At 41.9% G+C, this 61,820-nt stretch overlaps 3 protein-coding genes across 5 annotated transcripts; all 3 read left to right on the top strand.

Moving 5' to 3' along the window:
• The first annotated feature begins 7,242 nt into the window (after positions 1 to 7,242).
• Positions 7,243 to 21,853, top strand: LOC131218240 (protein neprosin-like). Of its 3 annotated transcripts, none has more exons than XM_058212921.1 (7): positions 7,243 to 7,822; positions 8,987 to 9,073; positions 10,290 to 10,496; positions 11,099 to 11,257; positions 15,212 to 15,265; positions 16,244 to 16,390; positions 21,738 to 21,853. In XM_058212921.1, the coding sequence occupies exons 1-7, from the start codon at positions 7,661 to 7,663 to the stop codon at positions 21,756 to 21,758; spliced, it is 837 nt and encodes a 278-aa protein (XP_058068904.1). In that variant the 5' UTR covers positions 7,243 to 7,660; the 3' UTR covers positions 21,759 to 21,853. The 3 variants fall into 3 exon arrangements, with proteins under 3 accessions (XP_058068904.1, XP_058068900.1, XP_058068901.1); XM_058212917.1 differs by lacking the exon at positions 21,738 to 21,853 and adding an exon at positions 17,834 to 18,213; XM_058212918.1 differs by lacking the exons at positions 15,212 to 15,265; positions 21,738 to 21,853 and adding an exon at positions 17,834 to 18,213.
• A 20,652-nt stretch (positions 21,854 to 42,505) lies between these two features.
• LOC131219072 (protein neprosin-like) lies at positions 42,506 to 60,845 on the top strand. The gene is made up of 11 exons (XM_058214056.1): positions 42,506 to 42,800; positions 43,123 to 43,209; positions 45,131 to 45,343; positions 45,897 to 46,055; positions 48,020 to 48,073; positions 48,596 to 48,742; positions 49,147 to 49,510; positions 52,617 to 52,732; positions 54,048 to 54,131; positions 59,764 to 59,907; positions 60,352 to 60,845. The coding sequence occupies exons 1-11, from the start codon at positions 42,642 to 42,644 to the stop codon at positions 60,709 to 60,711; spliced, it is 1,887 nt and encodes a 628-aa protein (XP_058070039.1). The 5' UTR covers positions 42,506 to 42,641; the 3' UTR covers positions 60,712 to 60,845.
• Positions 52,511 to 56,095, top strand: LOC131218576 (protein neprosin-like). Its single transcript, XM_058213187.1, has 3 exons — positions 52,511 to 52,732; positions 54,048 to 54,131; positions 55,375 to 56,095. Exons 1-3 carry the CDS (start codon positions 52,559 to 52,561, stop codon positions 55,675 to 55,677), a joined length of 561 nt encoding a protein of 186 aa, XP_058069170.1. The 5' UTR covers positions 52,511 to 52,558; the 3' UTR covers positions 55,678 to 56,095.
• Positions 60,846 to 61,820: the final 975 nt, after the last annotated feature.

The following is a 61,820-nucleotide window of genomic DNA, read 5'->3' as shown; positions in this document are numbered from 1 at the left end:
GTTATTGCCCCACGTCTCACTTGTTGATGCCATAGGTCTACCTTTTCTCCAATTCTTTCTTTCAAGTATGTGCGAAATATGTGGTGTCCACTTATTTTTGAGGATGTAGAAGGTCAAGAGTCTCTCTTATTTATAAGCTTTAGTTTTCCTTTCTCATTATAATAACTAAGTCCTATTAAGGCCTTCATGTAATTTTCTTATGTAATGCTTGATACCCAAGAGCCCAATTTTTTTTTTCTTTTATTAAAACATTTAAATGCACCTGAATACATGCAGGTAGACTACTTACACACATAGGTGATGCTAACATATAATGGACAAGTAAACCCCCAAATAGTCTATATAAATGAGGGGGAGTTGGTTTATGGGCCATCTATAGTGATGGCCATTATATCCACAGGTTAGATCATTACAAAAATGAGCAGAACTTGTCCAAAATGAAACACTGATGCACTGTGCAAACTCTCATAGAGAGCATTGCATAATCACGGATATAAATGCCTCGAGAGATCTACAGAACACGGGTGACCGGGCGAGTATAAATGAGCGGGACCCACAACTTTTTGACGATTTAGCTGGGCTGTGGATTGCAAATGGCTCAGAAGCTCAACTCAACACCATATGGGCTGGATTAGAGTTGGGCACAGGATGACTCGACTCGTCTGAGTCGACTCATTCAACTTGTTCAGACTCGACTCGACTTGAACTGAATGGGTGAGTTGGTCCGAACTGAGTAGGCTTCGCCCAATCTGAACCCAAATCGAGTCGAGTCCGAGTTACCCAGTAACTTGACCCAACTCAACCCAAGACCTGATTCGGTCATACTCGATTCGATCCAAATCCGATTCGACTTGGATTCGGGTGTGGGTGTGTGTGCGTGCGCGCGCGCGTGTGTAATTTTTAAGTATCTCTAAACCTACCCGCCGCACCCAACCCGACTCGATCCCAAAATCTCTCCTTTCCTCCTTCATCCTCCTTCCCTTCCAAGCTCGGCACCCACCCACCACCACCTCCCTCCTCCTCCTCCTCCTCCTCCTCTCTCTCTCTCTCTCTCTCTCTCTCTCTCTCTCTCTCTCTCTCTCTCTCTCTCCCTCCTCGGACTCGGTCCGGATCAGTCCAGGCTAGACTCAGACTTGGATCGGATTAGGCATGCTGGACTCGACGCCGAGTCAGGTCGAGTTCAGGTCAGGCCTATTTCAAAATTGGATCGAGTCGAGTCAGCCCTAACTCAATCCAACTGGGCTTGATGCTCAACTCTAGGTTGGATGGAGCATAAATGATCCTTTCCTCCTAATACAAAGTATAAAGGTTCATCAGGACACATGCTCTGAAGTGTTGTTTGAGGTCTATATGGCGTTTTGGTCCAAATCATTTTTTACATTATGTGTTTGGATGCATTTTGCATACTTCTATCTCATCTTCCACACATTTAAATGTTTACTTGGCAAAAGCCAATCCTCAAGTTTACTGAAAAAGCAAAGCTTGAAATCCTGTTTTTCTTGAAACCTCCTTTTGAGAAAGAGTGTCTAAATGAGTTATAAGGGCCGTTTGGTATCTAGGATTTAGATTTTGACTTAAGAATTAAAGTATAGAATTTTCAATCGTGAAAATTTTCATCTTGATTAACTATTTTTGGTAACCTAGACATTTAACTCTATAAAATTTAAAATTGCATTTGGCAACCTGTATTTACAAAAAATTCACTTGACGCAGGGAAAGAAAAAGTAGCTATGACAGTTGGAAAGTGCTATAAATCAAATTTGAAAATAAATTAGATTTTGCATCCCACTTTAAGAGAAAATAAAAAATAGCTTTAAAAAAAAATATCCAATCCTATCAAATTTGCACTACTCCATCTAAAATTTATGAAGCCGAAGAAAGGCTTTTTGCCCAAAATCTAAGCTGACAACTGACCCTTTAAAAAAAATGGATTGGTTATAATGATTTATGAAAGCTCATGTGGCTCATGCGCACCAAGGACACAATGATGCTTCACATGACACATGATGGTCAAATCATTCATGAGGTATTGGTTCACAACTCTTTGATTGTGACATTCATCTGCTGTCACCATAGATGGGTCGCCCTCAAAATTACATAGCCAGGTGCCACTGATTGTTGGAGATTTGGTTCTTAGAAAATGAAAATTTTTAAAAAATACAAACAATGGTTCACATTCAATTGGCAAAAATATTCCTATAAGACAGGTAAACCCATATTGCTGTTGTGATTTCTTGGGTATGGCCCATCTCAAAGTCCTGGCAGATGACCGGTCCAAATCTCATAGAAGTGTGTAGCATGTACAAGGAGATGCAATTTCTTGTACCCATGCACACATGCTAAAATCATCTCCCGAGTTGATCGATGAGGATTTCCTATGCATTTTCCCTCCAGCTTATAGAAATTTGGTGCGAAAATTTGATAGTTTTTTAATGTAAAAATGTAATGATTATAATTTATATTTAAAAAAATGATAAAATTATAATTTACTTCATATATTCCTTTACAATTGTATTTGATCCTTGATTTGCTCACATTTGGATATACATACACTGATTGTTTGTTTATTGGATGGTAAGCTTCACAAATTCTTCTTACAAGCCGCAAGTTTAAAACTTGTTTGGATGCTTGAAAAACCCACTTGAGAAATAGATTTTCATTTCTAAATTTTTAATCATGGAGATGGATTTTCATGTATTCTATTTGGGTGTGTGGACAAGGTTGTCCATGGATATTATTGTCTTGCATGAATCATGATGCCATCTCTTAAACAACCTTTTTCTTACAAGTTTTGAAATATATAAGTAAAAATTATTTCAGTTTTTCTTATTATTATTTTTATATATAGAGAAATACATATATATACATTGACAGAATAAGTTGTGTATAAGAGTCCTTTAAGATGTTGGTTCTAAGATATGAACATGGTTGAGTAGAATATAATTCATATAGTATTGGGTGGAATTAAGATTAGGGATGTTGCTCTAACAATATATTATTTGATTATTTGGAAAAAGGTTGTCCAAACTGACAAGCTTGTCCAAGACTAGTAAGATTGGTAAAGGCATTTTAGGTCATTTGGCATGGCGAATCTTCATCTTTATAAGATTTAGATAGCCGAAGGAATTTTAGAATCCTCATCTTTATAAGATTTCGAAGTGTACAATGACCCAATTTTTTTTTTCTTTATAGCCTCTATGATATAAAATGATAATTGGAAATTAGAAAAACCAATCCTATTTAAATCCCATGGACCCATTATTACTTATGGATAAAGAAACATGTAGTTACAACAATTTTCAGTTATAACTAAGATGTGAGGTTTTAAATAAATTTGTATTTTTGTAGCTATCTCTCTAACTGTTACAAAGGTAGTTAGGGAGGAGTTGAAGGAATATTAACAGGGAACCATTGTTAATGTGGGTGTGTATTTTTAGCTGTACCGTTCAATAGGTGGGCCATCTTTTGAATGGGTCACAAGTCATGGGGCTCAAATGGCAATCACACGGACCAATATACGTTTTGTAACTGAGTTGGTTGACACAAACCATGGACCAGGATACAAGTCGCTTGGAAAAATGGGGGATCGGATTGCCTGTGCTCCGGCCACAGGAAGTTCCTGTGTGGTTGGAGGCTATTTGTGGCCCACGGAGATGCCTGTGGGAAATCCACTCTGTCCATTAGTTTCTCAACATTATAATTGGATAGGAATCCAAAAATCAAGAAGATCCAAAACTCATGTGGGCCACACATAACAGGAAACAATGAGAATGGAAATGCCAACCGTTGAAAACTTTTTAAAGCCCACCATGATGCTTATATGCTATCCAAACCGTTCATAATGTTATTGACACTGCGATAAATAATATCACAGATATCATCTGATTCAAAACTTCTGTGGCCCTAATGCTAGGTGTTTAATCCACGCTGTTTCCTGTCGTGTGGATCAAATGAGGTTCGGATCTGCTTGATTTTTAGAGTACTTTCCTATTGTGTGGTTGAGAAACTAATAGACAGAGTGGATTTCTCACGGACACCTCTCTGGGCCCACATAGCTTCCGACCACGGGAACTTCCTGTGTCCAGGGGCAGAGGCAATCCGCGTCCACAAAATGGACATGACGCATAGCTCTCAGTAGTCTACTGATTGGTTTGTCAGGATTGATCCACGTGTTCACTGTTATCTTACAAATCGCTGAGGGGGCGCGGATTGGGTACCACCCTCACCAGGACGGACGCCCTACCTAAGGGTGTACATGGAGTGAACAAGTGGAGCTGGACTCAGCTCGACCACTGGCCGATCTCAGCTTGAACTCAGCTCGGCTCAGTCCTCGAGCCTGACTGGCCAGGTCGGCTCGGTTGGGTCAACAGCTTGGGCCAGCTCGGGTCAAGTTCGAGCCAAGATCGAGCCAAGTTTGCCATTGAGGTATTTTTACAAACACCTGAATTGCAACTTTAAAATTCCACTGTTTTACAAACAGAAGCAATGGTTCTACAAGTATTTTATCAAACACCTTTTAAGCAACATAAAAATCAAGAATAACAAAGAGAAAAATAGTATTTGTTTCATGTACATACCTTCCTTGCAACCAATTACATTTCATTGAGTCATTTTATCAAACAGTTGGTGAGCAACATCAATGGCAAAGTAACCAAGTCACCGTACTGGTTCGATCCGAGTTCAATTCGAGCTGGATTCGATCAGAGTCGAGTCGAGCTAGGGCTAGCTTGAAGTCGGCTCGAACTCATTTTTGAGCTAAAAAAATCAGCTCGACTTGGCTCGAACTCAGCTTTAAACCGAGTCGAATCGAGCTTTTTTCGAGTCGAGTCGAGTGAGCTAACCAAGCTAGCTGGTTCCTGTACACCCCTAGTCCTACTCCCGCCTAGACAGTAATTCGTCCGGACAAGGCTCTTAGGGCCCACCGTGATGTAAGTGTTTTATCCATGCTGTTTATCGTTTTTATCTAATTATACTAAGGTATGAGCCAAAACATGAGGCATGTACAAGGCTTAAGTGGACCACAAAGTTGGGATTGAATGTCCACCATTAAAAACTTTTGGAAAGCAGGAGAAGTTTCAGATCAAGCTGATATTTGTTTTTTCACTTCATTCACCTCTACATGACCTTATGAATATGTTCTATGGTAAAAAATAATCATGGTGGCGCTTAGAAAGTTTTCAACTGTAGCTGTCATTATCATTGCAGCTTCCTTTGGTGTGGACCCGATTCATTTTTAGGCTCATACGTTAGAATGATCTATAAGACACAATGAACAGAGTCGATAACACACTTACATCACGGTGGGCCCCACAGAGCGCTGCCCGGACGGTTATGTCCGGGCAGGGGTAGGACGCAGTCCGCGACCCCCCCAGCACCTGGCTAGAGACGGACATCTGTGGAACCCACTGTAAGGTATATGTCTTATCCACGCGGTCCATCCATTTTGATAGATCATTTCAGGGCAATACCCCAAAATGAGGCAGATTGAATTCTCAAGTGGACCACACCACATAAAGAATTGAGGATTGAGATTCTACCGTTGAAAACTTCCGAGGGCCCACCGAGATGTTTATTTTCCATCCAACCTGTTCATCAGGTCACGTAGACCTTTGTGAACGGAAAACGTAAATATCAGCTTGATCTAAAACTCTGTGAACGGAAAACGTAAATATCAGCTTGATATAAAACTTCTGTGATCCCCGATAAGTTTTCACCGGTAAGCTTTTAATCCCATTGCTTCCTGTGGTGTAGTTCACTTGACCTTCGATCACCATCCTATTCTAGGTCCTCCACTAAAATAATTTTTCAAAATAGATGGACGGTGTGGATAGAAGTGAACATAAACATTAGGGTGGGCCCTACATAGCCCCCGACAGGACCGTCTGTCTCTAGCGAGGTTCTGGTGGGTAGTACCCAATCCGCGCCCTGTACTCGACGTGTACTACAACTGATCTCGAATTTCTATGAACGCTGAAGCTGCTGGCACGGATGGTCGTACTCTTCCTACACGTGCCATTACAGCATATGTCAGTGTGTAAGATCCAGGTCATTCATCAAGCGGGCCCACCATGAACATCCCTTGTCCTGAAAATCAATCCGGTCCACTCAATAATAAGTGGGTCATGCTTATATGAGAAAATAGACGGTTAGAAGAAAATAACCAAACCACCTAATTCAACGTTGTGGCCCAGATGATGGGTAGAGAGGCCTGGTTTTCGGGACAGGTCATGTTAACGACGAACCAAACACGATGAACGGTATGGATCTCTTACATGTCTGACACATTAGCGCTTTTGATTTGGCGCATTCGCACAACCACCGTACACGCGGCGGCAGATCCCAATGGCCTGACGAATATTAGCCGTTTGATCAATGGCCTTTAGAATGAACGGTCAGGAAAAATTACAAAATATGTATCTGCTCAACAATTTAATCCATCTATTTGTTAGGGGCCACCATGGCTTGCTTGCGATTCTAAAGAATCATATTCATTACGAAATCCCAACCATCCAATCCATGAATTAGAAAAAGGATGGCTATCAAGAAAAGCCCAAATCAGGGATGGATTGGACCATCTGATCTGTGCAATTTTTGCATGATATTCAAATTGATCTACAATCACTGTAGCTTAGTGCTACGGAAGCACTGGAGCATTTACCTTTAAAAAGAAATCCACTCTAAATCTACCATCTTAAAGGGAGTGGATTAGCTTACCCTAACCGTGTGGGACCCACCGTGATGTATTTTTTGTATATCCACACTGTCCATCTATTGTTTCATATCATTTTAGAATGTTATCTCAAACCTTAAGAAGATTCAACTGTCAGGTAGACAATAAAACTAGAAACAGTGAAAAACGACCATTAAAAACCTTCTTGTGGGCCACCAAAGTTATAGATCAATATGATATTTGTATTTCCACTTCATCCAGGTCATATTGGCATTATAAACAGCTTGGATGGAAAATAAACATTACAAAAACTCTACGATGCGCCCTTTGAAATTTTTAATGGTGAGGCATTCAAACAACACTGTTTCCTGTGGTGTGGTCCACTTGAGATTTTAATCTGCTTATTTTTTAAGATTATATCCTAAAATGGGCTGTAGAGACGGATGGACGGAGTGGATATACAGCACATCATCAAGATGGGCCCCATGGTAAGGGTAACACCTAATCCACTCCCACTCTTAAAAACTCCATGACATCCGATGCCAAACAAGGAAAATAAGAAACCATACGAAGTACCAAATCAATCTTAGATCCTTAGAAATAACCATCAACATCTTTCTCATAATGACACGTGTGTATGCTGATCTGAATAGTTCATCCACTAAAAGATCCATAAGTGGACCGCAGGCCCAAAATCATGCTTATCAGAAAATGCCAACCATGTAAAATAAGCATGTCCTGGATTCTTGGTCCACTGCAATTTTTCATCCCATGATCAATTCATCTTCATCCCAAAAAAAGAATGAACGGTTCTAATCAGCTGGAACCAGATGAAGTTGATGTCTCCTCATTCATAATAATACAAATAAAGCTCGCATCTTTATAAATACATCTACCTCCAACCATTAGAAAGAAAAGAGAAGAAGGGTCCCACCTATTGTTTTGTAGTGTTCTCCTACTTCTCTTTGAGTGTCCATCTAGATACCTTCCATGGCCATTGAAATTACTTGTGGTTGGATGAATATTCTGATATTAGTTTTGGTAGCAATCTCTATTCTACATAGCAATGCAAGAATCCAATCTAAAGATGAATGCTTGGGATTGAGAAGACAATTCAAGCTCCTCAACAAACCTGCTGTAAAGAGCATTCAGGTCAGTCTCTTAACATCTACTAACATGTGATCAAGGGCACCAGTGTAGTGGGGTCCAATTTTCAATGATCCAGATCATTCATCTAGTGTTGTGTTTTTCTTGAAGAATATTGATTAGCAATTTAATTAAAGGGAAATGATCATGTAATTGTAGATGCATGGTAATCACCTTGTGTTTGAGTAGGTGGGGCCTACCACAGGGACCCATTTTCAATCATGCATAAAACCTATGTAATTAAGTGGCATGGTCCACATGAGTTTTAAAAGATGTCCTTTATCACACGATATGGTGGACCCTACATTCCATCTAAAAGTTCCTATGGTGGGGGCCACCCATCCCAACGTTCCCATTGTTTTCCTATAGTGGGGTAGGTACGCTATGACTGTTGTAGGTTGGATGGGGGAGTTTTCCTCTCTTTACACACCCTTAAAGAAGCTCTGATGGGATTGTCGTGGGTGCTATATGTTAGATCCGGAGAGTCTTCCTCTCCTTACACACCCTTAGAGAAGCCCTGATGGGATTGCTGCTTCTGAGACGGTGTTGGACCGGGGACCAGCCCTGGTTTATAATGAAGAGGTACAGTAATGTGAAACCCATCATATCTCCTCTTTCTACTGGCTCCACACAAATTGTAATCCCAGCTCTAGTTTAATAACATGTTATAGTTCTAGCATTCCACCCCTACATGAATTATTGGATGTATCACAACTTAGTGGAGCTCCCTGGTACACCCAATCACATTATTCAACTCCTCGGACAATTCAAACCATTGATCAATAAGGCCCACCTTATAGAGTTCGTACTGGGTCCACTTGACTTCTTGTGGGGATGGGTTGGATAGCAGCCCCACATTACTATGGGTCCTCGAGATATGGTGATTGCCATACATTGGGACATAACATGATTATCACCCCTTATTCAACTTTTTTAGTGGGAATTTTCAATTAGAGATATCTTTGCAGAATCATACATCTAGTTGGGCCCAACACATGAATGGTACTCTGAATCATTGGAAAGTTGGTGGGCCATGTGTAAGCTTTGACATTTTAAAACCATTATCATCACCATCACTATCACCATCATCATCATCATAATAATCATAATGCTGCATCATTGATATTATTAGAATGTTCTAGAATAATGATGGTTTAAAGCTTTTTACAGACTGAATATGGAGATATCTTTGATTGTGTGGACATGTATAAACAACCAGCTTTTGATCATCCATTACTCAAGAATCACAAAATCCAGGTCAGTGTTTCTTTCTTTTACTTTATCATGAATGGGCTATGCAGCAAAAATTAGTGATTGGACAATCCTAGCCATTTAAAAATTGGTACACAACATCTGTTTGTCAGCTTATGAGAGTTGGGTCATTGTGATTTTTGGTCCATGGCCCATTCATGGAATTTTAAGATAAATGAACGGTTCAGATCACCATAGAAGGATGGGAATTTCATCCCTCCCATGTGGACTAGATCTCATTGTATAATATTAATGCACAAAAGTTCAGCCCCTCGGTTTAGCTGGTCAGAGGTCATCATCACCATTGATATAATAAGAGGCCTAAGGGACCCATGCTTTGGTGATCCAGGCCATTGAGCTTGTGGCTTCCATCATGATCGACCGTGCTCTAAGAATGTCGTGAATTGGACATTCCGAATGTTTCTATAGTTGGCATGCAAATCGATCAAATTTGGACACCTGGACCATTTGAAGCATTGATCTGGACCGTCCATCTGGTCCAACCTTCTCCCAAACGGCCACAGTGCATAAATTGCATATATCAGAGTGATGCTAACAATCTGCTCTTTTTAACAATACCTTATTGAGGCCACTGATCTGGCTTGGATTTCCATATAAAGGTACTTCCAACAAGACATGGACAATCCAAGTTGAGGTCCACTGGATGGACGCTCCAGATTATACATTTTGCAGGTTTTTGATCAAATGATCGCCAGATCTTTGGTTGCCATCCTAAGTCTGTAGTATATGCACACCCTCTGCCGGTCTGCATCCAAAATCCTGCATGATACATCTCACAGGTGGGCCACACCAATTGGAACAATTGGGGGTAATTGTGGAGGCTGATGCCCACCATAGAAACTTCCAGATGGAATCACCGTATTGTGTATATGTCATCCAACCCGTTCAGGAAGAAAGGATAAAGGAAACAAAAGCCATTCCAAAGCTCAGGTGGGCCACAACAAGTGAATATATAGGTTTTAGGTGTGATTGCAAATTTCCTGTGTTGTGTCCCATCTGAGTTTTAGATCATGATGATTATTGGTATGAACAGTGAACATAAGGATTCCCACCAGATGTACGGTTTTGATTCAATAAACACATCGTGGGTGTTAACTACGGTGTTAATGAAATCATGCCATTTATAGTAAATATATATGTCATGATATTTCCATAATCATTTTGTAACATTTGAAAACTGTAACATACTAATACTATGCAGATGAATCCCACTTCCTATCCAAAAGGGATGGAAAATCAAGAACATTCAAATGCGAATATCGAGATTGGGCTCAAGGATGGCGGGTGCCCACTTGGGACAGTACCTATTCGACGGACGAAAATGCAAGATCTATTGAGAGCTAAATCTCTATCTGATTTTGGTAGAAAAAATGTGTCCCATCTCCACACCCAGGTGGTTGGTCATCATGTAAGTATCTTTTAGTTACTCTATTTTGGTCTGTTATTGTATTTTCCTCTTAAAGGCATTTATGCAGACAAGTGGTGGGTCGCTTGCTTGATCTGAGCCATTGATCAGGATCCAAGAGGTGGCATTTTCAATTAATGCTCTTCGTTTGATTGGGACACTTGGATGGTTCATCTGATCGATCTGTGCCGTTCATTAGGTTTATAATATATATATTTCATGGACCACCATTTAGAGCTACATTAGAAGGACAATTCTAACCACCCAAATAATAGCCCAATAAAAAGGATGGTTAACACCATTCATGGAAAAATAGGCCAAACCTACAATGCCTTGGAAAATGGATGGCCATAAAAAAGAGAAGTCTATCTCATTGATAGATCAGGTCATCTGATGACTGTGATTTTTATGTTGATGCCCACAAAATGTATGCTAAACCTAATAGACGGCATGGATCGATCTGATGGAATGTCCTAATGGCACCAAGCTGCTAGGAGCGCTATACATTACAGTGCCGTGAGAGCACTGGCTCATTTCTCTTTAGAAGAAAATTAAATAAAATAAGGTGTATGTATATTATACTAATATTGTCTTATTTTTGTAAGTATGCTCTTGCAACATCTGAAGGTCAAGTGTATGGGACTGGAGTGAGTATGAATTTGTGGGGCCCAATGATTCCAGATCAAAGGCAATTCAGCTTGGCCCAGTTATGGGTTCTCAATGGCCCACAGGATCAGCTCAATACAATAGAGGCTGGATGGAGTGTAAGTCACCATATCTACGCTATATGAGAAAGATGAAATTGTAATTTATCCAATTAGATTTTATTTATTTTTTTTTTTTTTGAAAAGCTATATCGTATGTAGTACCATTCTCCTACTCTCACACATACACATACATCCAACGGAGTCGAGTCGAGGTGGGCCAAGTTCGACTCGGCTTGTCCCTGCTGTACTCGAGTTCGAGCTTGAGCTCGAGATCAGCCTCGAGCTCAACATTGAAGCTTGACTTGTTTGCCAAAACTGTCGAGTCGAGTTCGAGTCAAGCTAGTGGTTCGAGTTGAGTCAAGTTTACCTCGAGTCGAGCTCAAGCTTGTTGGGTGAGAGAGTAATTGATTCTGTTCTTGATCCTCCTCCATTGATGAAAAATTCAAAAATCTTAAGAGAATCAAAACAAAACCTGATGAAAAAATTAAACAAAACTTCGAATCGGATGAAGAAACCTGTAAGAACCGATCTGTTCTTGATCTTCTTCTACTAGTAGAAATCCAAGTACTAAAAAAGAAACAGAGCAGAATACAAATAAGAAATCCAAGTAAAGAGCTCTAGCCAATCTGATCATTGGATTTCCTTGAAGCTCTAACAAATTTGAGAAGAACTCATATCGGATTTCTTTGGTTTCCCACCCAATAAGTAGATCTCAAGAGATTGAAATCATACTATTGTAGAGCTGAAATGAAAACTGGTGTTGGTGGTCCGGGCAGGCGTGCGGTTGACTGTGGGTAGAGAAAGAGAAGAAAGGGAAAGAGAATGGGAAAGGGGGTGTGTGCGGTCGGGTAGAGATTTTGGGGTTTATTTTCTTCCTTCTTTTTTTTTTTTTTTAAAAAAAAAAGTTAAATCTTATATATATATATATATAAAATATAATATAATATAATATAATATATAATATATTTATTAATCGAGCTGAGTCGAGTCGAATTGAAATGCCCCATGATCGAACTCGGCTCGAACTCAACTCGAGCTTCAACTAATTAGCTTGACTCGGCTTGAATTGGCCATTCAAGCTGAGTCACTCCGAGCTGACTCGAGCTGAGTTGAGTGAGTTTTTCGAGCTAGCTTGACTCATGAGCAGCCCCACACACACACACACAGAGTTCTATACGGTCGAGCTCATGGGAACTTTCCATAAGGTCAAGCTATCCGTGATGCGTGTATCATTCAAATGCAGTAATCCATGGTGGGCCTCAGGCTTAAAAATCAAGTCAATCCATTACTTTTGTGGGCCACTCCATACAAAAGTTGAGAGGGGTTATTCTCCCATTAAAACATTCATACTCATTTTTTGGGCCCATTGAGATTTCGTTCACAAATCCAGCCCTTCCATTATGTGTATCCCACTTGGATGAGGGGTCAAACCAAGTTTCAGATGCATCCAAATTTGAGGTGGGCCCCACTAAGTGCTTTTATATGTTTTAGGTATGTCTTCACATGATTTTAGATAGTATGGCTCACCTGAGTTCAGTGTACGACTGATTATTAGGATATCCCATAATTTAAAGGGGACCCATCAAATGCAAGGTGTTGATGTTCACACACATCACGGTGGGGCCCACACAGCTCGACCTCATGGGAAGTTCCCATGTGTGTCGAACATCAATGCCGATGCATTTGATGGGTCCGCTTTAAATTATGGGATATCCCAATAATCAACTATCTACGGAACTCATGTGGGCCATAAAATTTAAAATCACGCGAAGGCATGCCTAAAATATATAAAAACACTTGGTGGGGGCCCACTTGAAATTTGGATGCATCTGAAACTTGGTCTGACCCCTCATCTAAGTGGGATACACATAATGGATGGGCTGGATTTGTAAACCACATCTTAATGAGCCCAACAAATGATTATGGATGTTTTAATGGGATGGTAACCTCTCTCAACTTTTACATGTGGTGCGGCCCACTAAAGTCATGGATTGACTTGATTTTTAAGCCCAAAGCCCAACATGGATTGGTGCATCGGACTGATGGGGTAGATGTTTGACACGCATCATGCATCATGGTGGGGCCCACACAGCTCGACCTCATGGGAAGTTCCCATGAGCTCGACGGCATAGGACCATTTCCACACACACACACACACACACACACACACACACACACACACACACATATATATATATATATATATATATATATATATATATAGATATATATATATATATATGTATATATATATGTGGCCTGTTTGGTTGCACTAGATATCATGAACTTTCAGGATATTTTGCACCAAGTTAGACCCATTATTTATGAAATATCATGTTATTTTTTCCAACCAAATGTACCCTAATTTATTTACAAACCTTCCAAATACATGATTCTGGTACGGGTCTGAATCATATATCATGCATGATGGGCACACCTAATGTACAACCCAGATTGTGGTAGGTAGTGGGCCTTAGGCTCAGGACATTTGTAATTATAATGAATTGGGTTTAGGTCTGAATTGTGTCCCATTAATGAAAATGGGTTCAAGACAGGTCAATGGGCTCTAAGACAGCCCAAGTCCAACCCATTGATAACCCTGACATTACCCATTGAAAAATTTGAGTTTTCTATGTTCTGATCCGGCCCATTGAGACTACCTTGTTGATGTGTCAGGGTTCTGGGGAGGCTTTTCTTATAAATTGGATTATTATTATTATTATTATTTTGTCTTGGATGATCAAAATAGTGATTAATAGCTTTTATCTTTTTCAAAAGTATTTCGAATGGATTGGAATTTATTTTCTGATTTACTGACTAAAATAATGGTGCGGTCCTTACTGTGGGCGCACTTTGATGTATGTATTGTATATCCACGCCGTACATTTGTTTTTCCAGATCACTTTAGTTCAGGAGGCAAAAATGAAGTGGATCCAAATAAAAAGTGAACCATAATATAAGAAACTGTGGTGGTTGAACGTTCCACCATTAAAAAATTTCTAGAGCGTAGCAAAATGTTTATTTGCCATCCAACCTGTGGATAAGGTCATAAATACATCGATGAAGGGACAACAGAAAATATTAGCTCGATCCACAACCTTTGTGGCTCACAATAAAGTTTTAATGGTCAATCACCACTGTTTCTTATTATGTGGTCCACCTGAGATTTGAATCACCTTCATTTTTCTATTCATGCACTAAAATTATTTGGTAAAACTGGTGGACAGCTTGGATATTACATCAAGTTGGGGCCCAAGGTAAGGGCTGTACCTAATCCACTCCCACATATGTATGGTACCGAGACGAATCTTCTGCTGGAACCCCACCATCTATGGGCTGCACCTTTAAACTTAGCTGTTCCGATGACCTTAGCCACTGATTTCATGATTTTTGTTGATTAGAAATGGACAAAAAAGTCCAACCAATGGTTTGTATTCAATCGGCAAAAGTTATCCATTAAAGGGCTACGATCATCCCAACTGTTGCGATTTCGTGGTACGGTACCACGACTGAAGTCCCAATGGATGAGTTGTACTGATATCATACACGTGTGCCATGTGTGGCAAAGGAGAGAGAGAGAATGCTCTTGCTAACTGATTTAGATGATGATTGCGCATTTTATTACGAGACGCATCTCACCAGTACCTTCCGCATGCATCCCAACGTGCCGTGGAGATTACACTTAAGCTGTCCAAAAGGTGGACCCCACCATATACATCATTGGGCACAAAAATCAATACAATCTATAAGATGGGCTAAATGATACAAACGATGGAAGACTGACGGTCCGATTCAAACCTTAAATGTGTGTTTAACCTGATGAGTGGATCAGTTTGTTTTTAGTACTACGGAATCTTCATGGTGGGGTTCACCTTTTTGATGGCTCAGATTCCATATTTTTAAATCATATTTGAACGTTGCAGAAGGTGGACGATAATTAACCGTCCAACGATTTGTCCGTGATCATTGCTTTTCTAGTTCGTTATCTCCGAGCCTCTCTAATTTCCTCAGGAAGATCCAAGTCTCTTCGGCGACGCGTTTCCTCGGTTGTTTATTTACTGGACAGTAAGCTTCACACTCCTCTTATCTGCAAACCGTTGATCAGATGATCGGTACCGTCCAATTAATGGGTCGCCTCTTGAAGTGGCCATAGAAAAAAAATTCGTGCCTACGCGTCTCGATTAAACGGTGGAGTTACTTTTTAATTTGATACGCATGCAGAGTATGGCTATCCATATGCATGCATGCAACCACTTCATTCGTGGCATACACGTACCCAATGCAAGCCGTTTGGTTGGTGACCCCAACATCAACTAGCTAGCTTTGGCAAAGATCTATGGCCCCTCTATGATGTATGTGTTTTATCTACGCCGTCCATCCATTTTGCCAGCTCATTTTAGGGTATTATCCCAAAATTGAATTAGATCTAAAGCTCAAGTGGACCACACTACACAACACAGTAGGGATAATGACCTTCACTGTTGAAATCATCCTAAGGTCCTTCAACTTGTTCATATCACACGGACCTGGATGAAAATATCAGCTTGATCCAAAGCTCCTGTGGTCTCAGGGAAATTTTCAACGGTAAGCATTCAATCTCCACTGTTTTCTGTGGTGTGGTCCAGTTGAGCTTTGGGTATGCTTCGATTTTGGTATCATGCCATAAAAATGAGCTGGAAAATGGATGGACGGCGTGGATAAAACAGATACATCATAGTGGAGCCCACAGGGCTTGACACTAACTAGTTGGCTGAAGTTGGGGTCATCAGGCAAACCGTGTCCATGCAAAACCGTCCAAATCATGGGGCCTATATGAACCAAGAAAGAACAGGTACAAAAGATGATCTCAACCATCAGATTGGTGTCTGTCAAGTCTAGCGTTGAAATGGAAGACTTGATCGATTTATGTTGGAGCTGTCCTGTCAATTTTATTTTAGCCTCTGACCCATCTATACCGTGTCCCTCGATTTGGACGGTTCAGATCTTCATTCTCTTCTATTAATAAAACACTTCGCTGACATGGATGTACACTTCTAATAACAGGCAGATGGATACCAGAAAACAGGCTGCTACAATATACTGTGCCCTGGTTTCGTACTAGTTAGCAGAGACGTAGCCGTTGGTGCTATCATACAACCAACTTCTACCTACAACGGAGCTCAGATGGAAGTGCCACTTCTAGTATTCAAGGTACCTCTCATCTTTCTTTCCTATCAGTCAATGGGCTGGGCTGGCCCACTTCAGGTGTACTTGGACTGAAATATTAGGCCCATTACCTAGGCCCAGACTAAAATTCGAGCTCGTCTATTAATCGGGTGGGTTATGTCTAAGAGCCTGTTGTTCTAGCTCAATCCGGCCCGTTTAGGGCACCAAGGGCGTTTTTGTTGACCTGATGAACGGCCCAGATCGTGAAAAAAAGTGGGTTGATGATCAGGCTCAAGCCATGTGTATTAATTATGGGCTATGCTCAAGCTGGGATTATTTTATTTTATTTTTTCCTTTACCGTTTGGGATTGGACAGTCCTTAGCCAGGCCCGACTCCGGCCCATTTATCTGCCCTAATATAATTAAGGGCTGTGGCTGAGCTGGGAAAGCAACTCATTTTCTGGCTCACATCATTTTGGGTCATGTTTGGGCTGGACCTAGAATTTTCAGGCCCTATTAATAATCAAATGGAGGCCCAGTATGGTTACTACCATATACTTGAGCTGTGTGGGGACACGCAAGATGCTTATGTGGAATCTAAACCGTGAATCTGGTGTGCTTCCTTATATTCACCGTATATATTATGAATTATGCCAATCCAAAACTCAGGTGGGACACACCATAGGGAGGAATGTACAACCACACACGAAATCTATACATTTACTTGTTGTGGCTGACCTAATTCTGGAACGGCCGTAGTTTCGATCTGTTTCTTCATCCCAGGGGTTCACACCTGATGAATGGGTTAGATGACATATAAAGAACATAGTGGACCATGCACTCTTCATTTGGATGTTTCTATACATACAGGGTGGAATTGACTCATTGTTTATGAATTAATAATGGAGATTCTATACTCAAAATTTCAAAGCATATTCAATTGAAAAAACATTTCTGATCCACGATTTGTGGAGAAAGGATTTTAGTCTACCACTGTTTATACGTTTAAGAGAACCTTCAATGAAACTTAGGGTTTTCTCTCTTACCTGGCGAGGGAATCAAGATATGTATATATAGGAGATAGGGTCAGAGAAGTTTACTCATCACACTTCTCTCCTACAAGATCTTCACACCGAAGTTTTAATATCCAGCTTAATAAGTATGAATAGGGACCACAATTTAAGTGTCTTACCTTGGTACTTTTTGTAATTATCACAATTGTAGTGGGGCTCATTAAATCACTTAATCTGAATAATCCAATGGCCAAATTTAAACCGGTGATTGCATTTGGCCCACCTAGAGTCTTAAAGGCACCACCCTCACCAATGTCTTGTTACCTTTGGTGCTGCCCGTCTGTAACTTTTGCATCGTGGTCTGACCTGACTTTTGTGTGAGGGGATGCAGATAGTGGGCCTCACCTGATGAATGGGCACCTGTTGCCCGTCCTTATAGGGGGGCCCAGCTGAAATCTAGCTACTTCTACTACAGGACGCAAGTACAGGTAATTGGTGGCTGGCATACGGAAACAACAACGTTCAAGTAGGCTACTGGCCAAAGTCCATCTTCACAAGCTTAGCTGACAGTGCAGCTGCACTTGCATGGGGTGGTGAGGTGTATACACCTCCAGGTAGCAGGAGTCCTGAAATGGGCAGTGGCCATTTTCCTGATGAAGGGCTGAGAAAGGCTTGTTATATGAGGTTATTGAGGTTTGTGGACAATGAAAACACCCTTAGAGACATTCCCAACAAAGTCACCCTATTTGAAGATATACCTCAATGCTACAAGGTGATTGATGGTGGTAATTACTTAGGTGGGGTTTGGGGTAGGAATATCTATTTTGGTGGGCCAGGTGGATGCTAGAGTTGTGATGTGTGGTGGATTTTTATCTGGTTTTTTTTTTTTTTTTTTTTAATAAAGGAATTAATAAAATTATAGGAATTTATTAAATGTTTTATTACTTCATAAAGTAACATGGTCGTCCAATCAATATTTCATTTTTCTATTACATGGTAAGGTGGAATGAATCTACATGCTTTTGCAAGCACCTTAACTTATTTTTTAGACAGAAAAACCAGATTTTCTTAAATTAGAACAGCCATGCAAAGAACCCATCTGACACAGATAAGCCAAAATGGCACACTAGTGAGAAACACAAGCGGTCCATGAAATGGATTTGGGTTGCAATGGGCTGGTTTGGGTTAGGCCAAGATAAGCTAGGCATGACCTGACACTCAAACCCCAATGCCTGAGCCCAGAAACAAATGGTTGGGGTCAAGCCCAACCCAGCCTGACTTGAAAATTGATAAAATATAGTCCATCCGTTGATCAAGTGGGCCACACTTGCACAAAAAAAAAAAGAAGCCCCTTGGAGGTTTAAAAGGTATATATGCATTCAAGACACGAGCTGCCTAATTTAAGATTGGAACAATAAATCCATGGGATATAACTAGAGCTGTCAACGGTCTGGATCTGTCTAGGCTTCATGTTGCCCAATCTTAGCCCAAGATCCTATAAGCTAGCCCAAGCTATTAATGGGCTGGGTCTGCATGGGCCTATGCCTCTATTTCACATGTTCATTTCAATTGAAAGTAGGCAGAGTTCATATTTGAATTCCCTCTTTAATGTACATACAATGGAGTTTTTGTACCTAAAGCCTAACTGTTCCATGGGCCTAAAAGACCTGCCCAAACCGGCCCACATACAATCCAGCCCAAAAGCTCACAGGCCAGCCCACTGCCGTCCCTGAACATATATACATATGAAGTTGGGTTGCTCTTCGACGGGCCCAGTAAAACACAGGCCCACCGGAAATTGATGGGGCCCAAGGAACACAACATGACCTGTTTGATGAGTTGACTGCCTGATTTCTGGGCAGGGGCATCTACACAGTGGGACCCACCCGTTTGACAGCTTGGATCTGGAACACGTGTTCCACATCAGCTCATGGGGTGGCTTGTGGATGGTTTACATGCATGTGGGGACATTCATAAGTTATAGTGCTCCCAGTTGCATGTGGACACTTAGACAAATCCAATCCATTCAACCAGACTGCTCATTAGGTCCAAAGCACGTTTCATATGCTGGTATGCAATATTACAATGATACAACGAATATTAACCGTTTGATCAATGGCCTTTAAATCGATGGACGGTCCAAGTAAACCGGTGCAACTAGAAGCACTGTAACTATTTGCTCTAAGAGGACTGGAGCATTTCTCTTAAAAGCGGATTGCCTGTGACCCCGGACACATAGATATACCTGTGCCCGGGGCTGTGTGGGGTCCACAGAGATGTCCGTGACAAATTCATTCCGTCCATCTGTTTTCAAAAGACCATAGTAGGATATAAGTATAAAAATTAGATATATCCAAAACTCAGGTGGGCCACACACACAAAAAAAAACAGTGGGAAAAGAAACGCCCATCGTTCCTTCCTGGAGCTGAACATGATATTTATATGCCATCCAAACCGTTCATAGGGTTATTACCACTCAGATAAACTGTTGGCACAAATATCATCCTAATACACTTCTGTCACCCCAGGCGTTCAATCCTGTGGTATTTCCCACATGAGTTTTGGATCTACCTGATTTTAGAATCCTGTCCTATTGTAGTCTTGAAAAACAGATGAATGGAGTGGATTTGTCACAAACATCTCTGTGGGCCCCACACAGTCACAGGCAATCCGCTTCCATTTCTCTTTAGGAATAAAATCCACTCAAAATCTGCACTCTAAAAAAATCCCGGTTCACTTTTAAAAAAACCCATACAAAAGACCAAATCAACATTAGATACTTAAAATCCACGCCCTAAAAAACTCCAGGTGTTGCTGTAACTTACCTAGCCGCATGCACAATTGAGCTTGGAATAAGATTCAACTATGATATTGACAAGACCCAGGGAATAGCAGTAGTCTATCCCATTTCACATAGCTTAAGCGTCCCCTATCGTGTTCGAAGTAATCCCGTAGTATTTGTGAAATGCAAAGATAACCTTTCCTGAGTGGTCTCTACAAACTCTTCCTCTGCCTTGGCCTAAATTTCCTTTCGACCAGCCATCAATATTCAATTTCTCTCTATCATTTTATCCATCTGACTATGAGAGATTTGCCGGTGGAAGGCGTAAAATTTCTTTCCATCTTCAAAGCTTGGATAATAACGCTATCTGACAGAGAGTTCCTGTCCGTCTCTGGCATAGTGGATCCTACATCTCTCTGCCAAGGAGAAACCTTGGCTATGACAGAAGCACTATTAACTTATAGGACATTTACCTACCAACACAGCCAAACATCACGTAGCTATTGGACGGTATTATGTGGCCCCACAATGATGTATGCTGTTTTTCGACCTGTCCATCCATTTTGGATCATTATTTAGGGCATGACAGATCCAAATCTCAGGTGGACCACACCATAGTAAACAATGGTGATTTAACGCCTACCCTTAAATAATTCTTGGGAGGCTACAAAAGTTTTGGGTCAAGCTAATATTTTGTGTTATCCATTTATCCGGGTCTTTGTGACCTAATCAACAGGTGATGGCAAATAAATATTACAGTGGCCTAGAAGTTTTTAACGGTGGGTGTTCAATCACTATTTTCCTGTGGTGTAGTCCACCTTAGATTTCAATCTGTCTCATTTTTAGTCTCATGCCTTGAAATAAGCAGCTGGAAAAATGGATTAAATCTACACTCTTAAAAAATTCAGCTTCACTTTAAAAAATCCATACAAAATACCAAATCAACGTTATATCCTTAAAATCTACGCTCTTAAAAACTCCGGGTGTTACTATAACTTAATTCTCTGAAAGCAGTAATGCATTTCTATTTAAAAATGAATCCACTCAAAATCAACACTCTAAAACTTGGGGAAAATAAAACCATACAAAGTAAAAAATCAATGTAACAACCTTAGAAATAATAATCAACATCTTTCTCATAATGGCATCTGTGTACGATGATCTCAACTCTTCATCCACCACAAGGCTCTTAAGTGGACCACAGTCAAAAATCACAGTGATCAGAAAATCCCAACCATCTAAAAGAAGTATGGGTTGGATTGTTGGGTCACTTCGATTTTTTGCCCCTGATGAATGAATGGTTCTAATCTGTGGGACCCAGGTAAAGTTGAGATCCCAATTCCCACCTTTTTGATAAAACCAAAAAAAAAAAAAAAAAAAAAAGTTTTTTGGCAATCCCTTATTCATAATTCATAATAATAGAAGTAAGGCTCCCGTCTTTATAAATAGATATGCCTTCAACCCATTACAAATAGAGGAGAAAGGGTTTCAACCTATAGTTTTGTAGTGTTCTCCTACTCTTAGAAGTTTACATCTACGTGCCTTCAATGCCAGTGCAATTACATGTAGTAGTAGAATTCTGATATTAGTTTGGTAGCAATGCAAGAAAATTTTCTAAAGAAGAATACTTGAAGATTAAGAGACAACTCAAGATTTTCAACAAGCCTGCTGCAACGAGCATTATGGTAAGACTTGTAATAACCGCTGAGATGTAATGGAGTGCATGCATTGATGTAGAGGGTCTAATTTTCGGTGATCCAGATCCTTCATCTGGTTGTCATGGGGGTGGATGGCTAGTGGACCGAATAATTCCTGCATCAAACACATTCCTAGCCATTTGATCAATGGAAGTTTTGGGGGTCATGATGTGGGATGGTTGTGTTGTATTTTTCTTTAAGAACCTATTAGCAATTTAATGAAATGGGAATGATCACGTATGTTAGAGCTGCATGGTAATCATATCATGTGTTTGAGCATAGTGGGGTCCACTTGACTTCTTGGGAGATCTAATGGAGAGGTAATTGGATGACTTTATTTTAAGGTATGCTAAATCAACAATAGTAGCCATGTTAAATAATTGACTCAAGGCATATTTGACTCTTTTCCTCTTGAGATTCGAACACATGACTTTATTTTCTAATACCATGTTAAATATTTACTTTCTCTAAAATTATGTCAGAATTACTTTAACCGGTCTGACAGCACCTGGGCCAAGCATGGAAAACTCCTCCGTTAATCTCAGCTGTGTCCATGATCCTGCGTCCATGTCAGCCCACTTCTTTTATTCACTAACACAAACAATGAAAAGCTTTATCAATCATCATCATCATCATCAGCATGTTATAATTATGATTAGATAGAATGTTTTAGAATACTAACAGAGATTTTAAGGTTCGTACAGACAGAATACGGTGATATCCTCGACTGCGTGGACGTTTATAAGCAACCGGCTTTTGATCATTCTTTACTCAAGAATCGTAAAATTCAGGTCAGTATTCCTCTCTTTTCAGTTATAAGGGACCATCATGAATTGGTACACAAAATCTGGTCAGTTAGTTTTCCATCACTTAATCTTTTATTTACTTGCTTACAAGAGTTGGGTCATTGTTATTTTTGGTCCATGGTACATGTCTCATGACTCAAGGAAGGACGTGAGGTCGAGCAGCGTCATCCTCAAGAGGATAACTATTCCGAATCCACGGAACTTCTCTGGACTCCTCACAGAGACTTTTCGAATCCATGAGGAAAGAAAGTAGAAAATAAAAATAAATTATAATAAATCCAAAATTGATTAATGAATTATTGATAATCGTTTAATACATCTCCTTACACTAATAAAGAAAAAATAAACTAAAACTCGTAATTATCAAAAATAGCAAAATTCTAACTCTAATAAAAATCCTAATTCTAATAAAATTTTTCTAATGCCTAATTTTTAAAAATAAAAATTTCAAATAAACTTTCTTTAAAAGAGTCTTAGTATAACTAAAGTTATTTCTAAAAGGGAAGAAAATCTAAAACTCTAAAAATAGAAAAAAAAATTAAAAAATCAGAATTACTAATAATTAGGGTTGTTCACGAGTCAAGCTAGCTCGAAAAACTCGCTCGACTCGGCTCGAGTCAGCTCGGATTGACTCAGCTTGAATGGTCGATACGGGCTGAGTCAAGCTAATTATTTGAAGCTCGAGTTGAGTTCAAGCCGAGTTCGACTAGGAGGCATTTCAACTCGACTCGACTCGAAGCTCAAACTCGAGCTTGATTCGGCTCGATTAATAAATATATTAAAGTCGTGGGGAATGTTGAGAAGCTCAAACTCGAGCTCGACTAGTGGAATCTCTTTGCTTTTACCCCAGCAGCGAAGAGTTTGATGTTGGTGTTGACAATCTCTTGAATCTAAAATGGTATATTATATGGAGCACTCACATGAATAGACATATCCTTCCTAAATATGTTGTGAGCTACAAGTCCTCAGATCATCTGCAAGGTAACGGAAACTGCGCTTTTGTCTGAGTAGCAACAATACAGGTGGGTCCCACTTTAGCGAAGGCCTATCCACATTAGTCAGGACCTCTCCGACTAGAAATCCCGAGCCGAGGCCAGGGAAGAATGCGGATGCTCCATGCGCTAAAATAGGAAACTACCTTAAGCAGACATGACCGATTTCCTTGCTCGCAGATACGCATGATTTTCTACACGATCTCAGGATTGTGCGCAATATCTCCACGATCTAAAAATTCCATTGATTGAACGAATCATGCCGAGATTAACGGACCTAGTCCATCCAATGGTCAGGTATAAATACAAGGGAAACCCCATTGCTACAGGTACACAACATCTTGCACTCTCCCTCTACTCTTCAACTTAGACCCAGATTCCCTTGACCTGACTTAGGCATCAGAGGGTCCCCCGGCTTAGCCAGGGTCTCCTTTGCTAACCCTTTGTGCAGGACCAGGGTTCCTTAGAGTTACGCTGTGCGGAGTAGAGGGTGGTCCAGATTTTGTCATCAACATTTTTGGTGTTGTCTATGGGAAGCTGATACAAAAGGTCAGGTTCTTATTCTTAAGCATAATAGTGAGAGGAAAGAAGAAAGTAGTAGCTGCAGAACCAGAGCAAAATGAGCAGACTCGTTCCTCTTCACTGCTTCAGCCGAATCAGCCTCAGGGCCTTCCCAGTGTTCTCGTAATCGGGCGAGTAAGTATCGAGCCATGCAAAGCGAGATACAGGCGCCGCGGGATGAGGTTAACCAGATGAAGCAATGACAGGATCCACAACCACGCCCTACTCAGGAAAACCCTGTTCGTGAGCTGATTGGTCTAGTCGTGGAAGCTCACTCCATGCCGAGGAGTATTAGGCCTGAGGGACCTTAACGCCCCCGAGCGCCAGTTTCGGTTTAGAATCCTCCCCTGACCCAAATCCGAGTCTCGGCTCGGATTACAGCTATTTGAGCTTCGATAAATGCCTCGGTCATCTCAGCCTTGGCACCTACGGATCTCCTCCACGAGCTTGATCGGAGGAGGGGAATGAGGACTCCCGAAACATAAAATGCCCAGGAGATAGTGGCTGAGAACAAAGATCCTTGGGAAGCACGGTTTGCGGAGCTTAATGACAAAATCCTGACACTTGAAAAGAAGCAGCAGTCATCGTCAGTTCTTGCTGTTGTTCAGGCGATGATGGAAGAGATCGAGCCTCCATTCACCTTAGTAATCATGAATGAGGTGATGCCGCAGAGATTCCGGATACCTCCCGTCATCCAATATTCCGGGTCTGGTGACCCGTTCGAGCACGTGGAAGCTTACAATTTATAGATGCAAATCTAGACAACAACCGATGCGATGATGTGCAGGGGGTTTTCAATCACACTCACCAGATTCGCTTAGAGTTGGTATCGACAACTCAAGCACAATTCCATTGGTTCCTTCGTAGAACTTAGCTGGTTATTCCTTACCTAATTCATAAGCGGTAAGAAGAATTGCAAGTCGAACACTCACCTGTTCACCATCAAACAAGAGCCCAAGGAGTCATTGAAGGACTATATCACTCGCTTTAATGAGGAAGCGTTTCAAGTGGAGGACTACGATGACAAGATGACACTCTCCGCCATATTTGGAGGTTTGAAAGAGGAAAGGTTCACCTTCTCTATTAGGAAGAATCCGCCAAAGACGTTAGCCGACCTCATCGCCAGAGCTCAAAAGTACACTAATGCCGATGAATTCTCCAATGCTCGTAAGAACGTTCAAGGGAGAAATCCGACTGGTAAGGGGAAGAGGCCTAGGAACGAAGAATCTCAAACTCGAGCTCGACTCGGCTCGATTAATAAATATATTAAAGTCGTGGGGAATGCGGAGAAAGTTGAAGTGGGATCTCTTTGCTTTCACCCCAGCAGCGAAGAGTTTGATGTTGGTGTTGACGATCTCTTGAATTCAAAATGGTATATTGTATGGAGCACTCACATGAATAGACATATCCTTCCTGAATATGTTGTGAGCTACAAGTCCTCAAATCATCTGCAAGGTAACGGAAACTGCGCTTTTGTCTGTGTAGCAACAATACAAGTGGGTCCCACTTTAGTGAAGGCCTGTCCACATTAGTCAGGACCTTGCCGACTAGAAATCCCGAGCTGAGGCCAAGGAAGAATGCGGACGCTCCATGCGCTAAAATAGGAAACTACCTTAAGCAGACATCTTCGGTGGCTTATCCAATGGAGGAGACTCAAACCAGGCTTGAAAAGCCCACTCCCTAAAGTCCGATCCAGAGCAGTACGTCCACCTAACCGAGCGGCCTAGCAAGGAGCTCCGAGTCAGCCCGTGTAGTCTAACTTTCACGGAAGATGATGCGCGCGGAATCCACCACCCGCATGACGACGCCCTGTGGTTACTATGACCATAACATACCACAAAGTGTACCGCATCTTGGTTAATACCGGAAGCTCGACCGATGTAATCTACTCCAAGGCCTTTGAAAGAATGGAGATCCCAAGGTCACATCTTAGACTTGTGAAGACCCCCTACACGGCTTTGTCGGAGAAGGAGTAATCTCCGAAGGAGCCATCTCCCTCCCTGTGACCGCAGGAGAAGAACAAATCAAGCCACCCTCATGGTGGACTTCCTTGTTGTCAATGTACCATCCGTATATGACGTTATTCTGGGCAGACATTCCCTCAATGCAATGAGGGCGGTCGTTTCTACTTATTATTTGATGATGAAGTTCCCCGTTGAGGGCAGAATAGGATACCTTCGAGGTGATCAACGCGAGGCTTGGAGATGCTATACTATAGCAGTTAAGAAAGGGTTAGTTAAGCAAGCACTCACCGTCAACCTGCTAGACCCCAGAGGACCTACGGAGGGTTTATCCGTGAAAGACCTGGAGAAAGTACCGCTCGATGAGGCAAACCCAAGAAGAACTGTTCAGCTTGGAACATCGTTGGACCCTGAACAGCGGTTCGAAGTGCTAGCCTTCCTGCGATAGCACAGAGATGTCTTCACATGGTCCATGAAGATATGCCTGGAATCTCTCCGGATGTCATGGTCCACAGACTAAATGTAGACCCGGATCACAAACCTATGAAGTAAAAGAGGAGACCGTTCGACGCCGAGCAGTATGAATCCATAGCCGACGAAGTCTCCATTTTACTCGATGCCAGTTTCATAGAGGAGGTACACTATCCCGAGTGGATCGCAAACGTGGTCCTCATCAAGAAGGCCAATGGAAAATGACGGGTTTACGTAGATTACTCGGATCTAAATAAGGCGTGTCCGAAGGATAGCTTCCCGTTGCCTCAGATTGATCAGCTGGTGGACAGCACAGTAGGACACGAACTACTTTCTTTTCCGGACGCTTACTACGGGTATAACTAGATCGCGATGCACCCCCCAGACAGGCAGAAGACTACCTTTGTCATGGAGAAGGGACTCTACTATTACCAGGTTATGCCGTTTGACATGAAAAACGTTGGGGCCACATACCAAAGGCTAGTGAATTAAATGTTTGCCAAGCAGATCGACATATGATGGAAGTGTACATCGACGACATGTTAGTAAAAAACGTCAAGGCATCTGACCACCTGACAGATCTCGGAGAAACTTTCACCATCCTTTGAGAATACCAGATGAAGCTGAATCCCGTGAAGTGCGCCTCATGAGTCAGTTGTGGTAAATTTCTCAGGTTTCAAGTTAGCCAGAGGGGCATTAAAGCAAACCCCAATAAGATCAAAGCACTCCTCGACATGAATTCGCCTCGAACTGTCAAGAAAATACAATACCTCACAGGACGAGTAATGCACTCAGGCATTTCATATTCAGAGCCACAGATAAATGCCTCCCCTTCTTTCGACAATTGAAGGGTCATATGAAGGCAGAATTGACGACGGAATGCGAACAAGCCTTCCAGCAATTGAAACAGTATTTAGGCTCACCACCCTTGTTGTCCAAGCCCGAAGAAGGTGATCCCTTGTTCCTGTACCTGGCAATCTCAACTTCGGCCGTTAGCTCGGCCCTGATTAGCGAGGTAGGAGGCAAATAACATCCCGTATACTATGTAAGTAAGGCCATGGTGCCTGTCGAGACAAGATATCCGGCTCTCGAGAAGCTAGTGCTTAGTCTCATCGTTTCAGCTTGGAGGTTACGTCCGTATTTACAAGCTCATTTCGTCATTGTGTTAACAGATTTTCCTCTCAAAAAAGTTCTTCAGAGGCCCAAAGTTTTGGTCGGCTAACCAAGTGGGCCATCGAACTTAGTGAATTCGACATCCAGTTTCGTCCAAGGATAACAATTAAGGGCCAAGCCGTGGCCGACTTCATTGTGGAATTCATCACTCCGAGTGAAGAAGGGATCAGTACTGGAGTCAAAGTGGCTCCCTCGCCTGTTCCTCCAAGCAATCAAGAGGCAGAATCTGCATCAGGATGGATTCTCTACGTAGAAGGGTCATCCAATGCCAAACGCGGTGGGGCAGGAATTGTCATGGTCGCGCCTGACTCCACACCCATCCAGTATGCAATCCGACTCGATTTCAAAGCCTCCAACAATGAGGCAGAGTACATGGCTCTACTCGCTGGACTCAGACTGGCAGCAAGCCTGGGGGTTCAGTTCATTTAGGTCCGATGTGATTCCCAGCTGGTAGTGAACCACATCTCCATCGAGTATGAAGCTAAAGAAGCAAGAATGATTGCTTATCTAGACGAGGCAAGAAAATTGATTGAAAGATTTTGGAGCTGCACTATCCATCAAATCCCCAAAGCAGAAAATTTGTGGGCCGATGCTCTAGCAAAGTTAGCCTCGGCCACAGAAGGAAAGATCCTGCGATTCATCCCCGTGGAGTTCATAGAGCATCCGAGCATCGACTAGACGGAGAAGAAAACGGTCAATCCAGTAAGTGATACTCCAAGCTAGATGGACCCAATTTATAGATATCTCACATCCGGTGAGGTTCCTTCAGATAGGTTGGAAGCAAGGCGCCTAAGAGTCAGAGCAGCGCGGTACATAGTTCTGGAGGGGATATTGTACAAGAAAGGGCATTAGTAGCCCTATCTCAAGTGTCTCCGACCCGATGAGGCAGATTATGTGATTCAAGAGATTCACGAAGGAATCTGCAGAAATCACTCTGGTGGCCGAGCCCTGGCCCTGAAGATACTCTGGCAAGGATATTTCTGGCCGACCATTAAGGAAGATTCAAAGAACTATGTTCAAAGGTGCGATAAGTGTCAATGATATGTAGCTGTGCCAAGGCAACCTGCAGAAGAATTGACTCCCATGAGCGGTCCGTGGTCGTTCGCTCAATGAGGAATCGATATCATCGGTCCCCTACCCATAGGAAAGGGCCAAGTCAAGTTCGCTATTGTCGCAGTTGACTACTTCACCAAATGGGCTAAAGTCGAACCTGTCGCGAAGATCACGGAGCAAAAAGTGATCAAATTTTTGTGGAAAAACATAATCTGTTAGTTTGGGATTCCATGCACCATTGTGTCTGATAACGGCAAGCAATTCGACAATGATAAGTTCCAAGGCATGTGTCAGGGGCTCGACATCACCAACACATATTCCTCGCCTCGGCACCCGCAATCTAACGGACAGGTAGAAGCTGCCAACAAGGTTATCAAACACCATCTCAAGACAAAGTTGAAAAAAATAAAAGGCAACTGGGCCGAGGAGCTCCCATTTGTCCTCTGGGCTTACAGGACTAAGACTTAGTCGTCTACTGGGGAAACTCTATTCTCACTTTCTTACGGTTCGGAGGCAATGGTGTCAGTCGAGATTGGCCTCCCTACGTGTAACGTCTCAAAAAAATCCGTACAAAGACCCGAGTACCACCTCAGGCAGAAATCACTAAGGGTCAAATTATGTAAAAATTAGGCAAAAATTAATTAAGTACTAAACTGAATAAATTGGTATATTAGCTTGAACCGATTTCTATACGAATTGCAAGACGCAGAACTAGTATAATCGTTAACTCTACATTACCTCAAAACTCAGTTGCTCTCGAGAGCACACTGAAACTCCGTATCGGACCTGGACCGCGCGTCGAAAGTCTGATTACCGCGAAACTATACAATTATGACCGCTTTACTGGGCTTGACAACCATGTCGGCAATCAAGTCCAAATAGTATCCAGAAATGCACAACTTGAACCTGGAGCGAAGTGTGTGAGAAACGTGAATATCCTTAAAAAATAGACTCAAACTTAAGTGAATTGGGTTGTTCGTTTGTAGGCCAATTTTAAGGTTTCAGACCGTCAGATTCTGACCCAACTATACCCTTGGATCAGGAAAATTTTCCAATACATGTCAGTGTACTTGTGGCCCTGATCGAGTGTCGATGGCCGTTGAACTGAAACTGGTCCTCCACGGTTGATCCGTAAATCCGATCGGACCGAAATCTTCACCTGATGTAGATCCACTGTCAGGAAACTTTCTCTGAACCGTGTGCATAAAATGGATATCCAGATGAACTCCGTTGGCCCGAAACAACCGCTTTTTGGCTATAACCTAAGTATACCATGGCCCTGGGGCCATTGCCATCACTTCTAGGCCTATATAAGACCCTAAACCCACCTCTCTCTCATTCCATATGAATTTCCTAAACCCTAGGAGAGAGAAGAGAGAAAAGAGAAGGAGAAAGTGAGGAGAAGCGAGAGACAGTTGTGGTTTGTCGCTGGGATTCATTCCCGCCACTCCATGTGCTGAATCACCTCTCTCGTGTCGCTACACCGACGAATTCGAATCCATTTTTGGGTAAGGAATCCTAACCCTAATCTCATTTTGAAAGTCCAAATAGAGGAATCGACGAAATACCTAACCTATTTCGTGATTCAGGTAGCCGTTGTGCCGTAGACAAAAACGTAGTGTTCGAACTGAGTTCGATACGAGTTTACCGATAGAAGGTGCGGATGATAAATGTTTAGGTTATGGTTTTCAAGGCTTTCGATGTCAGTAATAGTTTATGACTGACTTGATTGCCACCATATACCCTTAGATGCGATGCTTTCCATATATTACATGTGTATGAACTATGCTTATTAACTATGCATTCCATGTGTTTATTGAAATGTTTGAATGAATATGAAATTTTGATTTGTGCTTGCCATGATTATTAATTGAGAATACATGATCGTTGTATGCGTGACAACTCCTTTATGAAAGGATTTGCCATAATATATGCTATAATTAATTCATTACATGTATGTTTGAAATGTGTAATCTAAGTGTTTGATAAAATGTTTGAATGGGTGATTGTTTGATGAAATGCATTTATTAAAGGTGTTGAGATGAGATTCTTAGTTACCTTAGTTATATGAATAGATTCCTTTATGTAATTTACATTCGACTATGTGATTCATGTATGAAATGCCTAGGTGTGATAACATGTGCACTATGTGTTTGTTAAAATGCTCAAATGAGATTTATATTTGAATTGGTTGTTACATGTTGTTTGACTATCACATATGAATGCCTATAGTGTTTGATTATGATTGAGACTAATACGTAGTCCAGGTAATTGGTAACGGTTTACGATTAGTGGCTAAACTAGTTTTGTCACAATGGATACGTTCGATGAATCCGAGTCGTACGATGATTATTGATAATGGTTAGGCCACAAGGAGTACGTATGCGCTCCATGTCGATTAATTTAACGTACGCTCGTACCAGTCGAGCTTGTTAAGGAACCCGATTGACCTAATGTGTGTTTACCATGTATGGACCACTGCTTGAATCTAAGGTACCACTTACCAGTGTAAAGCCCGTTTAACCTTGGTACCACGATCCGCTAAGACTTATGAGCCGAGATGGTGGTGTATGAGACACCATGGTTGAGTTGTCGGCCTACGCTGTAGTGACGAGCCTCCCTTTAGTGACCAGTGAGCAATACAAACTCGTGAGCTGAATGTGGTGGTGTATGGGACACCGTATTCAAGATGTCAGCCTACACTAAGGTGAAGAGCCTTCTTGTAGTGACCTTGAGTATAAAATAGGCCTACGATCGGGTGACGAGTCTCTCGTAGTGACCTCAAGTGAGAATTACGCTTATGCTGAGGTGACGAGCCTCCCACAGCGACCTATAGTGTAAACTCGCGAACTTGCCTATCGTATGTCATTAACTAGGATTGACGACCTTAGATGGATCATTGTTTGGGTCAATGATATAAAGTGAGGTACCTTAGCTTCCCGAACCTGTTGTATGAATAAGTCTAAGTAAGAACTTGGCTAACATGACCATGCACCATATTGCATATGCCTTTGGCATAGGTGTTGAGCACAGTGGGAGTTTAGCATGCGTGACCATGAGATGATGTTGCAGAGGGAGTGCATGTGAGGGCATGCATCATTATCGCATATCATTCTTGCATTAACCAGAGTAGTTAGGACATGATTGTTGTACTACTTTATCATTACTGCTTGACTGAATTGATAACATGTTAACCTTTGCCTTGTAGCTCCATTGAGTTGATCACTCACTCCCACTCTAGGATGATGTTTTAAAACATTAATCAGACTCTGTTGTAACTGTAGATGATGGTGAGGCTTACGACATGGAGCCTGTCTTCTACGACGACGAGGAGTTCTCCTACCTGTAACTCTTTGGCGAGTCTATGTAGACTTGAAGTTGCGTCACCGGGGTTACCGGGATATGGATTAGATGACATTACACTTTATCATTTTGTATATTTTGAAACTATATATGTAATTATTCAGCTTGGTGACATGATCATACTCTGGGGTTCATATCCACTTATACACTTTATACATCTACCACATTCTTCCGCTTGCTTGATTTAGTCGCCTTTGGAGTATGATATGTTGATTTAGTATAATCCTATTCGTGTTTAATGCACTAATATGGATAACATTTAATCATCATTATCTATGTTGCATAAGTGATGCGTTGGAACTCGGGAGTTGAGCTTCTGCTCGACCCTCGATTTTCGAGGTGTTACACTACTATAAACTAACAAGTCACAATAATAATTTAAGAAAAAAATATAATACACATTAAGCTCAGGGAAGTCTCCATACTCCGAGCCGCTACTCGACATCAACAGGTGGCGCGATTCTACAACGCTAAGGTTAAAACCAGGCGGTTTCGTCCAGGGGACTTAGTCCTTCGCCGGGTTTTTCAGAACACCACTGAGCGAGGGGCTGGGGCACTAGGGCCTAACTGGGAAGGGCCTTACTGCCTGGTTTGATCGACCAAACCAGGCTCATACCATTTAAAAGATCTTAAGGGCCGCCAGCTCCCCCACCCCTAGAATGCCAAGCACATAAAAATCTACTATCCCTGATGTAATGGTTTTTAAGGCCTTTAATAAGTATACGCCTCCGCGCGACCAGCCTTTAAGGCTCCTAATAAAATTTACATCTTCCATCTACTCCAGCGGGTTATTAACTAAGAGAAAGTTACCTCTCATAAGCAGGGGTGGACTCAACGGACTGATCCCTTAGAGAAGGGGTGAGAACGTTATCCCACGAAAATTCCACAAGGCATCCCCTCATTGTCAGGGAAGAAACCGGTAGATGACTCGACTCCCCGACGAAGGAGTCGGCTCATCACTCGATTGACGAACACATTAGAAGTCGCTCGCCAATTGTGGGAGAGGCCGACCCCATAGGGGTCCGGGCCTAACAACAATATCGTGAAATTCAAAGTTCTGCAAAACAGCACAAGGGGTTGGCTCGGCAGTGCCCCTAAAGAAAATCGACCTATCGACAAATTAGCTCAGCAATCAACATCCAAAAACCAACTACAGATTAACACATAAAGAAATCATTATCCAAATGCCCTCTCCAAAGGGTCAAAAATCATCTTCATCCATGTGCCCTCTCTAGAGGGTTAAAAAATAATATCCACAAATCATTCATTGAAAAGATAAGTTCAAAAAGCCATAAAAAGAGAAGTATTCCAAGCTATGCAGTCAGAGGAGGAGCTTGGGAGTTAGGGCTTGATCCAGGCAGACATCATCAGCGGGCTTCTCTCCTGCGTCCTCAGGTAGTAGAGGATCAAGGTTAAGGTCCGGGTACAAGTCCTGGACCACTTCAATGCAAGCGTCGAAGCCACAATTGTAGAACTTAGTGGCTTCGGTGGCCCTCTCCTTCGAAGCCTTAAAAGTCTCTACTGCGGCGGCTACGGCCGAGGCTAGGGACACCTCATCTTCAGCCTGCTGGGCATCCCTTGCTTGGAAAACTGCCCTGAGCTGGTCTTCTGCTGCTGTGGCCCTGGTCCACTCAAGCACTTCTCCCAGCCGAGCATTCTCCTTGGCAAGCGAGTCCGCGTTTTCCCTGGCCCGGGTTAGCTCGTCTGCAACAGCATCACATCGTGCCTCAAGATTGCTCACGACCCCCTGAAGCTGGAGCTCCCGGGCCTTCCCGTCATCCATATGCCGGCGGAGTTCTGCCTCCTCTGTCCAGAGGAAGGTGGCCTCGTTCCGTAAGATCCTGGCCTCATCCCTCAGGGCCTTTGCCTCAGCATCCTTGTTGACGGCTTCCTTCAATCTCTCCCGAGTCAGAAGGAGCCTCGGAACGGACTGCACTAAAACGACAATGAATATTCAAATGCAAAAAAAATGATGACGAAGGCAAGAAAAGTTAATAAGATTACCCGATAAAAGACGGACGCCAAGTCGTTGATAAAAGACTTGTCCGACTTCTCGAAGAGGCGGACGATCTCCTCCTTGGCGGCATGTTTGTTGGCCCAAGGAACTAGACAAGACATGTGGTAGCCCGATTCAAACCTTCCCTCGCTTGTCCCCACCCGGGCCGATTCTATTGCTTCCTTCGCCCCAATCCTGCTGCCTGCCGAGGCCTGAGACTCGGCCCTGAGATCATTCCCAGCCTCGGGAGGGGAGATCATAATGTCAGCCATCCGAACGGCCTCCTCCTGCTTGGAGGAAGAAGGGACGACGATGCAGGGCTTTGGGGCTGTGGGAGGGGCCTCGGCGGTAAGTGGACTAACAACGGGAGGAAGGGTCGGAGCCAGGACAACGACAGTAGTGGCCTCTACAGGCGCTGCAGCTGGAGCTATAGCTGGAGCTGCAGCAATAGAAATTGGGGTCGAGGGACCTTCACCACGACGAGCTGCCTGCCTCCTCCGAACGGTCGTCTTTGTTCAGGGCTCGGCCCTCAGCATCTTGTCGATAGTCGGGGCGGCCTTTCTCCTCCAGGACCCGGCTACCTTGGCCATGCCTGCACGATCAACAAAGAGTTAACAACCAAGTTAAGAAATTTAAACTATCTAGAGATAAAGGGTTAAAGGTAAACTCACTAAATGAAGTGAAGAGGGGTTCGGACTTACAAAGCCCTGACCAGTGAAGATTGGCAGCGGTGATCAGATCCGACCAGGAGTGCAGGTCTCTTGATCGCGCTTGGGCATTAACGACCCAATTCTTCTGGTCCGAGGAGAGGAGGGGTGAACCTCTCGAAAAGTCTACAGAGATAAGAGGAAGCTTTTTAGTTCAACTACTACGAAAAAGAGAAATACATGGAAAAGAACGTGCATGCGATCCGACTTGGTGAAGTAAATAGGGTGGGAATTCAAGTCATCAAGCTTCCGAGCTCCACCACCGGCGCCTCCCATTCGCTCAAAGCCCAAAACCATTTATTCTTCCAGTCCTTGTTGGAAGACGGAGGATTCAAGACCAGACCCTACCCCTTGCTGCCTCGCGTCATGAAGTAGTACCTTGGCTTTTGACTGTCGTGCTTGACCAGGTACAAACTTATTAATTCCTCTAGTGTTATCTCTGGATTTTTGACTTTACGCTAGATGATGAAGGAAGAGATCAAAACCCTCCAAGCGTTGGAGGTGAATTGGCCAGGAGCTAGCCCCAGATAGGCTGTCAAGGCCCGGACGAAGGGGTGCAGAGGAATTCGAAGTCCGCATTGTAAGGCGCAGAGGAAAATGGCGACTTCCCCTTCAGCGGGTGCGCTGACAGTGTCAAGGGGCTTAGGTGCCCTTATCTGAATGGAGTTTGGGATCTCAAACTCCAAACGGATCCATCCCATCTGAGACTCCGTCAATACGGAGCCTCTTGGGATGACCTCCAATGCCCGTTCACTAGCCGGCATTTCAGCTCCACCCGCCATCGAGTCCCGGAGTGCTCGGGTGGCTTTCTTCTTGCTAACTCGATGAGTCCGAGCGCCCGCCTCCTTGTTTCTTCGGGGAGGAGGGAATAGGGGCACCGCTTCGAAGGGGCCTTCAGATGCCCCCCTCCCATCATTTGAGCTCATCGGCTCGGAGTCGTTATAATCCTCTTGGACCACGTCCATGTCAGACGACATCTCGCAAAAGCAGATGAAAAAGAAGTGATGCTGAAAGGAGGGAGGAAATGCTCACTGGATGACTGCTGGAAATCGCCTCCGTCAAGAAATCCCTAATCGGTCGGAATCGCCCTGCCGGAAACCTCAAGATGGCCAGAATCGCTTCTGCCGAAAATCTCCTCCTCAGGGAATCAATAGCCACAAGGAATTTGAAGTGTGGAAATGAGAAGCGTTTCCGAAACGCTGAAGATTATATAGCGAAGGAGAAGTCTCTGCATTAATGGCAAGGCATTGATGGTCGCAGCTAAATCGTCGCGAGCAGACTCTGGAGCACACGTGGCTGCTGACTATTGGCTTGAGCTTTGTCAGGCTAAATGGTTCTGACATTGAGCGATAGGCTCCATCTAGCAGAAGCGGTGCCTGAGCTGGGGAAGCGTCGCTGGGTCGCCTCCTAGGGCCTACGTGTTAGTTAGCTATAGGCCAAACAATTATTCGAAATCTTAACCGTCACCACGTGTCAGCTGGAGATTATCCCACGGATGGAAAGACCTGAGGGCGTGTTTCTTCGACACAAGAGTCATGATGATAAACGCATGCGTGAAAGGTGTGACATCGGAAACCGTTGATCTTCTGTACATGTTTACTCTCTGAGCTCGTATTCGAACTCAAAGAGTAGGGGGCTTCTGTTACAGGAAGATCTGAACCTCTCCAAATCTTAGAAGCCACAGGACACTAATCTGGTCGGATGCATAATAAGTAGTCCAAATGAATATTGCCACTGAAGGAAAGGATTCTCAGTTTGGTTCCACTCGCACTCCTCATCCGAGGCTAGTAGTCAGTTCGAAGTAATCCAAAATAGACAAAGTGAAGCTCAAGTCAAAAGCTATAGGCAGTCCTGACCATAATCAAATAAGAAGGCCACCTGCATCGGTTGCGAAAAAATTCAACTCGACCAGACATACCTACCGACCTGCCTCGGAGCTCGGAGAGAAGACCTCTAGAAGGCTCGACAGACGAATAAACCCAAATCCACATTCGGCTCAGACCGGTGCTCGGCTCAGACTCGCGATATGATCCATGTATAATAAACTAACAGTGAAGGCCTGTCCACATTAGTCAGGACCTCTCCGACTAGAAATCTCAACCCGAGGCCAGGGAAGAATGCTGACGGTCCATGAGCTAAAATAAGAAACTACCTTAAGCAGACACGACCGATTTCCTCGCTCGCAGATACGCACGATATGCTACACGATCTCAGGATTGCGGACAATATCTCCACGTTCCGAAAATCTCATTGATTGAATGAATCATGCCGAGATTAATGGACCCAGTCCATCCAATGCTCAGGTATAAATACAAGGGAAACCCATTGCTACAGGTACGCAATATCTTGCACTCTCCCTCTACTCTTCAACTTAGACCCAGATTCCCTTGACCTGACTTAGGCATCGGAGGGTTCCCCAGCTTAGCCAAGGTCTCCTTTGCTAACCCTTTATGCAGGACCAGGGTTCCTTGGAGTTATGCCGTGTAGAGTGGAGGGTGGTCTAGATTTTGTCATCAACAGTAGGGATCAGAAAATCCTAGCCATTTGAAAATTGGTATAGAAAATCCAATTTGTTAGTTTAACCTACTCTTTTTTTATTTTTTTATTTTATTTTTTTATTTTAAACTCAGTTAGGAGAATCCGATCACTGTGATTTTTAGACCATGACTCGTTCATGGAACTGTATTATTAATGAACAGTTGAGATCGCCATAGGATGACGAGAATTTCATCACTCCCATGTGGACTACATCTCCTCCTATACCATTATTGTACACAAAAGTTCGACTACTCAAACATATCAATTTTCTGTTTAACTGCTCTGAGATTGTTACCATCATTAATATAAAAGAAGCCCATGCATTAGTCATCCAGACCATTGAACTTGTGGGGCCATCATGGATGGGCCATATACTCAAAGAAAGTTGCAAATCTGAAAAGTCTAACCTTTAATCATTTACTGGCATACAAAAACATAATTAAGAAGAATGAAACTGGTGATCAAATCAAATTCGGACATGTGGGCAGTCCGAGACATTGATCTGGACCATCCATCAGCACGATACGTAAATCACATAGATGGACGCGTCCAAACAGTCCGATCTTTATAACGCCCTTGTCAGGGCCGCCAGTCGGACTTGGATTGACTAATAGAAGTAGTTGCCACGATACATGAACAGCCCAAGTCAGAGGCACATAGGATGATGTGTGTCAGATCCACACCGTCCATCTGATTTTCCATATCATGTTAGGACATGAAATAAAAACCCTAATTCTAATGCTTGCGTGTGTCACATTACATGAAACAATATAATCGTATTGCTGCCGTTGAAACCCTAATTCCAATCAAGTTGATATTTGCATTTTCCCTTTGATGTATGTGTTTTATATCTGCGCGGTCCATCAGTTCTTACCATTCATCTTAGAGCATGGTACAAAAACTGTAGTAGATCCAAATAAGTTAACCACATCACATGAAACAGTGGTTCATGATAATATTTATTTGCCATCCAACCTGTTAATAAGGTCACATGTATTTAATAGACTTAATGAAGTGAAAATTGTCAAAACTTTTGTGGCCCACCAAAGGTTTTTAATGGTCAATCACTACTGTTTCCTGTGGTGCCGTCAACTTGAGATTTAGATCTGCTACAATTTTGGGCTCATGCCTTAAAATGAGCTGGAAAAACGGATGGACAGCATGGATATACAATATATAAGGCATGCCAGTCACGCGGATTTCCTAAAATTCCTGTGCAAGGATGGTGGGTGGGGCCTACTGAGATGTTTGTGAGAAATCCACCTCGTTCATCGTCTACGAGAGATCATTTTAGGACATGCCACAAAATGTGATGTGTATTAAAGACTTAAGTCGATCATACAAGAGGAAACAGTGGAGATTTAGTGTAAATCATTGAAACATTCTTGAAGTCATAATTTTTTTGTGTCAGGTAATTCTTTTTTTTATTTTCACTTCATCGCAGTGGCAATGACCTTATAAACGGTTTGGATGGCTTATAAACATGAAGGTAGAGCCCAGAAAGGTTTCAACGGTAAGAATTTCTTTCCCCAATTTTCCCTCTCCTGGGACCACTTGAGTTTTGAATCCATCTCATTTTTTCCCCCTAAAATAAGCTCTTAAAATGAATGGGCTGGGTGAATTTCTCACAAACATCCCTATCTCTGTGGGCCCCACCCAGCATCCTTGCGCAGCAACTTCCGGCCAAAGACTTGCACACGATATCATCATACGGTTACACGGACTCACGTAATCCCCGCAAGTCACGGCATGCCGTGAGGACGGGGCGCGGATTAGCTACTGAGCAGCGAGACTCGCTACTGGATTGACGTCACCATGTTCCTTGGGCCCCACCATGATATACGTTTTGTATCCACGCCTTCCATCCATTTGGAGAGATCATTATAGGGCAAGATCCAAAGAATGAGTTAAATCCAAAGCTCCAGTGGACCACAGCACAGAAAACAGTGGGTGGGGACAGTGACGCTGATATTTGTGTTTTCCCTTATTGCATGTATTTTTTAACTTTTTAACAGGTTGGATTTCAAATAAACATTATGGTTGGCATTAGGATAGTTTCAACGGTGGGAATCACTCTCCCAACTGTTTTATGAGGTGGGGTCCACTACAGATTTTTATCTGCCTCATTCTTTGGCTTATGTCCTAAAATGATATCTCAAAATGGATGGACGGTGTGGACACAACAAATACATCATAGTGGGGCTCACGAAATTAGTGGAATCGCTACTCAACTTGACAGTATCTAATTCCAAACTTCCTGCAACAGAAATCTAGGTGGGGCCAGATGATGACCCGAAGAATGAGGTGGATCCAAAACTCAAGTGCGCCACATGACCGGAAAAAAGTGGATGCTGTCATGTTTAGATGCCATCCATGCGCCTTCATAAGGTAGCCTGACCCAAAACTTCTGTAGCCCCACGAATGTTTCAATGGTGGACAGTCAATTCTCACTATTTTCTCTTGTGGGGTCACTTGAATTTTGGATCTGCCTCATTTTTGGGACAATATCTTAACATGATTTGAAAAAACAGATGAGCTGGGTGAATCAATCTTATTTTTGGGCTCATATCTTAACAGATTTTGAAAAAATAGATGAACGGACTAGATATTTTACAAACGTTATTGTGTACTCACCTAGATTCCTATCTAATGAAGATTCTATGAGAGGCTTTCACATGCGTGGAAAATTGTGACACATGTGGACAAAATCGTGACTCTTATTCTACATGGGTCAAAGCCTCGAGCATGGATGACTTGTAGAGGTGTACACGAACCGAGCTAGCTCGGTTAGCTCCCTCGACTTGACTCGGTTCGAAGCTGAGTTCGAGCAAGTCGAGCTGATTTTTTGAGCTCGAAAATGAGTTTGAGCCAAGTTCGAATAGCCCCCAGCTCGACTCAACTCGGATCGAGTCCAACTCCAATCCAGTTCGAATTGAACTTGGATCGAACCAGTTTGGTGACTCGGTTACTTTGCCATTGATTTTGCTCACCAACTGTTTGATCTAATGACTCAATGAAATGTGGCTGGTGGCAAGGAAGGTATGTACATGAAACAAATACCCTTTTTCTCCTTGTTTTTCTTGGTTTTTTATGGTGCTCAGAAGGTGTTTGATAAAATACCTGTAAAAATCATTGCCTCAGTTTGTAAAACAGTGAGATTTTGAAGTTGCAGTTCAGGTGTTTGTGGAAATGCCTCAATGGTGAACTCGGCTCTATTTTGGCTTGAACTTGGCCTGAGTTGGCCCGAGCTGCTGACCGAACTGAGCCGAGCTGACCAGTCAAGCTCGAGGACTGAGCCAAGCCGAGTTTGAGCTGAGGTCAGCCAGTGGCCGAGCCGAGTCGAGCTGAGGCCAGCTCGACTCATTTCAACTCGATGTACACCCCTAATTACTTGCAAGACTTTACTATAAATCTGAAGAAACCATTAATTCGATGGCAACGTAGAGATTTTTATCAATGCATGACTTGCCTGGATCTAATGGCTTTATGAGGATGAGATCCACACCATCGATCAGGTCCACCATGCATCTGCAAGTGGGTGAAGTTGAGATGGGGTACCATTAAAAACGTCCAAATTATTTGCAAGTCTCAGTCATGCATGTATGCCATCCAATCTATTCATTTGATGAGCTCCATTAGAATTAAAGGACACCCTTAAAATTAGGACACCCCAACACCCACGTTAGCCACCCCATGTGAATCGAAATTAAGATATTCAAGCAAGTCTAGTAGGGCAGTGATTAGAATTTCTCACCTGGGATTAAGTACCACCCACACCAGGATCTAGCTAGAGACAGACAGGTAGGCCCCACCATGATGTATATATTTTATCCATACTGTCCATCCATTTTTACAGATCATCTTAGAAGATGAGCCCAAAAATTAGGCAGATTTTAGGTTCAAGTGGACCACACCACAAGCAATAGTGGGGATTGAAAGCTTACCGTTGAAAACTTCTCGAGGGGCACATAAGTTATGGATCAAGCTGATATTTATGTTATCCCTTCGTACAGGTCTATGTGTATTTTTGAGCAGGTTGGATGGCTAATAAACATCCCGATAGGCCCTAGAAGGTTTTCAATGGTAGGAATTCAATCCCCACTGCTTCTATTGTGTGGTCCACTTGAGCCTTCAATCTGTCTTCTTTTTCGGTTCATGACTTAAAATGATATGTCAAAATGGATGGACGGTGTGGATTAAAAAAAATAAAAAATACATCACTGCTGGTCTCACGAATCCTCTTATAGAGTGTCCATCTCCAGTTAGGTCCTGGTGGGGTAGTAATCAAACAGCGCCCCTCACAAACCTATCCAACCCTCAATTCCAACATCCACATGAGCCACACGATGCTGTTACACGTAATTTTATACTATTCCTTATTGCTTGTGGTGTGACCCACTTAGTCTTCTCCCCGCGTAGCAATCGGTTCGCGCAAGTCACACGTTCTTCAATCAGGTTAGCGCAGTCCACTGGAGAAAACGTGTTTTTCACGTAGATGCTTTGATAGAATACATCCTCTGTATTGGTATGAAATGTTTCATTACTTTAGCCTTTCGATATATGGTTCTATTTCAATTATTCAAACTGGATATATGATGGGCCGGTCTCACCTTGGATGGAGGATACACAAGTAATGAAAACTTTTAAATTGAAATATTCTAACCTCTTGATCATTTCATCTAATACTTCACACATGGATGGTCTACTTAATCTTTTAATCATCAAAGGGTGGAAATAATAGGAGCTTTTTCTAGTATACCCCATCCAAAGTAGCTAGGGTCTATGGCATGCATATATTAACTTGAGTTCAACTGTGACTAAATTGTGGAAACAAAACATTAAAAAAAAAAAAAAAAAATTTAAGAAAATCCTAACCTCCTAATATTTGTGATTTTCAACTGTCCATTAAATGTCTACCAATCTTGATCATGAACACCACTTTTATTAGCAAGGTGGCCCACCAAATGATCCATTGGTCATGTGTCGCACATGCAAAAGAAACTCGTACTGATGATTGACTTCAATAAAACTAGTTTCACTTTATCACCTTTTCACCCCCTGGACGGCAAGTCAAGAGAGTTCCCAGCTCTTTCTAGAGCAACATTATAAATAGCCTCATTTGAGATAAAGTGTCCATCTACCTATCCTCTATTTCCTAAGAAGTTTCCATCTACCTATCCTCGATGTCCACTCCAATTAGTTGTAATAGTAGGATTTTGATTTTAGTTTTGTTGGCAATTTCTCTTGTTTATGGAAATGCAAGAAGTCTATCCAAAGAAGAATACATGGAATTGAAGGCACAGCTCAAGGTTCTTAATAAGCCTGCTGTCAAGAGCATTCAGGTGAGTTTTCTAACAATCACTACCATGTGATTCATTGCACCAGTGTTTATTATTATTATTATTATCATTATTATTATTTAAATCATCTGAAGCTTAGAGGGGTTTAGTTTTTAGTGATCCAAATCCTTTGTTTGGTGTCCCACTGGTGGAAGGGCTGAAAATTTCATGCATCAAAGCCACTCCCAGTCCTCTGATTCTACAAACAGATAAAGCTTAAAATCCATCATCATCATCATCATCAGCATTGTAATCACAGTCAACGGCATCCATGCCATCATTAGGATGTTTTTGAATATTGATGGAGGTTTGATGGTTCTTGTAGACTGAACATGGCGACATCTTCGATTGTGTGGACATGTATAAGCAACCTGCTTTCGATCATCCTTTGTTGAAGAATCACACTATCCAGGTATGTTTCTCTTTTATTATTATTATTATTATTATTATCTTCTTATTCTCTCTGATTTCCATTTATCAAAAACCATCATCAATGATGAATGGGCCATCCTATCCTAATCATTTAGAAATTAGTACACAAAATCTGTCTATTGATTTTTGCATAACTTCATTTTTTTTACTTTGTTGAGTGAAGTTTGACCATTGTGATTTTCAGTCCATGGCCCATTCATGAAAGTATGTGATAAATGAACGATTCAGATCACCCATGTGGAATAGATCTCCTTGGATAACATTATGTCACACAAAGTTTGGCCACTATAAAATATGAATGTTTGGTTTAAATGTTCAAAAATTATCATCACCATTAACATTAATATAATAAGAGGCCCATGCTTTAGTGATCCAGACCATTGAACTTATGGCTTCCATCATGGATGGACCATGCTCAAAGAAACTTGCCAATTGACGAATCTAACCTCTCATTTGTTGGCATGCAAATGCATTGTTAAGAACAATGATACTTATGGTCACATAATATTCGGTTATATGGGCTATCTGAAACATTGATCTGGACCATCCATCTGATCGAACCGACTCCCCAGCAGCCACTGCAGGGAAATCACGTCGATAGAATGATCACATACATTCTGATTTACTGTAGTACTTCATGTTCAAGTTTTGTGTGGCATGCAGTGATATGTGATTGGCATCCAACCCGTCCATTAGATGTGCACCTCCATGTTACGCTTACATTGTAGGATCCTGCATGATATATAACACACGTGGGCCACACCAAATGAAACAATGAGGTACTTGGGGAGGAGTGTGAGCATCATCGAAACTTCCAAATGGAATATAGGGCCCACTGTACTGGGTATACATCATCGAACGAGCATTCAGCCAAGAAGCCACACTATGATGAAGGAACATATATACCAAAACAGATCCCATTCCAAAACTCAAGTGGGCCACAACTAGGGGAGTACACCAACCGGGCTAGCCCGGTTAACTCACTCAACTCGGCCCGAAAAAGCTCGACTTGGCCCGACTTGGAACTGAGTTCGGTCCAGGACGAGCCATTTTCTTCAGACCAAAACTGAGTTCGGGCTGAGTTCAAACAGGTCCCAGTTTAGCCCGACTTAGTCCGAAACTCGACTTGACCCGACTTAGCCTTTATGATATATATCTATACCATGTGTTAAAAAACCCCAAATCCTTTCCCCTATTGATAGCCGCTGACTGGATAGCCTAGATAGTTGGATATGTTTCAAGTTATACACTGTCTACAATAAGATGTATAACTTGAACGGCCTAGATTCACCTAAATACAAAAAAGAATTATAATGTCCTCACTAGTTAGATTTTTTGTGGAGTGTATAGTTCAATTATCCAAACCGTTGATCGAGGGCTCTTATAAACTTGCTATAAGGTCCGAAACTGGCTCGAACTCACCCGATTGTTGACTGGGCCGAGTTCGCGCTGGACATGTTGGCCCGGCGATCGGGCCAGGCCAAGTTCGGGCTGGGTTTGGCTGGTGACCGGTCCGGGACGAGTTGAGCCCAGTTTGACTCGGTTCGGTCCGATGTAAACCCTAGCCACAACAAGTGAATGTATATAAGTTTTCAGTGTAATTGCACATTGCTGCATGTGGTGTGTCCCACCTGATTTTTTTAATTATGATTATTCTGGGATGTATGGTGAACAAAAGGTCTAGCGCCAGATGCACCGTTTAGATTCAGCATACGTATCTTGCCTTGTAATCATCGTACGATTTGAACTTATGGGATCGTTTCCCTTTTCAATTTCAATGATGACATGTTAGCCATTGTATTTCCATATGCATTTTTTTAATCCCTTTTCAATATTAATGATTACATGTTTATTTACATATGCATTTTTTTTAACGTCTGAGATTGTAACTCACTATGCAGATGAGGCCCACTTCCTATCCAGAAGGGATGGAAAATCAAGACCCTTTAAATGCCAATCTACATATTGGGCTTAAGGATGGTGGATGCCCACTTGGGACTGTACCCATTCGACGGACTAAAATGCAAGATTTAATGAGAACAAAATCTCTCTCTGATTTTGGTCGAAAAAATGTAGAAAATGGGTCCCAACTCAACTCCCCATCTGGTCATCACGTAAGTAATTTTTGTCGTTTTGGTATATTTATGCCGAAACGTGCAGGATCTGAGCCATTCATCAGTATCCAAGAGGCAGCATTTTCATTAAATTATATTGCTCTATGGGAACGCCTGGACAGCCTAGCCAACCGATCTGTGCCGTACATTGCGTCTAACCATCTAAATAACAGCCCTAAAAATGGATGGTCAAAACCATTTAATAAAAATAAATCAACAACTTGTGCCGTGTATTTGTTATGACCCATCATGAATTTCCTATGGCTCTACACAATCACTTCCATCAGAAGATCCCCATCATCCGAGCTATGGCTTGGAAAATGGATGGGTAGGATAGCTGTGATTTTCAGATCGAAGGAAATAAAATGTGAGCTCAACCTAGTGGACGGTTCCGATTGGTTTGCTGGAGTGTCCAAATGGCACAATGCTACTAGGACAGCTATAAGTTACAGTGATAGCGCTGGCTCGCTGGCGAATTTTTCTGTTGGAGCAAAAAATAAATAAATTCTCGGTGATGTATTTAACACTAATCTACTTGTTTTCTTTGATCAAGTATGCAATTGCAAACTTGCGTGATCAGGTGCTAGGAACCCGAGTGACTATGAATGTGTGGGACCCAATACTTCAAGATCCAAGTCAATTCAGTTTGGCCCAGTTATGGATTGTCAATGACCAATCAGATCAACTCAATACGATAGAGGCTGGATGGATAGTAAGTTTGCAGCATATGTTGTGAAAGAAAAAAACGATTTTTACTGGAATCAATATTTTACTAATGGTGTTGGATAGAGGTGGGCACCGGACGGCTCGATCTGGCTAACTCAACTCTCATCCAACTCGTTTAGATCCGACTCCACCCAAACCGAATGGGTGAGTCGTTCCGAACTGAGTAGGCTTCGCCCAATCCGAACTCAAACCGAGTCGAGTTCGAGTTACCTAGTAACTTGACCCGACTCGACCTGAAACTCGATCCGGTTGGACCCGACTCGATCCGAACCTGACTCTCTAACCCTACTCGCATAGACTACATTGACCCGATCCCAAAATCTTTCTCCCTCCCTCATCCTCCTCATCTTCTAAGCTCGACAACCACCCACCACCATCACCCTCTTCTCCACTCTCTCGGTCTCTCCCTCCCTCATCTCTCAATCTAACTCAGTGCGAACTCAACCCGACTTCGTACTTCTTAATGGATCGGACTTGGTATGAATTAGTCCAGGCTAGACCGGACTTGGATCGAGTCAGGCATGCTGGACTCGGTATCAAGTCGGATCGAGTTCGGGTCATGCCTATTTCAAAACCGGATCAAGTCGAGTCAGCCCTAACTTGGTCTGACTCAATTCAATGCCCAACTCTAGTATTGGAAATGCTTTTTGAGGGATGAAATTGCAAAAATGCCCCCAATTGATTTTCTTTTCTTTTTTTTTCTTTTTTTTTTGGGAGGGAGGGTTGGGGGCACATGGTCCATGTATAATATCCAATCCATTAAGTGTATGTAACACACCATGGTGACAAGAGGAACAAATCATCGGATCTTTCAGATCAGATGGGATATATTTGAATTGGGATATTTGAACGGTATACATTAGTTTTCTGAATCACCTTATGATTTGATCCACCTTATTTTAGGTTCATCTAAGAGGGCAGCAATGTAATTTCTCTTTTTAAAAAGCACTACCAGTCTGGCGGCACTATTTGGTAAAATCAATTGAGGAATTTTGGGGTAAAAGTCCAATTTTATTTATTTATTAGTTTTTTTTAAAATTTAAATTCTGTTAAAAATCCCGTCTTATTATTATTATTATTATTATTATTTTCAAAACACATCATGTGAGTTTACTTCTCACTAATAAGGCCCAGATTCGTGCCGTTGACAGCCCCATTTTGGATTCTGGAGATGATTTTAGATCCAAACATGTTTCAAACTGACTTTGACCAGATGCAATGGTATAACCGATTGGATCCTGGGCCCTTTATTCAAACCCGATTTACTGGAATCGAATTTCTCAGGTCCAGGCATAAGTGGGCCTGCATGGGATGAAAATCTGACCATAATGACTAATATGCAAAATAGTTATCGAGCTCTCCATCTCCATTCATAAGACAGTAGTAAAGATGTATAAGATCCAGACCGTTCATCTGCTAGGCCCCTTTATGGATGGGCTGCACCTATAAACTTAGGCTGTTCAGATGAATTTTTCCTCTGATTTGATGATTTTTGTTGATTAGAAACCGATGGTTAGAAAACAGTCTGACTAATGATTTACATACAATGGGCATTAATTCTCCCATAAGGGGCTACGATCATCTCGACCGTTGGCTTATGGCACAGCAGATAAGCTGTCTGGATGTCATACTCGTGTGTCACGTATGTAGATATATAGAGTGCTTGATAACTAATTTAATTTAGATGATTCTTCCCATGCACCTTACCCTCTACCTTGCGAATACACCCCAACGTGCCATCTATTTTGGCATCCAAGCCGTCCAAAAGGTGGTCCTCATGATACAAATCTGCTGGCCCAATAATTAGTTCGATCCATCAAACAAGGCATATGTTACAAAAACGAAAGATTAACGGTCCGATTTGATGTAAAATGCGTTTTCCACTTGATGAGTAGATTAGATTGATTTTTCACGATAACTCACGGTCCGCTGAGCTTCTAATTTCCTCAGGTATATCCTGGATTATTTGGCCACTCGAATCCACTGCTATTTGTGTATTGGACAGTAAGCTTCACAACCATCAATCTCTGCTTACCTACATACAAACCATTGATCGGTTGATCGGTACCGTCCAATTAATGGGTCACATCTTGAAGTGGCCAGAACAGAAGTTATTCCCATGTATCTCAATTGGTGATACCGATTATCCGGTCTGTTATCATGGTACTCTATCTGAGTAAGGCCATCAATATGCATGCAGTCAGCCACCTATTCGTGGCATGCATTTTCGCCATGCAAAGCTGTCCAAATCATGGGGCCTGTTTGGATCAGATCATGACCCAAGAAATAAGAGGGTAAAAGGATAATCTTAACCGTCAGATTGGCAGCTACCAAATAGAACGTTAAAAATTAAAAAAGAAAGTAAAGGTCAAGATTCTACAAATCAGACTGTTAGAATCGTATAGTCAATCTGATTTTGGGACCGTCACCCATCTACACTATGCCCCATGATTTGGACGGTTTGGATGGTTATAATTTTGTAGAAGAAAATACTTTACTTACATGGATGTATATTTGTAATATCAGGCAGATGATTACAGGAGTACAGGCTGCTACAATCTATTGTGCGCTGGTTTTGTACAAGTTAGCAGAGATATACCCGTTGGCTCTACCATACAACCAACTTCTACCTACGATGGATATCAGACGGAAATCACCCTCCAAGTATTCAAGGTGCCTTACATCTCTCATTCTTATTAGGGAATGGGCCTGGCTGGCCCATTGGGCTTCTGGCATGGTCGGTTATGTATGATTACTGTACGTTTGAGATGTATGCGGCCCATGCACGATACTTATGTGGAATCCAAACCATGAATCTGGTGCAGCTCCCAATGTTCACCATACATACCAGGAACCATCTTGATCCAAAATTGAGGTGGGACACACTGCAGGGAGCAATGTACAACCATGCTTAAAAACTAAGTTATGGTGTGTCCGTTGATCATGGTGGGACACATCTGTTGAATGGGTTAGATGATACATAATCTGGAAGTTTCTATGGTGGACCCACTTGATGAATGGTTCCTGTGTTCAGTCCAACTAGTGGGCCTCAACTGATCTGGTTGCTACTTTTACAGGATCCAAATAGTGGTGATTGGTGGCTGACAATAGGAGACAATAACATACAAGTGGGCTATTGGCCAAAGTCCCTGTTCACAACCTTAGCTGACAGTGCATCTTTAGTTCAATGGGGTGGTGAAATAGTCACAACTGAAAGCACCCAAAGCCCTCAGATGGGCAGCGGCCATTTTCCTGATGAAGGGTTTAGAAAGTCCTGTTATTTGAAAAAGCTGATGTTTGTGGACAACACCAACACCTTTAAAGACATCCCTGACAACACCTTTCTCTACGAAGATTTGACTCAGTGCTACAGAGTGATTGATGGTGGGAACTTAGGTGGCGATTGGGGTAGGCATTTCTATTTTGGTGGGCCAGGTGGATGCTAGACTCTAGGCTGATGGTGGATTTTCAATGTTTTTATGCACTGTGTAAGCTTGACTCACATATGGGTTTGTTTTCCAGATAAGTAATAAATAAAAATCGCTACCATGCTTTTCTTATATAATCAATTAACTCTTTTCATTATTTTGATCATAAAATATGATGTCTTATGGTAGTTATAGGGCACAGGAATCTGGCACGACTCGAGTCGTGTGTATACACACACACATCATGATGGGACCCCATTACGGAAACGGATTGGCTACTCCCCCCACCTGCCAATGGCTGATGGTCAGTGCTCTGTGGGCACCACCATGATATAGGTGTTTCATCCATGCCGTCTAACTATTTTTCTAGATCATTTTATAATACGAGACCGAAAATGAAGTATATCCCAATCTCAACTAAACCACATTACAGGAAACAATGTTGAATGAGCTTCGACCGTTAAAAACCTTTTAGGGGCCATAAAAGTTTTGGATCAAGCTCATCTTTGTTTTTTTACCTTCATTTGGGCTTGCATGACCTAATCAACCGATTGGATGTCAAATAAAAATTACAGTGGACCTTAGGAGGATTTTAATGGTGGGTATCCAATCACTATTGTTTTCTGTGGCATGGTCCATCTGAGATTTATTTTCCTCTTATTTTTTAGTATAAAGCCATAAAATTATCTCTAAAAATGGATAAACCAAATGTATGAAACACATACATCGTAGTAGGGCCCACTCCGGCTGGCAGGAGAGTAGCTAGTCCGTTTCCCCACCGAACTTGTTGATGTAAATACACCAGCCAATCCGCTTCCGGCTTTCTCGAGCAAATCCGGCGTCTGACGATATGACATTATAAAAAAGAGGGGAGGCGGATTGGCTCGTGTACTGTGTACCACCAGCAAGTTTCTGTGTGTCGTCTCACGAGGTATGCGTTATATCCAAATTGTCTATTCATTTGGTGAGCTCTCAGGGCATCAAAACAAAAATAAGACAAATCTAAATATTAAGTGGACCACACTGCAAAAAACAATGGGGGGATTGAACTTCTACCATTGAAACCCTTTTTGGGACACAAGTTTTGGATCAATATGAAACATTTTTTCCTCTTCATTTAATTCTTGGTGACCTGATTGGATGGAAAATAAGCGTTATGGTGGGCCTATGAATTGTTTAAAGGTGAAAATCATTATCTCAACTGCTATTTTTGTTGTGGTCCAGATGATCTTTGGGTATGATTCATTTTTTGGATAATGCTCTAAAATAATCTCTAAAAATAAATGAATGGTATAAATATAATAAATACTTCACTGTGGGGCCATGTTACTTTGATCTCCTTTCAACTGTTGGTACAACTCGGAGCTACAGGGGCATCAGTGCTCGTCTTCGAGGGACACGTACCTACAGCAGCTATATAGCTGATGTGTGGTACACTAGCCAAAGCGGTGAGAGGAACATACGTGGAAAAGGTGGATGGAATGATGACTATCATTATACAAGGGCGAAATGTCTCCTCGATCGAACTTGTATTACTTGCAAGACTTTGCCATTGACCCAATAAACTATTAATTCGATGGTGATGTGGAGATTTTTAGCAAGGCATGCATGACTTAACCTGTTTCCAACGACTTCATGTGGATGAGATCAACACCATTGATCAGGTCCGGCACGCACCTTCAAGTGGGAGAAGTTGAGATGGGGTCACTACCATTAAGAACTTCCAAATTATGTGCAAGTCTCTGTCATGCATGAATCCCATCCAACCATTCTTTTGATGTGCCTTGTTGGAACGGAAAGACGGTACCTTTAAATTTAGGACACTCTAACATCCAAAATAGCCCCATCATGTGAATCAAAATTAAGATTTTTCATAAAGTTTAACGGTTTTTCAATTCAGTGGTAAATACCCTGCGAATGGACAATAATTATTTCATCTAGTATATAAAACATTATTTCCGTGCTTGATTTGACTAGCTTCTCTTTAGACGCGAAAATTGAAAATGCTACAAAATATTTTTGGGTCCCACTTTAATGTATAGTGCTTATCCATACCGTTCATCCGTTATGCTAGCTGAGTTTATGACATGAGCCCATCCACGTAAAAATTAGGACACTCCAGCATCCACTTTAGCCACACCATGTGAAACAAAATTAAGATTTTCCGAAAAGTCTAAAAGTCCACTTATTAGAAGTTAGATAATGGATACCCAGTGGAAGGATTTCTCATTAAAATAATATGTATTCTCTGATTCTCTTCTCACAAATAGCTCAGATTGGATACTACCCATTCGGACCTAGCTAGAGATGGACAATCCTGTCGGGGCTCATCATGATGTATATATTTTATTCATGTGTTCTATCTATTTTGGTATACATTTTAGGAGATGAGCCCAAAAGGAAAGTAGATTGAAGGTTCAAGTGGGTCACACCACAAGCAGCAGTGGGATTGAAATCTTACGATTCAAAACTTCTTGATCGGCATAGGAGTTTTGGATCAAGTTGATATTTATGTTTTCCCTCCATACAAGTCTGACCTTATGAGCAGGTTAGATGGATAATAAACATCACGATCGGCCTTGGGAAGTTTTCAATGGTAGGAATTCAATCCCCACCGCTTCATATGGTTTGGCCCACTTAAGCCTTAAATCTGACTCCTTTTTCGGCTGATGACTTAAAATAATCCTTCAAAATGGATGTAAGACGTGGATAAAACAATACATCACGGTTGACCCAAAAAAATCAAGAAAATCCTAACCTTCTAATATTTGTCATTTTCAACCGTCCAGTATGAAATGTCTGCCCATCTTGACTAAATGTCCACCACTTTAATTAGCAACGTGGCCCACCAAATGACCCATTGGTCATGTGTAGCACATGGAAATTAAAGAAACTTGCACTGATGATTGACTTTAATAAAAACTAATTTCCCTTTCTCACCTTTCCAGACCGTGTACGGCAAGTCAAGAAAGTTCCAAACTCTATCTAGAGCAACATTATAAATAGCCTCATTTGAGATAGAGTGTCCATCTACCTATCCTCTATTTCCTAACAAGTTTCCATGAACCAATTCTCGATGTCCACTCCAATTAGTTGTAGTAGTAGGATTTTGATTTTAGTTTTGTTGGCAATTTCTCTTACATATGGAAATGCAAGAAGTCTATCCAAAGAAGAATACATGGAATTGAAGGCAAAGCTCAAGGTTCTTAATAAGCCTGCTGTCAAGGGCATTCAGGTGACTCTTCTAACAATCACTACCATGTGATTCATTGCACCAGTGTTTTTTCTTCTTTTCTTTTTTTTAAAATCATATGAGGCTTACGTCTAGAGGGGCCTAGTTTTTAGTGATCACCCAAATCCTTGTTTGGTGTCCCACTGATGGATGGGCTGAAAATTTCCTGCATCAAAAGCACTCCAAGTTCTTGTGATGATCACATACATTTCAAACAAGTAAATACTACATGTTTGAACTTTGTGGGGCCCACCTGTGATGTGAGTGTGGAATCCAAACTGCGGATCCATTGTGCTAAGACAAAACTTAGGTGGAAGACATACACAGCAATAGGGCTGTACACAAGTCAAGTTAGCTCGAAAAGCTCGCTCGACTCGGCTCGAATCAGCTTGGATTGACTCGGCTTAAAAGGCTGACTCAAGGTGAGTCAAGCTTGTTTACTATCGAGTTGAGTTCAAGCCAAGTTCAACCATGGTGTATTTCAACTCGACTCGACTCAACTTGAAGCTCGAGCTCGAGCTCGACTCGGTTCAAGTAATATATTTTAATGATATATATATATATACAAAAGTTTTAAAAAAGAAGTTAAAACTTAAAAGTTTTTACTTAAAAAATCTTACCCAACCCTACCCATCCTCATTCCCTCTTTTTCTTTCCCATACCCTACCGAGGTAAACTTGACTCAACTCGAGGTAAACTTGACTCAACTCGAACCACTAGCTCGACTCGAAAGCTTTAGCAAACAAGCCAAGCTTCAATGTTTGAGCTCGAGCTCTAGCTCGAACTCGCGTATAGCATGGACGAGTCAAGCCAAGCTTAGCCCACCTTGACTCGACTCGGCTCGATGTACAGCCCTACGCAGCAACGGACGATCAAGCTTAAAAGTGTGTGTGTGTGTGTGTGTGTGTGTGTGTGTGTGTGTTCACATGGTGTGGCCCGCAAAAGTTTTGGAACGGCCATTAAACTGTCTCTTCAACGTTGTGGGGCATAAGTAATGGTTGAGCTGGATGGCATACACACTACATGGTTGATCCCACGTTCCATCTAATGGAAGGGTTGGATTGCACCCACACATCACTTGCTATGGAGTGTCCTGGTTCAAACTCCGCAGCCAATCCAAGCCGTCTCCACGCTTCTATGTCTACATGGGCCTGTTTCTTTAATTCAAAAATACAAATAATAATAATAATAATAATAATAATAATAATAATAATAATAAAAAAAGCTTAATACACCACCATCATCATCATCCTAATCAACGGCTACGCTATCATTAGAATGTTTTTGAATATTGATGGAGGTTTGACGGTTATTACAGACTCAACATGGTGATATCGACTGTGTGGACATGTATAAGCAGCCTGCTTTCGATCATCCTTTACTGAAGAATCACACAATCCAGGTCTGTCTTTCTTTATTTACTTTTTTATTTATTCCTCTTATTTCCATCCATCCGGATCCATCATGAATGGGCCATCCACCAAAGTCACAACAATATCTATTTGGTTTTTGGTCCATGGCTCATTAATTCATGGAAGCTTGTGATAAATGAACAGTTCGGATCACCCCATTGATCTCAGATTATCATCACCATTATTATAAAAATTAGAGGCCCATGTTTTAGTGATCAAAACCGTTAAACTTGTGGGTCCCATCATGGATGAACCATGCTCAAAGAAACTTGCCAATCTCACAAATTTAATCTTTTATTTGTTGGCATGCAATGCATTGTTAAGAAGAAAGACACTTGTAGTCACATCAAATTCAGTCATGTAGCCTACCTGAGACATTGATCCGGACCATCCATCTGATCAAACTGTTGAAATCACGTTGATAGAATGGTCCTAACAATCTGATCCAACCAGATGCACCAGGATTACCTTGTAAAAGTGGTTGCCACAAGACATGGACCAGTCAAGTTCAGGCCCATCAGATGGAGATTCAAGACTGTCCTTTTTGTGGGCCGTGTATCAGATGATCGCCTGATCTGAGTTTGAATAGGATTCTGAACATCTATTTCTTGAAATTAAACATACTAACAATCAAAGTTCTTAATAGAGGAATGATCACATGGTGATATGTTCTGAGTTATGTGTGGCCCATGGTGATATGTGATTGTCATCCAACCCGTCCATTAGGTGTGCACCCTGATGTTAGGCTTACATCTCAGAATCCTACATGATCCATAGCACAGGTGGGCGACACCAAATGAAACAATGGGGTAATTGGGGAGGAGGGCCCCTTTCATAGAAACTTCCAAATGGAATCTGGGGTCCACCATATTGTGCATACATCATCGAAGACATAACAAAACACAACCTATTCCAAAACTCAAGTGGACCACAACAAATGATTATATATTTTTTAGGTGTGATTGAACATTACTGCCTATGGTGTGTCCCACCTGACGTTTTGAATTGGGATGATTCTATAGATGTAAGGTGAGCAAAAGGACTAGCACCGGATGCACGATTTAGATTCATTATGCATATCTTGATTTAGATTCAGCATGCATATCTTGCATGGTAATTATCATACATTAGAACTCGTATGTGACTGTTTCCCTTTACAATATCAATGATTACGTGTTTGGCATTCTATTTCTATATGCATTTTTAACATCTAGATTGTAATTCACTATGCAGATGAGGCCCACTTCCTATCCAGAGGGGATGGGAAATCAAGACCCTTCAAATGCCAATCTAGAGATTGGGCTTAAAGATGGTGGGTGTCCACTTGGGACCGTACCCATTCCACGGACTAAAATACAAGAGTTAATGAGTGCAAAGTCTATCTCTCATTTTGGCAGAAAAAATCTGGAAAATAGACGACTATACTCCACAGCTGGTCATCATGTAAGTACTTTTTTTTTTTTTTGGTGGATTTATGCAGACACGTGCAGGATCCAAGCCGTTCATCAGGATCCAAAAGGTATCATTTTCATTTAGTGCTCTATTGGGAAACATGCACAGCCCAGCCAACTCATCTGTGTCGTACATTAGGTCTAACAATCTGAACAATAGCCCTACAAAATGTATATTCAAAACCATTTTAGAAAAATAGGCCTAATCTACAAATTGTGCTGCGTATTTTTTGCGGTCCATCATGAATTTTCTATGGCTCTAAGCAATCACTTTTATTGAAAGATCTTAATTATCAGATATATGGCTTGTAAAATGGATGGCTATAAGAAATAATCCTAATTCATGGATCACTGATGTTCAAACGGAAGCAAATGTGCAAATGTCACAATTTACTTGGATCGCTATAAGTAACGGTAATAGTATCGGCTCATTTTTCTTCTGGAAGAAAAGAAAAAGGAGCATACTCTTATTAGATGATGTATGTAATACTAATCCACTTGTCTTCTTTTTATCAAGCATGCTATTGCAAGTTTGTCTAGTCAGGTGTATGGAACCCAAGTGACTATGAATGTGTGGAGCCCACAACTACAAGATCAAAGGCAATTCAGCCTGGCCCAGTTATGGCTTCTGAATGGCGCAAATGATCAGCTCAATAGCATAGAGGCTGGATGGCATGTAAGTTGCTGCATCTACTAATGAAAAGTAAGAAAGAAGTAATTGATCTTTACATCTTCTTCTTCTTCTTTTTATTATTATTATTTTTTTCAAAACATATTATGGAAGTAAAAGAGGTAAATGGAAAGATTTTGGAGTAAATGAAGGTAAATACCATCTCAGGTGTGTTAAGGGCCTGTTTGATTTTTCAAAGCAGGTGTAAATACCATAATAATTACCCTTTCACCCCGTTTGAAAATTAATTGTAATTTCTACCTTGGAAACCGGTTCAAAAGAGCTAATTTAATTTTTTTTTAAACCCCACAGTGAGGTATATGATATATCCGTTCCGTCCATCCGTTTCATCGCAATATTTTGAGGCATAAAATGAAAAATGAAGCAGATCCAACACGTATGGCGTGGTCCACTTGAGTTTTGGATATTCCTCTATTTTGAGTTCATGCCATAAATTCATCTCGCATAATGGATGAACGGTGCGGATAAGTGAAACACATCTCTGTGGGACCCACAAATATTTTGCAATGTTCTCATTTGTGTCCAAAAAGTTGGTAGTCAAATGAAGCACGGGGAAAATGTCGTAAATGCCTGAATTGGAAAATCATTCATGCATTGGGGAAAAATATTGTAAATGCGAGTAAATGTATGAAAATGAAATGAAATGGGAGTAAATAGACATGTAAATGAATTCCTTTCCATCAAAGAGGATTTGGAAGTAAACCGCTGAGATGCCTTTTTGAGCTCCCGGGAATGTCACACAAGTAAATGAAGGTGGCATCACGCACATGTCTGCCATACAAGGCATGCTAATGATTCTCCAAAATAATTCAATGGCTATGTCACTAAAATCACACCAATGGAATGATTCAAACCATCCAAGGTTGGCCATCAAAATGGATTGTTAAAAAAGCATTCACAAGTGCTTGTTTGTGATCTTTACATTTGTGACCCACAGGCTTAAAGGTTTTCATTTTTTGCTAAAGTATATATACTTCAATGGGCTTATTACAACTATTTTGTAAAATATCATGTATGTACACTTTGTTAAAACTAAATTTGAATATCACAAGTTTTCTTAAGAATATATTTAAATTTTCTAATGCATTCTTATTCCTCCTATTTACTCCTATCCTAACAAAATATTTGAATTTCAAATTCATTTTATTTACTCTTATCGAAATGCAACTGAGTAAGTCATTTATTCCTAATCCATTTAGTACCTCTTATTCCATGTCCCATTTACCTCCGTTTACCAGCTCGTAATCAAGCCCTAAAATAAGGCCCAGGTATTTATTGTTAATGACCCTATTTAGTAGTCTATAGGTGATTTTAGATCCAAACTCATTCCACACATGTTTCAAACTAGCTTTGACCAGATGCAATTAGAGCTGGACATCGAGTTGAGTCGGACTGAGTTAGGGCTGACCCGACTCGATCTGGTTTTAAAATAGGCTTGACCTGACTCGACCCGACTCAATACTGCGAATCCATCATGCCTAACCTGATCCGAGTCTGGGTCTAGCCTGGACTAATCTGAACCGAGTCCGACCAAGTCAAAAGTACCGTTTTGAGTCGAGTTGGCACCGAATCATATTGAGAGATGAGGGAGGGAGGAAGTGGAGAGAGAGAGAGAGAGAGAGAGAGAGAGAGAGAGAGAGAGAGAGAGAGAGAGAGAGAGAGAGAGAGAGAGAGAGGAGGAAGAGGAGGGTGGTGATGGTGGTGGGTGGATGCCGGCCTTGGAAGAGGAGAGAGAGAGAGAGAGAGAGAGAGAGAGAGAGAGAGAGAGAGAGAGAGAGAGAGAGAGGTAATGGTGATGGGTGGCTATCGGGCTTGGAAGAGGAGGATGAAGGATGGAGAGTGAGAGTTTGGGATCGAGTCGAGGTCGAGTGCGGTGGATAAGGTTAGAGATATTAATAAATTAGGATTTTTTATTCTATATATACTCAAATCCTAATCAAGTAAGGTTTTGAATCGAGTCAAGTTTGACCGGATCGAGTTACCCAATAACTCAGACTCGACTTTGTTTGAGTTCGGATTGGGCGAATCCTACTCGATTCCGACAGACTCACCCATTCGGTTCGGATCGAGTCGGGTCTGAACGAGTTGGACGAATCGAGTCAGGTGAGTCGAGTCTTCCCATGCCTAGCTCTGATATAGCCCATTGGATTGGATGCCGGCTCGTTTGTTCAAACCTGATTTAGGAAATGGGATTCCCTTAGTCGGGTCCAGTGACTGGCATGGCAGAATGGGACGAAAGTATGACTAATAACCAAATGACTAATATGCAAAATAGTTATTGACCCTATATCTCCATTTATATTACAGTGGCAAAATGAATCGAATCAAGACCGTTCATCTGCTAGGCCCTGTTATGGATGGGCTGCACCTGTAAACTTAAGCCAGTCAGATGAATTTATTCACTGATTTGATGATTTTTGTTGATTAGAAACAGATGGTTAAAAAATAGTTTTTTTTTTTGGGTTAGCTTGTCAGTACACACCCATGTCAGTGCGCACACTCCATGTTAGCCACCCCGCTAGGGATTGATACCAAGACCTCGGTGTTGAAACGAGGTATCTTCACTCAGTCTGCCAGTTGAGGTATGGATCTCCCATAAAGGGCTACTGTCGTCCCGACTGTTGGCTTAAGGCCCAGCAGATGAGCTGTCACGATCTCACACACGTGTGGCACGGGTGTAAATAGATAGAATTTCTCGATAACTGATTTACATGATTGTTCCCATGTACCTTACCCTCTACCATGTGCATACATACCAACGTGCCACATATTAGGACATCCAAGCCGTCCAAAAGGTGGTCCTCACGATTTCAATTTACTGTCACAAAAATCAGTTTGATTCATCAAACGGCCCACATTTTACAAAAATGGAAGACTGACTGTGATAACTGTCCCTTGATCATTGTACTCTTTAATTCATGACGACTCTGACATCTGAGCTTCTAATTTCCTTAGGTAAATCCTGGACTGTATGGCGACTCGGTTCCACGGCTGTTTGTATATTGGACAGTAAGCTTCACAACCGTCAATCTCTTCTTACCTAAAAACCGTTCATGGGTTGATCAATACCATCCAATTAATGGGCCACCTCTTTTGGTCTGTTAGAATGGTACTCTAACAGAGTAAGGCCATCAATATACACGCAATCAGCTACCAAACGGTGTCACGCATCTACACAACGCAGAACTGTCCAAATCATGGAGTTTGTTTGGATCAGCTCATGACCCGAGAAAGAAGAGGGAAAAAAGGACGATTCCAACCGTTAGATTGGTGGCTATCAAATGGAGCGTAAAAAAAGAAACTAAAGGTCAAGATTCAACCAATTAGACTTGATCTATTGGAGGTTGAAACCCTCCAGTCAATCTGATTTTGACACCATGGCCCATCTACACTATACCCTATGATTTGGACGGTTTGGATGGTCATTCTTTTGTAGGAGAAAATACTTACACTAATTTAGATGTATATTTGTAATATCAGAGAGATGGTTACGGGACGGGCTGCTACAATCTAAAGTGCCCTGGTTTTGTACAAGTTAGCAGAGATATAGCCGTTGGCTCTACCATACAACCATCTTCTACCTACAACGGAGATCAAAGGGAAACCACCTTCCAAGTATTCAAGGTACCTCATATCTCTCTCGTTCTTATCAGGCAATGGGCCTTCCTGACCCATCAGGCTTCTGGCCTGACCCACAATATGGGCCTGGGCCTAAAATTTGAGCCTGTTTACCCAACCTGGCCCGTTTGTGGTACCATGGTCAATTTTGCTATGACCACACATTCCATATAGAAGTTTCTATGGTGGCCACAATCCTACCCAATGGCCTCTTCTCTCTCCAGGTGGCCCTGCTTGAATTTGTTGTTTTTTATGTCTTAAATCTAGTCAGAAATATGGCCTTTCGAACAGTGCTCAATCCTATCGAGAATTTTCAGATTTTCTTTAGTTGGTTGCTGTCCCTTACAGAATCTTGGTCAAGGACATTCTAAAAGTGTGCCCACTTGATGAATGGTGCCTGTGTCCAGTCCACCTATTTGAACTCACCTCATCTGACTGCTACTTTTGCAGGATTCAAGTACTGGTAATTGGTGGCTGATATACGGAAACACTCAAGTAGGCTACTGGCCCAGGTCACTCTTCACAAGCTTAGCTGACAGTGCCTCTCTAGTTGAATGGGGTGGTGAGGTGTATACTGAAAGCACCCAAAACCCACCGATGGGTAGTGGCCATTTTCCTGATGAAGGGTTCAAAAAGGCCTCTTATATGAAAAAGCTGATGTTTGTGGACAACACCAACACTTTAAGAGACATCCCCAGTAACAGCCCTCTCTATCAAGATTTGCCTCAGTGCTACAAGGTGATTGATGGTGGTAACTTAGGTGGGGATTGGGGTAGGCATATCTATTTTGGTGGGCCAGGAGGATGCTAGAGTTGTGATGGACGGTGGATTTTCAATGTTTTTATGCACTGTAAGCTAGACTCATATATGGGTTTTCTAAATAAGTAATAAATAAATGGGGGATTTATCAAAAATTCCCTACACTGCTTTTCTTATTTGATTAAGTACTTTCTTCGATTATTTTGATCACAACGTATGATGTCCATCATAGTCTTAAGGCACAAGAATCCCACATGACTCATCTGAGTCGACCCGGACTCAGCCGGATGAGGTCTGGTTTAAAAGTGAGTTGTGGCTCGACTCTTCAGACCTGATGAGTCAGCCGCCGTGTCTTAAAGCATGGTCCCACCTCTCATTAGAGGTGACAGTGGGCTGGACCATTCTATACCCGGGCTCAGCCCTACAATGTAATGCCCAGGGGCCAGGGCTTAGTTCAGACCTATATCCACATGGGCAGGCCCAAAAATAATAAAAAAAAAATGATTGGGTCAGGCCTGACCCAACCCTGATCTGGCCTAAAATTCATCGATTGATCCAAAAATGAATCCGTGCCTATAAAAGAATCATGCTGATCCAAAAATCATGATTCCATATGTTTGAGATCCACTCCGTCCATTGGGTGTGCCACCCATTTTAGGCCTTAATCCCCAAACACCGATTCAAAATTCATATGTCCGTCAGTGTAGGAAAAAGTGTAAAATCTGCCTTAAACCCATAAATCTATGTTTTGTGGTTCACCTAAGTTTCAGAAAACCTAATTTTTGGTGAGTACCTTCGTCTTGATGAGAAGCATCACATTGATGCATTGGATGGTATATACAAATCAAGGTGGGCCCTATTGAAAATTAACGGTGGGTGAGCATCCCACCCTAGCTCTTCCTTATGCTGTGGCTTACCTTTAATTTTCAACCAAGCCAGTTTTTTTATTACTAGGGAGTGTTGTACCCTATTTATGACTATTCGTGAGAAATTAAATTGGAAAAGGACATGTGTCGTGTCATGTTATGACACAATTGAAAGAAACACGGTCGAACGAAAAGCAGTTGAGCAGAAAGAGGTGGAAATCAGTCAAGTTAAAATGAATGGTTATAGGGATTCGAAGCGACAGAAAGATCTACAAGCCTACACGGCAACGATTC

Source organism: Magnolia sinica, chromosome 11 (assembly GCF_029962835.1).
Source record: "Magnolia sinica isolate HGM2019 chromosome 11, MsV1, whole genome shotgun sequence".
In the NCBI taxonomy this organism is placed as follows: domain Eukaryota; kingdom Viridiplantae; phylum Streptophyta; class Magnoliopsida; order Magnoliales; family Magnoliaceae; genus Magnolia; species Magnolia sinica.
This window is presented reverse-complemented; position numbering and strand designations above follow the sequence as displayed.

Bases quoted from the DNA above. Each gene is read 5' to 3' on its own strand.
- LOC131218240 (XM_058212917.1), top strand. From the start codon at position 7,661: ATGGCCATTGAAATTACTTGTGGTTGGATGAATATTCTGATATTAGTT. The intron at 7,823-8,986 runs GTCAGTCTCTTA...AGCTTTTTACAG, and splicing joins CTGCTGTAAAGAGCATTCAG to ACTGAATATGGAGATATCTT. The intron at 16,391-17,833 runs GTACCTCTCATC...CTTCTACTACAG, and splicing joins TGCCACTTCTAGTATTCAAG to GACGCAAGTACAGGTAATTG.
- LOC131219072 (XM_058214056.1), top strand. From the start codon at position 42,642: ATGTCCACTCCAATTAGTTGTAATAGTAGGATTTTGATTTTAGTTTTG. The intron at 48,743-49,146 runs GTGCCTTACATC...CTACTTTTACAG, and splicing joins TCACCCTCCAAGTATTCAAG to GATCCAAATAGTGGTGATTG. The intron at 49,511-52,616 runs GCTAGACTCTAG...TTTTGATTTTAG, and splicing joins TTTTGGTGGGCCAGGTGGAT to TTTTGTTGGCAATTTCTCTT.
- LOC131218576 (XM_058213187.1), top strand. From the start codon at position 52,559: ATGAACCAATTCTCGATGTCCACTCCAATTAGTTGTAGTAGTAGGATT. The intron at 52,733-54,047 runs GTGACTCTTCTA...CGGTTATTACAG, and splicing joins CTGCTGTCAAGGGCATTCAG to ACTCAACATGGTGATATCGA. The intron at 54,132-55,374 runs GTCTGTCTTTCT...TTCACTATGCAG, and splicing joins TGAAGAATCACACAATCCAG to ATGAGGCCCACTTCCTATCC.